Genomic DNA, 72,089 nt, shown 5'->3' with positions numbered 1-72,089 from the left:
GAACATACTATTTTCAATTGCAAATAACAGAAGCATACAATTTAATATGTTTATTTAAAAGAATGGAGTTTATTATTTCATGTAAGCTGAAAGTCCAGGAGATGAACCAGTTCAAAGAGTCTTTAAATTAGTTATTCACTGGGCGCCTGGGTGGCTCAGTTGGTTAAGTGACTGCCTTCGGCTCAGGTCATGATCCTGGAGTCCCGGGATCGAGTCCCACATCAGGCTCCCTGCTCAGCAGGGAGTCTGCTTCTCCCTCTGACCCTCCTCCCTCTCATGCTCTCTGTCTCTCATTCTCTCTCTCGCAAATAAATAAAATCTTAAAAAAAAAATTAAAATAAATAAATAAATAAATAAATAAATTAGTTATTCATATGATGGAATTCTACCTGGTTGCTCTGACATGGTTCTACCTCTATTCTGTGCCTTAATTCTCTGTACAAGCCTGTGACATTAAACCAATGGCAGCAGCTTCAAATCTTATATCTTTGTACCACCTAATCTGAAATAAATTGCAAGGTTCTCTTTCCCCAGAACATCAGAAAGAAAGATCTCCTATGTCACTGTCTTTGGTTGATTACATATTGTTTATTAGATCATCTGTATTTAAGGATAGAGTATAAACTATTTTGTTTAAACCAGTTATGCTCTTCCCTTATATTGAGGTCAGTTCTACCCATTCACATTGCTGAGTATTAAGATGATGGTTAGGAACTCCAGTGGAAGTCGGGAGTACAATAACCAAGAGAAAGGTGCATGGTAGCTGAGGAGTAAAAACAACATAAAGTGAAATTTTGTATATATGAGTGCTGTGAACAATAAAACAATAATTCTCACTTTGTGTGCACATTTTTTAATTATGCAAATCCCTGTTTTTAATCTGTCCAAAATTGAAGTGATTTCAAATATCAGAGACCAGTAAACTGAACTATATGTACTACATTTTCACATTGTAGAAGCAATTTGAGAAGAGAACAACAGAATATGCTCTAGTATTTATGTGCATCAGTACTTCAGTAAGGAATTTGTTTTCTCTTATGCCATTATTTCTATATCATTATATAACTTATTGTCTTATAACAATGTCATCTGAGCACTCTTTAATTTATGAGCCTGGTGCTAAAAATGACCTTAATACCCAATAACTTTAGGGAGAAAATCAGATGCCATAAAAGCTAATGAAGAGGATAAATGACATCATTATATATCATTTAGGTTATTTCAGGAAGCACACACTGCAGAATATAAGAGATGATGCTGCACAAATGAAAATCAACATCAAATGGAAAAATATGTTAAAGCTTTTAGATCTATTTATTTTAAGCATGAACATATGCACACACATGTACATGTTCATTCTTTGCATTCGGATGGAAAATTTAATCTGGAGTACAAAACATGGATACAATATGACTACATGGTATATCTACTACAAAAGAATAAAAAAAATTCTCTTTAAAAGAATCAGTTTCTAAAAGAATGAAATATGGTCATGAAGTAAGAATGAGAACTAGGAAGAATTATAAGGTAGTTTCCCTCAAAGGGAAGTCATTTAACACTACTAAGTATTTTATATTGCTAAATTATAAATCATAGGTCACAAACCCACTTTTGCAAGAAGTCGCATCTCTTTATTTTCTCTTATTCAATTTAATTTCTGGCTAAAATTCCCTAGTTCAGGCTGATGAGAAACTTAAACGTAGAGTTTCCTGGTATTCTTTCCTTTCAGTAGAGAAAGAGCTTCAAACGCAAGGGAAAAAGTTAGTATCTATTAACCAAACACACTTTGAAAATGTAGTACAATTTTAAGACATTTTTGAGTACTGAGCTGAGGTTTGTGGTGATTAGTTTAAAGTGATAAGAGTCAGCCCAGGTGGGTAGCTTCTCCAAAAACATGATGAAGGCAGGAGAAGTGTTACCAGATGAGTGCAATGGAAGGAGTATGCCTCAAGGAAGCTGAGGATATTCGCAAGGATGTAGTTACATGCCGTCATTATCAGGTATCCATTGTGGATAATAGTGATGTTATGATAAGGAAATTGTTTATATGGTAAGCAGTTAAACTTCTTTAGTGGTATAATGTGGTGGGAGGAGAATGGGCACCAGTCTCCCACAGAATTGAATATTTAAGCTTTAAGAAATTAGCCTAAAATCGTTCAAAGTCCATTTATGTATCTGCTAGCATGTAAATAGAGAGCTTAAATAAGGTTGGTTCAGACCAGGAATTGAACCTTGTTCTCTACTTTAGGATTTAATGGCTTTCTGTTTTTATCGTGTGTATATGTTGTATACGTGTTATATGTATATACATACACATATGCACTTATATATAATGTATATTATCTATAAGAGGTAAAATATAGAATGCAATTAGAGATATATTTACCACATATCCAAAACATATCCAAGTAACTTTGGCAATGATTATGAAGAAATTGAGGTCAAATAAGAAAAATCATCTTTGGGAATTTGTCTTTATATCACAACTACATGATTCTTTCTCAAATCTCTTACTTACAGGTCAGTAAAGTCCACATTACAGCTTCATTTGTTTTGTGCTGCTGATGCAGGTATACACACACAACACACACACACACACCCCTCAAAGAAGGTGCTGATTTAAAAAAAAAATTCTATTGGAGTAGTTTGTTTCCAGTTCCAAATAAATCTTCTATAAAATGTGCTAGAGGGAACACAAAGATAAACTGCTTTTACTCCTGTCATTTCATTTAACACTAAAGAAATACTGAGTGCTGAAGGCACTCTCAAAATATGTTGATGGATGAAGCAAATATTGAGTGTCCAAATTCTGAAGTCAATATTTACCTTGAGCAACAATATATCTTAATACTACCTCAAGCAAGAAACCGATATAACATATATCTGTGGCATCATATGTCAATGTATATATGTCATAGGTTTGACAGCATTAAAAAATTTGGAAATTATCCTGGCAGGTTTCATCTGGAAATTTCCCTATTATGGTTACTCTATAGAATATTTTAGTTCGTTTTATTGTTTAAAGGTTACCACAAGAGTTCAGATTTTAACTGCTTAGAGTCTGTTTCTATAATCAACTAGTGACTAATACATAAAAATAATAAGTGATATTTATTCTCTCTCTTTAGACATAATGTTATGAACTTTTTATGATTTTATTCTCCTACTAAATTATGAAAATGAAGTTCCTACAATAATACTTCAAGGTTTTAGGAATAACAGTGCTTTTCATAAATAAAGTGAGTCAATATTGATGCATATTCACAGATGCAAATAAAACTTAGGATGGACACCTTAGAAAAATGTCAAGGGGTTCCATTGTTAATATGTATTAGTTTCCTAGGGCTATCATAACGAATTACAGAAATTCATTGGCTTAAAACAAATTTATTCTTTCACAGCTCTGGAGGCTAGAAATCTGAAATCAAGGTTTCCACAAGGTTGGTTCCTTCTGGAGGTTCTGAGGGATAATCTATTCCTCACCTCTCTCCTAGCTTCCGGTTGCCTGAAATCCTTGGTGTTCCTTGGCTTATAGATACATTACTATAATCTCTGCTTCTGTTGTCTTATGGCATGCTTCCTGCAAATGTCAGTCTCTGTGTCTCCTCTCTTTTTATAAAGATATCAGTCAAACTGGATATTAAGGCCTCCCCATAATCTAGTATGACTCATTTTAACTTGATTATACTACAAATAATTTATTTTCAGGAAAGGTCACATTCACAAATTCCAGATGCGCATGAATTTTAGGGAGACATTATTCAACTCAGTTCAATATGCAATTAGGCTCATGAGATGGATGGTCTATAGATACTCACTGTAGAGCTAGACTCACTTACCTGCCCATATTAAAGATATAGAATTAGTGTAGGCACTTCTATTTCTGGAAATATGATAGACTAAATAACTGAAGAAATCCATTCAAAACTGGAAAATTTAAAATGCTGACTATAATATTTATTAATGTACCTTAAATTTATAACTGAGTTAGCAATAAAAGGAGGGAAATTCTCAGAGAAGAAAATTATGAGAAAACATGACCCTGGAGTGGTCATCAATGACTGAAGCCAACTCCTGCCATTCTTTGTCTACAGCTTTCTATTTTAAAAGGTTACATAAGTATGGGATGGAAAGTAAAGTCTAGGGCCTCTGTGAAAAGGAAAGTTGGATGGATGCCTTCACATAATTCCATGACCCAAAAGGAGATGTTATGGATGATTGTCTCAGTCTTGGTTCTGGATAAATGGAAGGACAAAAAAATTTCCCCCTAAGATTTTCTAATCACAAACCAGAAATTAATTTAAAATAGTTCCAAATTGGTAGTGCCCCAGATGCCTGGCAGAAGGAAATATAACTCCTTCCTGGAAGAAATCACCTTCAGTCCAGAGTTCAATGTCTTACCATAGATAGAGTCCCATGGAAATTGCGCCCACAGTAAAAGTCATAAAGTAAATAATGAAACAAGTCAGCATGAGAGTAAGAAATAATGACAAACAGAAACAGATCTATAAAGACTGCTGATTTTAGCTTTATATAATATAGAATATGAAATAAAAAGTATTGAATAGGTTTAAAATTTAAAAGAAGGTATTTAAAATATGACAAAGAAACAAGAGACTATAAAAAAAAAAAAAAGATCCAGCAGAATTTAAAAAGAACCTAATAGATCTTCTAGAAATGGAAAAAGAGTAACAATTAAAATAAAAAAGTATTTTGTGGACTAAATAGTGCATTGGAAGCACTAAAATGAGAATGTGTGAACTAGAAAAATGCATCTAAAGATTTTTCCCATAATGCAGAAAAAGACAAAAGAGTCTAAGATATTAGAAAAATAGAATGGAGAGCTTGAGACAGAGGAAATAGAGTATGAGAGAGAAATGAAATTCAAAGAGCTATTGGATGAGATATCCAGAACTGATCAAATATACAAAAAATCAGATTTAGGGGTGGGGGCAAAGACATCTTACTATAATGAATAAAAATAAATTTGAACTAAGACACATTAGAATGAAACTTCATATGAATGAAAATAAAGAGAATATCTTAAGAGAAGCCAGGATAAAAAAGACAAACTGTCCTCCCCCAAATTAAACACACGAAAAATTAAATTCACATTGGGCATTTTCAGCTGCCACAATAGAAATCAGAATTATATCCTTGAGTAACTGAAAAAAAAATTGGCAATCTAAAATCATATACCTAGAGAAACTATTATTCAATGAGAATCTATTAAAAACATTTTTAGGAAAAGTAAAAACTGAGATGGTACAATTATTAGAACCTCACTAAAAGATTTTTTTTAGATTATGCAGCAGGAATTACTAAAATGAACCCAAAAGAAAAGTCTAAAATACAAAACCAATGGTGAGTAAAGAAAATTCCAAATCCAAAAAGAGAAATCTAAAAAACTTTAACTGTACAAAATAATATTAATGATATTTGTTTTGTGAGATAACAAATCAATATATAATTAAAATACTGCCCAACCTTATCAGTTATATGGTTTCTAACTGGAATTAATATCTTCAAAGATCCTCACATTATTTAGGTGGAAGGTATAAATGTATCTCCTAGTCAACAGAAAGGAGTAAGGTGTGGGGGTGGGGAGGGAGGGGGCTACGGTATAGGGAATGAAAAAAGTAGGACAAAGAGAAAACTCAAAACAAAATGGTAGAAATCAATCCAAATTTTATTAATAATTGCAACTTAACTTATGTGAGTTTGCTCCTTGGCGAGTCACAGATAGAAACTACATCAGGTGAAGTTGTCACACAAAGAAAACTTCACTTGCAGCAAATAAGATTACGGGGAGTAACTTCCAAAGCCATGACTCCCTGAGCAAGGGTAAATGGGTTTCTTTTATTTAGGGTTAGGATGAATATTTAGAAAGGAGAGCCTTGTTATCAAATGTAGAGGCAGGCATAAGGTCACACATGTACCTGAAGGAAACATGCCTATACATACATTGCATGTTATGTAAATGAGGCTCCTCCTTGGGTGGAGATTTTAGTATTATAATGAGGTTAAAGTAACTGTCAGCCACTCCGTGTGTGAGTTGGTGGTTAAGCTCAAACTGGTCTGGGTATTCTGGGCCTCCAGAGCTCTTCCTCAGTGCAGTCATTATTGCTGGAGGGGTAGTTTTGGTTTCCATCACAGGATGCTATGCCTGTGAGGTCTTTTGCCTGAGTTAAGAGATAAACTGCAAAGAAGAGCTTAAGGAAAAGTGTGGGACAAAGGTTGGTGGGTAGAAGCAGGTGAGCAGTAAGTGTTAGGTCTTGGGGTCTAGCTGGTGAAATGACCACATACAAAAAGCCCCAAAAAACAAAAAACAAAAACAAACCTATCCCAACTATGTAGTGTTTACAAAGACATACCAAACCTAAGAACGAATTTTAAAAGTAAAATCCTGGAAAAATATGCAGATACATACAAATCAAAGGAAAGTCAGAGTAGCCACAGTAATAACACACCAAAAGATTCTTAGGCAGGAAGCATTGCTAGGGAAACAGCACTCTACATTATTTTAAAACAAGGCAAATAATTTAGAAATCAATCACAAAAAGAAAACTAGAATTAGAATAGCTGGACTAAGCCCAGAGAGCTCAACTAGTATTGTATAAACTTAGACGTTCCAAAGTTTCCTTGAGGATGGAGAGTTTGGTGACTTAGTTATCAGAAATAGCAGGCCTCCCTTCCGGTACCTGGTCTACAAAGTGTTGTTAAGCATTGAGGTTGTCTTGAGACATAGCTTGTACTTGAGTCATGGATTCCAGACATTTTGGGATAGAGCAGAATGGACATAAAATGAGAACATTATTGATGGTGTGGGAAAGGGGAGATTTTACTGAAAAGCTTTGGATTCCATTGCAATCAAAGTAAACAAAGAAAATATACTACTTATATTCAAGAGAAAAGTAAACTACCTAACCAAGAGCGCTATGTGCTAAAATATTGGTTTAGGAATTGAAAAAGTAAGCTACATCATCATACAAGATGGTGGAGTGAATAACTTTCTCTGCTGCACCCTGAACCTTACCATATTTGATCACAGGTAAGAATTATATCAAAAAATTTAAGGGGGGCTCCTTTTAGAATTTTGACCAAAAATCTCATTTAGAGATTAGAAAAGATATATTATAAATTAGTTTAAAAATTGGTCCATTTCTAGTAGATAGAATCTTTGTGACATGTTTTGTGATTATGGTAACTTATTTTATTTATTGTTAAATGCTGTGACTTATAAAACAGTTCAACAATTTTTTACAACTTAACTCAAGCTCTGATCAAACTCATGGGAAAGTTCTTTACATTTACATAAAGATTATGCCATCCATTCTCATTACCTTACATTATTAGCATTCAGGATTTTCTAAGCTTAAATTGCTCAGAGAAATAATGTTGGTTTGCCTCAGAGTGGTGTCCTACTGTGTAAGTAAAATGGAATGTGAATAACAGCATTCAAATCTATGAGAATAAATATACAAGGATGAAGTTAAAATTTTATGAACCCATGATTGGATCTTTTTTATTTTATTTATGTATGTATGTATGTATGTATGTATGTATGTATTTATTTATTTTTAGATAATTTGAAGTATGTTTGTCATTTTAGAGGAAATATCAGAGCTGCTTTAAAAAATGTATGTTCTGGAGTCAGAATTACACAGAAACAGAAATGTAAATGTTTTCCTCTGTTTGACTAGTAACCATGTAAATGTAATTAAAAGACATAGTGGGCTATTTCCTGTTCTTGTAAACTAAGCTCATTCTTGGATCCATTATAATGGTACTAATTTACATCACATTATTTAACATATTGGCTTTTTTTTTTTTTTCCTCTCTAAGTAAGAAAAGGGTGCTGAATAGAAAATTTTAAGCTTTTATTGTGGAACTTTCACTAAAATGCCTTAGGTAGATTGTCATTGTGAAAGTTAAAAGTAATCTTCAGAAACTTCTTTGAATTTCTGTTGCACGTTTTTGTCTACAGAGATTTTTCCATTGGTTTCTTCAGGGGGTATACATCTGTTATGCCCGCACATGTCTGGAGCTCTGCTATTTCTCAAATTGAGTACATGTGTATCATGTCTACATATACTCATTTTGATAGTTATAAATCAAAGGAAACATTTCAAGAAATCATCTGGTCCATATTCACATCTCTAGGCATAATTGCCTTGGAAAGAAGCCAGAAAAAGAATGGTCTGACTTACTATTAACAACATCAGAGAAAATGATTCCACACCTATGTATGGTTGTGTCCTCTCTACCATTCCAAGACTTAAAAACGTATGTTTCTATCCATTTTAACTCAAATAGTTTTTTGCCATTTAAAAAACCCATTGATATTTGTTTCCTATGCTCATGATCACTCCTTGCAACTGCATAGAAACTATTACAAAAATTTTTGCCTGCACTTTCTTCCCCAAGTCCTGCTTCTTTTCACTGATCTTTGAAAACCGGTAAAACACTGTTCAAGATCTCATACATTTTTGTTATAATATAGAGACACTAATGTGTTTAAAACATGTATAAAAAAAAGTGAGGACTGAGTGAAGCAGGACTCTGGGTGGGAGAATTTTGAACATTAGCAAGCAAGTCTAGGAGGAAAGGAAGATCACAGTAGTCATTTTCTTTAGATTTCTTACCCAACACTGACACAATGTCGCTTATTATTGTGACTCTACTAGAGCGTAAGAGTGTGTGTGTGAAACTATTGTACTTTCTCAAGCACTGAGAATGAGGTCATATTTCTTCTAAGATATTGTTATTGAGATAGATACATAGGTAGGTATGGTTGTTGAGCTATCAGAAGTCCTTCATATTGCCCACAGTTCATCATTTATACAAAGAAAAATCCTGTAATAGAAACAATGGAATAAACAATGGGCTACGACAATGATTCATAAGTTCGAATAATCAGTGAGAAAATGTAAATTACAATTGTTTTGAGTTTTTAAATTTAATTTTTCAAAAACAAGTGACTTTCTCTCAAAACTTTGTCATATATTTTCCCTAAACTACTAGCCCTGTACATGCCATACATAAACCCTTCCTCTATGGTTTATATTCCTCAATTTTCTCTGTATTGACATTTACTTATTAATCTTAGAACTGACCGACTGAATAGAATACACTTAAACATAAATTTATTTACTATGGGGAAAGCACTGTTAAGAACCATTTGAATTCAAAATGAATAAGCAAATACAGTGTTTAAGAATGTATTCTCTGGTAAAAGAAATGTTTTTAAAGCTGCCCATAAATGTTTTACCTCTTTCATTAGCAAATGACAGTGGCAGGAATCCAAATTGGATTAACCCAAGAAGGAGAATTTATTGGCTCAAATAACTGAAATATCCAGTTGCCGCATAACACAATTCCAGGGGACATCATTCATACAGAACACAAATATATGGTGTTCTGCAATACAGAATTCCTTTTTTTTAAGTTTTATTTATTTTTCAGTAATCTCAAGAACTAACATGGGGCTGGAACTTGTGACACCGAAATCAAGAGTCTCATGCTGTTCCGACTGAGCCAGCCAGGCACCCCAGCAATACAGAATTCCTAAAAATAGAGTCTCAAAAATTTTTATTAGAATTTGGACTTTCTTCATCTCTCATTCTTCTCATTTCCATTTTAATCTATGTTGACTTGATTCTCAAGCTGGTCCTGTTCAAGACATTAATTCTGTCACTAGAGTGACTCCAATAGAATATAAACACATCATTCTTTATAGTGTCAGAGAAGTTCAGGTATTGATACTTGATCGCTCTGCTCTGTTCACTTGGATCATGAGACAATTCACTATGGGCATGAGAATTGGGTCAATCTTATATGAAATCAATGGTCTTGGTGTTTACCAAATTTAAAAGAGGCTGCCGTTAATACAGGCATATTGAATGGATGCTGAACAGGCAATATATATCAACTAAAGTAAATAAATATGATAAAGAAAAAAGTATGTAAGTGTCATGAAGGGGGTTTGAAGATACTTCAGAAGGGTGGATCGGCAGGTGGGGAAAATCAGAGTGAGTCTAATTAAGTAGATAGTATTTAATATGACATGAAAGATGCCTAGGATATTGAAATTGAGAAACAAAAAAAAATGGTATTTCCAGATGAGTAAAATAAAAACATGAGAAAAGACATTGAGGCAGGAAATAATGGAATAAATACAGAAAACTGCCTATTATATAACTATTAAAACTGTGATGAAACATAAGAATAAGAAAAATTGAATAGAAGTAGGAAATGAAGGGCTTTGAATGCCAGGATAAAAACTGGGGACTATAGTGACTAGTTAGTGATGGCTTTTGAGCAAGAGAGTCATATGTTCACATTTGAGATTTGGGAAAAGATTCATATTTCAACTATGCATAAAAGGCATTGCACCAGGAAAAGGCTATTTAGGAGGCTATGGCTGTAACCCAAGTAAAATATGAGGCCCTCAACTATGAAAGTGGTGCTGGAAAGAAGAGTGAAATTTACATGTGTCTTTCGTGTAACTTTCCCTTGACCTCTGTGCCTTCTCTCTATAACCTGGCATATGTGTATGAAAGATTGGACCTCCTAATGAATAACCTAATGAACTTTCTGAAGCCTCATCTTCTGTGACTTTTTTTGTTATTAGTCACTGTGAACCAGTAATTCTTTTAAAAATCATTTTTCTCTTGGCCCTCATGTTACTACACTACAATAGAAAGATTAATCCATATCTGCATCCCTCACTTCTATAAACACTGAGTCTTTGAATATCTCTCTCTCTCTGCCCTTTCTGCTTTGTCCCTCTCTCCTCTCTCTATTCTCCTCTCTAATCTCTCACTCAGTTGATCTTCTGCTGTCAAGCTGCTTCTTTTACCATGTGGCTGGCTGCCTCCTTAGTTGAGATCCCTGGCCCCAGCCTTGCTCTTGAACTGCAGACCCACATTTGTAATAATCCACCAGATATCTCAGCAAGAATACTGTACCTTCTAAAGCTTAACTTGTACAAAACCAAATTTATCATTTTTTTATCATCACCCCTCCCCAATTTTCCCTTTATTTTTCAATAATTTTATCATCCCATTAGGCCTAGGTCAACTGCTACCTCATCCATGAAGACCGTTATGACATACCTGACTATGTAGGTGATTTCCTTTTCTAAGTTGCTATTGTACCTGCTGTATGCTTGTCATGTTATATGCATTAATACGTTCAGTAATTTTTTGTTAATGTGACAAATATTTATTAAGCCTATATGTTTAGACTTTATGCTAGTAATTGAAAAATACAACATTGCACAAACCACCAAGCATTATTCTCTGCTTCCATGGAACATTTGTGTCCAATTGTAATGTCCCTGTGTGTAGACTGTGTATCTGTATATAGCACAGGAATTGCCATAAAGGGTTTTTGCAATAAATATTTGTTGGGTAAATTAATAAATGGATGAATCATCACAACTTTATCTTTTTCAATGTTGAAATATTTGGGGTGTTGGTGCAAAAATATTCACAGTGTAAGATTCTAGAGACAGGGTTATGTCATATACTTTTTTATATAACCCACAACTTCCTAACTCACCATATTTTATGTTTTTCCCTTTTGATCTTGTGACCACTTGAAATGTCTAAGATTGACAATGTATAAGTAACAGAATACATTGAAAAAACATAGATCATTCTTTTGTTTACACATTTTCAAAAGATAAGTGATAGTATCTCAGAAAATAAGCTCATTTCATGAAAAACTTTAGGTGAATTTCTTATTACGTGAGTTCTTTTCAGTCATTTTGGAAACATGAAAAATGTTCATGGTCAAATATACATGAGAAAATGCCATGGAATTAACTTTATTTTCTAATCAGAAATGTCAAAACTTTTATCATGTACCAGGGTTCTCTGATAATTTAGTTCAATAGAAATTGTTAAGCCAAAAATTTGCATAGTTACTTGGTATAGGGAAGAGTTGCATAGGTTAAGAGAATTATGAAAATACCTTTTTTTTTTAACTGATTAATCACACACCTTTTTTTTCTGCATAATTTTTTTCTGGAGTAGTTGCTATAAAATATTAAATATATGGCATACTGCTGCTGTTAGATGTTTGAATACAAACACAAATAACAAAGTATTATTTTAGTATTTGTTTTCTTTCATGCAGAACTACAGATAATATAGAGCTCTTCAATTAGCCTTAGTGACTGCCAATAACAAGATTATCTCTATCTTAATCAGGGCTTCTCAACCTTTATGCTATTGATATTTTATGCCAGATAATTTTTTGTTGTGGGGGCGGTCTTGTATATTATATACGTAGCATATATATCACCTGCCTACTAGATGCAAATGATACCACCAGAGGTGACAATTGATGTAAGAAAGACATTAGGGTTCGAAGCCAACAGCCAGGAAAGAATTCTTGAGACATCTTTGGTGCAAAAAGGTGATTTTATTAAAGCACGGGGACAGGACCCATGGGCAGAAAGAGCTGCACCGGGGTCATGAGGAGTGGCCTATTATATACTTTCAAGTTGGGAAGGGGTTAGGGATAACATAAGTCTCTAAGGAAGTTTGGAAGCAAGGTTTCCAGGACCTTGAGGGAGCTAGTTATTGGTGGCAAAATGTCATTACTTAGCGTCTCATAAAACCTGAGTCATGAGACCCTTCAGATGTATATCAGTGGGCCATATGCTTGGGGGATGACTGCCAACATGGATGTTGGTGGGTAGAGATAAAGGAAGTTTCCAAAAGAATTTTTATATGTTAAAGTACGCTTACAAGATCCTTCGTAGTGGGGAGGGGTTCAGGCTAGTATTGCCTTTTGCCCTTCGCAAAGTGTCAACATCGGGGCAGTTGAGTCCCTAGAGGAATGTCACTCTGCCTGTTTCAAGGACTTGTCAGTGGGCTGTAGGCAGTAAGGAAATTTGATAATTCTTATTCTGCCTTTGTTTCCCACATCAACAATTACTAAATGTCCTTGGGATAAAGAGGTAAGGGGTGTGGAAATCATCCTGTTTGGGAAACAATGGCCTTAGTGATGTTGAATTATCCCAAACCTGCTGGAAATGAAGAGTCACTTTTTAACATTTCCCTGAAACTGAAAAATATGTTTCAAATTGACTATTTTATCTGATTTGTGTGACGATCACACAATTAAAAAAATATGCAAACTTCTTCTTTCATTCTCAGTGAAGATAAATCCTTCCTTGCTTTCCATCTCTGGAGATGTAAGTTGAAGAAGACAGTCAGTCTCTGGCTCTCTTCAGGGAGACCTGAATGCAATTTCACACTTCCAATCGAATGCTTCTAATGAGCCCTACTTTATGAAAAATAAAATCACCATATGTAATGTGAAAAATAAAAATACATTAGGAGAAAAATCTTTTTTAATTTTTCCAAAATCATAATAAATTCCACTCAGCCAAAGAATTTGTAACTATAATGTGGTTATTCTTAACAAGTAAGTTATACTAATGTTGTTTTTACTTTCTCTGAGATGAAAACTAAAAGAATTTCTGAGCAAATTAAATTGATATAAGCATATTGTTACATAAAAATATCAAGTATGATCCAGGCACTTTTGAGCTTTCATTTAAATGAAGAAGCAAAAATATTTCATATTAGTTACTACTGTCTTGAGGAAGAAAAAACCCCACGGAATAAATGGAAATGTAGAGACTTATATTTATCTTGCAAATGCAGCTTCAAGGTAACAATTGGGAATTTTTTCAATCACATTTGTATGTCCACTCGTTTGTTTTCTCACTGTGGATTTAAAGAGCTTTCAAATAGCAATTCCCTGAGCAGAGTAATTTTGCATGTGTTGTTATGTCTCTTGTTATGGAGAAAACAGAGCTAACAGATGATGTTCCTATCATTTAAAGCCATTTTCTTTCACCTAAATAAAAAGAAATAAGTTTGGTGGCAGGGGGAGAAATCTCATCTGTGAGGCAGGAAAAAAAAAAGACAAAAAGTTCAATGTGTTGAGCAATTGTGATTATGACATATTGATCATTATATTTTCTACATTGAGGAAAAAATGTAAAATAAATGGAATTCCAGGCAAGCCTGAATAATGACCAGTGGGGCACTATTCCACTGTGCATCTCCAAAGATTTCATTAAATGCTATTATATTGTTTGCATCTGGTTTGGACTCTAACCCTTGGACAAGCAAGGGTTAGAAGTAGGGATGATAGCATGTATGTATTGTCCTCTAGAAGCTATAAATATTTAAGAAATTGGGTGCCTGGGTAGCTCAGTCAGTTAAGCGTCTGCTTTCATCTCCGGTCAGGGTGTAATCTCGGGGTCCTGGGATTCTGGGATCAAGCCCCATGTTGTGCTCCCTGCTCAGTGGGGAGTCTGCTTCTCCCTCTCCCTCTACCCCTCCCCTGCTTGTGCAGGAGCTCTCTGTCTCTCTCAAATAAATAAATACATAAAATCTTTTAAAAAATTAATTTAGCACCCTGCATTAATAGTTACATAACTTCATATTCAGCTGAAGTTGAGGACAAAAAAATAGTTCATCTTAACAGAACTTAAAAAAAACTTCCATTATTATATACTTAGAATTTTAAAATGTCTTCCCATGTAATTTACCTTTTGTTAATTTATTATCTGTCTCCCCTACCTGAAATATAAATTTCATGAGATTCCAGAATTTTGTCTATGTTCATTGCTTTAGGCCTTATAGGTAGCAGCATGCCTGGTATAAATTTGGCACATAAGTATTGGTTGAATGACTGAGTGTGTGACTGAATAAAGTCTACTCAAATATGATTCCAGAAAAAAAATAAAAAGGTAGTTTGCCTCCATTTTTTTTTTTTTTTTTTACAATAGAATGCTATACATTACTTGGGTGCTCATCGAGGTAAGTGACTTTGATCCCCTTTATCTATTTCACCCATCCTTCCAACCCGCCTCCCCTTTGGCAACTGTCAGTTTGTTCTCTGTATTTAAGAGTCTGTTTGTTTTTTTTGTTTTGTTTTGTTTTTTGTCTCTTTTTTCTTTGTCCATTTGTTTGGTTTCTCAAATTTCATATATGTGTGAAATCATGTGGTATTTGTTTTAATCTGATTGACTTATTTCACTTAACATTATACCCTCTAGGTCCATCCATGTCATTGGAAATGGCAGGATCTCATTCTGTTTTATGGCTGAGTAATATTCCATGCACACATACATACATATATTCTATACCTTTATCCATTTACCTATTGATGGACACCTGGCTTACTTCCATATCTTGGCTATTGTAAATAATGTGGCACTAAACACAGGGGTGCATATATTTCTTTTCAAATTAGTGTTTTCATTTTCTTTTTTTTTTTTTAAGATTTTATTTATTTATTTGACAGAGAGCACAAGCAGGGGGAGCGGCAGGCAGAAGGAGAGGGAGAAGTAGGCCCCCATTGGGCAGAGAGCCCGACGTGGGACTCAATTCCAGGACCCTGGGATCATGACCTGAGCCGAAGGCAGACGCTTAACCGACTGAGCAACCCAGGCGCCCTTAGTGTTTTCATTTTCTTTGGATAAAAACCCAGTAGTGGAATTACTGCATCACATGGTAATTTTATTCTTAATTTTTTGCCAAACTTTTCCATGGTGGCTGCACCAATTTGCATTCCTACTAACAGTACATGAGGGTTCCTTTTTTCCCATATCCTCACCAACACTTGTTATTTCTTTTCTTTTTGCTTCTAGCCATTCCAACAGGTAGAAGGTGATATCTCATTGTGGTTTTGATTCACATTTTTCTGATGGTTAATGATATTGAGCATTTTTCATGTGCCTGTTGGCCATCTGTATGCCTTCTTTAGAAAAATGTCCATTCAGGTCCTCTGCCCATTTTTTATTTGGATTATTTGTTTGGAGGTGTTGAATTGTATAACTTCTTTATATATTTTGGATATTAACCCCCTTACCAGGTATACCATTTGCAAATATCTTCTCCCTTTCATTAGGTTGCCTTTTTGTTTTGGTGATGGTTTCCTTCACTGTGCAAAAGCTTTCTATTTTGGTATAGTCCCAATAGTTTAATTTTGCTTTTATTTCCCTTGCCTGAGCAGACATCTAGAAAAATGTTAAAGGCCAATGTCAAAGAAATTACCACCTATGTTTTCTTCTAGGAGCTTTATGATTTCAGGTCACATTTAAGTGTTTAATTTGCCCTCATTTTTAAAAATTTAAATGCCAAGGTCTAACACAAAAACAATTTTGCTTATAAATCCAAACAACTAATAAATACACGTGTTTATATTCAGATTGATCTGAGTGTAAATTTTGGTGGTTGCCACAGACTTTCAATAACTTCAAGCAAGTAATTTAACTTCTCTGAGTTTTATATTCACTTCCAGAAATGTTGGGAAATCACTGAAAGGGAACAAAATTACTAGTAAATGCCAAATGGAGACAGAATACTACTTTATGGGATGTCTTTTTAATAATTACATAACTGAAGTAGCTGAGAAATTATGTATTTGCACACCCTGAACAGGAAAAATAATCTATCATTCTCTTAAATCTACCTCTTCGACGTCATGTGTGGCCTTGCGAATAGAAGGCCTGCTGTGTAGCTGATGCAGTTTCACTTTGGATTTTGTGCCTCGCATAATTATAGCAACAGTAACATTATGCCTACTGTCAGAGCATATTAATCCATTCTTATATGCGAGTAGGAAGAGTACTTTTGGACAGCTTTTCTTAAGGTGATATAAAATAAAGATCTAGAATCATGCAATACTCTTTCTACTTTCTCTTTTCCATTAGTGAAGTTATAAATTAAATTTGAGGCAGCTAGGTGGAAAAGAAATTATACAGACAGAGCAATACAACTATGGTTATTTTTTTGATGCCAAGATATCAATACTGAAAATGACAAGATTAGCAGTCACCCAGATAGATTTATCTAATCATTTGCAAGTGATTATTTCTGATTAAGTTCAGTGTCTAGAAGCAGTTGCTTTGTAGGAATAAAGTCAGTGAAGTCAGTCAAACTGGGTTCTAATCTAGAATTTACTACATAATAGTTAGACAATCTGAAACAAATTATTTAACCTCAACTTTCCCAAACTCATTATCTTAACTCGCCATTGTCGCTTCAGCATAGTATATTCAGATTAATTTAATTTCTTTGAGATATTATATGTTAAGATTCAGTGTCCAAGTGATATTTGATATTTAATAAATTATAGTTACTATTATTGTCTACCTAAACCTACACTTTCACAACTAGCATATAATAGAACTCTATAGCTAAAGCCAAGAATAACAAGCTAAGGATATTTTAGCATCTTGGAGGCAATTGCCAATGACTCACTCTGTATCCAAGCTCCATTTTAGTTTATTCTTTCATCAAATTTCTGGCCCTCAGATTATATTCTATTTTTTGTTGCCATTTTGCCTATTTCACTTACCTGTGATTATTCTCTTACTGCCTTGATTCCTAGCACTCACTAAAATGTATGGCTTAGAAATTCCTTTTTAAAATTCTGGTTAAAAATACCTTACTCTCAACTCTCAGTATCAAATCTCTGCTTACCTAAAGCTCTCCAGTGTCAAAGGTTTGCAAAAACCATCACAATGATTTACACCGGGTAAGAACTCTAATTCTGGGGGCGCCTGGGTGGCTCAGTCATTAAGCGGCTGCCTTTGGCTCAGGTCATGATCCCAGGGTCCTGGGATCAAGTCCCACATTGGGGTCCCTGCTCAGCGGGGAACCTGCTTCTCCCTCTCCCACTCCCTCTTCCTGTGATCCCTCTCTCGCTGTGTCTCTCTCTGTCAAATAAATAAAATCTTAAAAAAAAAAAAAGAAATCTAGTTCTGTTTTAGTTAGAATAGACACCCCCAAATATATAATGGCTGTAAACAATAGAAATTTATTTTTTATTCATTATAACTTTTCTTTCTCTAATAATAATTTTTAAAAGTTTCCCCTCCATGTAGTAATTCAGGAATGCAGCTTCTCTCCATCTTGTGGCTCCAGCATTCCCTATATTTTTATTGTCATTTGCATCAAACCCTCCAAAAGGAAAGAGAATGGTGGGTTAAAAAGAACACACATCACTTGAACTTTATTTCCCTCGGCTGGAATTCAATCACGTAGACCTCCTTACTGCAGGGAATGCTGAGAAACATAATCTAGTTGTGTGCCCATAAAGTAAAGGAATACATGGATTTTAGTAAACAGAAACTATCTTTACCACAATCATTAAATTTAACTTTTAATGATCTATCATCTGTCTATCTCATCTATCAGTTTCCTTCTGCTCTAGACTTAGTACTTTCTTTGCCCCAAATATTTTTTTTTTTTAGCTTTTATTTATTTATTTGACAGAGAGAGACACAGCGAGAGAGGGAACACAAGCAGGGGGAGTGGGAGAGGGAGAAGCAGGCTTCCCGCCGAGCAGGGAGCCCGATGCGGGGCTCGATCCCAGGACCCTGGGACCATGACCCGAGCCGAAGGCAGAGGCTTAACGACTGAGCCACCCGGGCGCCCCTGCCCCAAATATTTTTATGGCATTGAACTTGCAGCTTCCTCTTGCCTGAAGTATTCTACCTTTAGATTATTCATTCCTTTATCTTTCTGATCCTTTAGGTATCATTTCCAATGTCACCCCTGGAAGCCATTTTTTTTTTAATGTTCCATTCTAAATCCCAACCTACAGACATTTCCTTTCATATCACCTTGTTTAACTGCCCTGAGAACACTTACCTTTCTGCAATAACTTCTGAGGGTAACTATGTGAAGTTGGGCCAAATTTCATAGGCTAAGGGCACAGTCCTTCACAAAACTGCCATCCTTTCAGACACTAGCCTCAAGCTTGAGGGTCCCTAGGCCACCTGCAATTTCTGTCAAACTATCTACCAGTCTGGGAGTTCTCATTACCCCCTCAGTTTTGATAATTCACTAGGACAAATCATAGAACTCAGAAAAATGCTGTACTTACAATTACAGTTTTATTATAGCGAAAAGCATACAAATAACAATCAGTCAAAAAAAGAAATACATGGGATGAGGTCTATGAGGGTCCCAGATTACAGCTACTTGTTCCCTCACCCACGAAGTCAGGATGAGTCACATCCCCCACCCCCACACATTAATGTGTATTACCAATCCTGGAAGCACACCCAAGCTTTACTGTTCAGTTTTTATTGGGGTTTTATTAAATTTATAGGCAATTCATTGATTGAATCATCAGCCCTGTGGTTGAACTCAATCTCTAGCCTCTCAGAGTTTGACTGCTATTATTTGGCTCAAAACCCAATACTCTAATCACATGGCCAGTCTTTCTGGCATGGCCAGCCCTTATTCTGAGTCTTATCACTAGTGTAAATTATCCAGGAGCCCACTATAAATCATCTTATTAGGGTAAATTATCAGGATCCACCATGAGTAAAAAAGACACTCCTATCACTCAGGAAATTCCAAGGATTCAGAGACTACCTCCTAGGAACTGAGGCAAAGGCCAGGCAAATTCTTTATTATACAACACTTTCTCTGAAATGATTTTGTAGATTTATTTTTCAGTCTCTACTCTTCCTAAATATAAGTTTGATGAGGCAAAAAATCTTGTTTACCTTGTTAATAAGTACAGAAAAGTAATTTGTAAATAGGTAAGTATTTATGAAATGAAAAACTATAAACTATCAATTCTGGCCTGGGTAGTTTAATAGAAAATTTTGGCAACCAGTTAGTTCTTGAGGCAACTTTAAGCTATGGTATATGGGCCCCCAAATAATAGCTTAATTGAAGTTTTAATTATGTAGAGAAATATGTTTTTACTCTTTGTTGTTTGGTATTGAATCTTAGCACTACTACTTATGCACTGCTTTGTGTTTCATTTTCCAATTTCAATACAGTGATAATAACCCTACTTCTGTGTGAGGGTCAAATGAGATGTCTGAAAAGCTGTTTGAAGGATACCTAATATATTAAAATTTTTAATAATCATCATTTATTATTAAAGATACTGTGATTTGGTATAGAAAGGTGTTGTCATTGAAATGGGAGAGTCACTGAAGTAAATCAAGCATCATTATTAACCTTACAGAGATTAGCACAGACCAGCCAATGTATTCATTAAATAAATTTTCTTTTCAAGAAGAAGCCCTTGATTGATGTTATTTAACTTTATTTGAAATTCACTATATTAGATGAGTTGTGGGATAATCAGGTAGACTATCTCTTAAAACTATACAAAATATCTAGAAAAAGAAAAAAAGATTCATGTCAAAAAGATTATACCCGAATGTCCTTGAAGACAGAGAATGTATATTAAGATTTGTCTCTGTCCCAGTGTCTTAACTGTCACCTAATAGTAAGATCTAAGTAAATGAAATCAATTTAGTTGATTAGATTAAATTAAGCAAATTTGTATATGTAAAACTATGTGTACTACATTTATCAGGTTATATACATTTATGAAATTATGCCATGAAAATGGTTCCCAGATCAAAAAATAGCCAAGGAATTCAGTGCTGGACTTTTCATTTTAAATATTCAACCGTTGGGGTGCTGTGGGTGGCTCAGTCGGTTAAGCATCTGACTCTTGATTTCAGTTCACGTCATGATCTCAGGGTCATGAGATTGAGCCCTGCATTGAGCTCATGCTCAGAGGGGAGGTTGCTTGAGATTATTTCTCCCTCTCCTTCTGCCCCTCCCCTTGCTCACATGTGTGCACACCCATGCTCACTCTCTCTTTCTCAAATAAATAAATCTTTAAAAAATAAATTCAACTGTTGATTATGACTATACTAAAATTTAATGTATAAAATCAAAAGATGTGCTAATAAAAAAGTAATTTTTGTTTTAGCAGTTTCAGACATTTTTAAGTATGCAGTTATTACTGTTATAATTAATAAAGATTAAAAAGCTAAAAACAGCAACTCTTCTGGTTTTTATATCAGATGAAATTACTGAGGAATTTAATTGTATATCTCACAAAATTAAAATGTTTGACCACATTTAAGAAAATAATACATTTTCCTTCCTACACCAAGAATTTTATGTTGAATTTCATTTCAAAACAAAGGCATTGCATTTTGCGTGCTGTAAAGAGCTTCTGAAGACTTCTTAATTCATGCAATAGATTATTGGAGGCCTAGTATGGCCAGGCCCTCTCTTCTCCTAGATTCTAAGATATAGTATCAAATAATACAGAAAGAAATTCCAGTCCTCATGCAGCTTTCATTCAAGTCATGATACCGACTACTTTGGGGGAAGAAAAAGGTCTACAATTTAACAAACAGAAAGCCATATATCAATTTCACCTTATCATTCTATACTTAGCATTCCTTCAGTATTTGGGCACATATTTATTTTGTGCCTCCTAAGTGTGAGATATGTGCTTGATCTTAAGGATAGAGTAAAAAAAGGGATAGGTGATTTGTGTCCTAATGAAGCAAAGAAAATACAGGACAGAATGTCAGGGATAACAGAATTTTTAAATGACTCTACAAATAATGGCTTGATTAAAGTTTCTATGATGGTGATAAATACATTTTTATAATTTCTTAAATTTGCAAGGGCCTACCTAAAGAAAGACCTTTCCCTCACTTAAAGAACTGAGTTTCTAAAAGACTGCATTATTTACTCTAGTTAAAGATAGAAGCAAGGATAAAACACATCTCCTGAGACCACAGCCAAAATTCTCTCTACCTTAACACCTTCCTTTCAGTTCCTCATGAAAATAAGCTCCACAGTATGTTTGGAAAGATTCACACCCTGAAATCTTGGTGTCTGAAAATGTTAACCAGATTATTTAGCCTACTTTTCATACTGATTTTTCTTTCTTCTTTTGCAAATGTGTGTTCTTTGGGACAAGAATGGAAGAAAAAGCCTTGTTCACTGAGGCTCAAATTTTAAGATTCCATAAGGACAACAGAACCAAAGCATTCTGGGCACCATTGTCAGTATCCAGCTTCAGTTGAGTGGGTTAGAACTCTAAATAAACCAGAAAGAAAATGTTCCTTCTCTCAGCATCCTAATCACACCTTTCATATTTTCAGTAATCAGGGTGACAATCAGGGCTTTCTTGTTTTTTACTTCAAGTAATATTGCCAGATAAAATAGAGGATGTCCAGTTAAGTTTGAACTTCAGATAAACAATAATGTTTCACAAAAGTATGTCCTATGATACTTTTATTTGCTAAAATTGTCAACCCTACTTTGAAAAGAAAGAAATTGCAGTTGCTCTGGTTGATCAGTGAAAGATGTGGTCGAAAGAAAAATTTAAAACAGAAAAAGAATTCTATAGCATTTTTCTGACACATTTGCACTGAAAATTTTTTAAAGGTGCAATAAAAGTATTAAAGTATGGAAATAGTTAGTTGTTATATGTCTGACTGATGATTCCAGTTCCAAGACATTCATTAAAGAGTGGCTCAGCTTCAGTGAGATAGGCTACCCATGAAAATTTCTTCAAAATTCTCTCAATGAGCTGTTGCTCTGCCTAGTATTGATTTTGTATTTGTATTTTAGGATCAATCAAGTGGAGCTGTTCTCAGTTTTCTACACATTTGGCGTTTATATTTCTATACTGACTGGGCCTGACAAACCAAAAAATAGATCCCCATCCTTACTGTCACTTTCTCCTCAGCTGAACTGTAATGGAATAGAATAATGAATGGTTTTACAATGAATATTTTGTACAAAACCTTTGCTAAATCTCCTTGTTCTGTGGCCAATGTTGTCTATCAGTAGCATAGTGATGATTTTTTTTAAAGATTTTATATATTTATTTGAGAGAGAGAGAAAGAGAGAGAGAGAGCACGAGCAGGGGGAGGGTCAAAGGGAGAGGGAGAAGCAGATTCCCAGCTGAGCAGGGAGCCTGACTTGTCCCAGGACCCTGGGACCATGACCTGAGCAGAAGACAGATGCTTAACCACTTAACCCAGGTGCCCTAGCGTAGTGATAATTTTATTACCACAGAGGAATATGCCCTATAGTATATTGAACCTGCTAATTCAAAAATTAAAAGGAGGGGACACCTGGGTGGCTCAGTAGGTTTAGCACCTGCCTTCTGCTCAGATCATGATCCCAGGGTCCTGGGATCGAGTCCCACATTGGGCTCCTTGCTCAGCAGGGAGCTTGTTTCTCCCTCTGCCTGCCATCCCCCCCTCCCCGCTTGTGCTCTCTCTCTCTCTCTGACAAATAAATTAATAAAATCTTTAAAAAATTAAAAGGAGAAAATACTTAAAAATATGAACTAAAAATCATATACTCAGATGCATATGTTATTCAAAAGCATATACCTGAAGAGATCAAAAGGTCAGTGATTTTGTTAGTTAAATCCTTATTGATTTTCAAAAGGTCAGTATCTTGTTAATCAAATCCTTATTGATTTTCATAGTAAATGAACCTATATTTTCAAGTATAAATTAATACTGATAGGAGTTGTTTCTTTAAATGAGCATTTTCTTTTACATAATTCCAGCTAATACCTAGTTTTCTCAAATTAAAATGCTCTAATTTTATTAATGAACTATAATAGTGAATGTTTTCCTGTACCCTCTTTAAAAAATCAAAATTAAACAAGCTATAATTCCACTATAAAGTGTAATTTTAAAGTTGTATCTTCATTTAAAAAAACCCACATTGTTATAAAACTGAAAAGGGTGCTGCTATGCTAAAAAAAAAGTAATGTGTAAAATGTTATGAAACTAAAAGAAAATGGATTTTTAGGAATCTCTTTTTAAATATCTTGACCATAGCTGCTAGATATTGATACCTATCTTCATGAAGACATGAGCTGATTATAGAGGAGAATCCCATACACCTAACTTGACATCAAACAAAAAGATCAGAAATGGAAGGCACATAGAAGAATCACCAGCAAGATTGATTAAGTAATCAAAGATCAAGAGTCCTGCCATTTTAAACAGTGGTTTTCAGTCTAGGAAAAAGGAATATTGCAGAGAGCAGGGACTAAACCTAAATTCATTCATTGGCTGAATTAGATTAAGAATGTAGCATTTACATAATTGGGAATTTTCCAATTTCACTCTATATCAGTGGTGAAAATCTTGACACCTCTCTCTGAAGAGTATTCTAACTCATAAATTATTGGTCAAACAGGTGTAAGTTGCCTCTTAAGTATCTTCAGCAGTGCTTCTATCTTGGCTTAGATAGCTCTAAAGGGAATAAATCTTTCAAGTTTATTCCAGTCTAACTCTTGAGCTGTTCTGGCTCAGAGAAAAGGAATACCTTGTAAAGTGAGTAAACAAACAAAATACATCTAGAAGACGGGACAATCCCAAACCTCTAGGTCAAAAACATATTTTATATGTCTACCTAGTTGATAGGCATATAATTTATACAAAATTCAATATAGAATTTTCAGAAGTATTTTACTTTTCAGAAGTATTCAACTGAAGGAAGAGCCAATGGGCAGTCGGGGAGGAAGCAGAGATGAAACAAGGTATTATTTACTGAAATTGCGCTCCATTTGATTTGAGTGGGGAGAGATCAGGTATTGTTTCTTACAGAGAATACATTGCATGACAGGGAAACTGTAAGTTTTAGCATACTGTTAAAGAAATAGCCCTGAAGTGAATGGATATTTTAATTTCATTTCAACAAAAATTTCTGAATTGGTTAGATATAAAAGACTGTATTCAGAACCACAACAACCGCAAACAGGATAATTCATGGAAACTATTCATAGAAAAATTTTAGTAGTACATATATAAAACAATGTGCAGTTTCTATAATGCGCTAGAAAACCTACTCTAGGGCATTCACAGAAAAACATTCATCTGGGCAACCATTCCTTTCTCCACAGTGCCTAGAATGTTTCCTGGAAAATTCAATAAATAATTATCTAATTAATGCATAAATGAGTTGTGAAATACCAGAACAGAGAGTAATTAATTCTGCATGGGGAAGTCTGGAAAGGTTTCAAAGAGAAGCTAAGATTTGAATTGGGTCTTGAAAGATAAATGAAATATTAACAGTTAGAAACAGCAGAGCATCCAAGCCAGAAGCAACAACATGCAAAATAAGTGCAGTTTCCTGTTGTATTCAGGAATAGTATTTAGTCTGGTTTTGTTGAGCTATAAGTTGTATATAGAACTTAAGAGGTCCATGGTAGAAAATGGTGTGAAAATGTAAATTGAAGCCAGATAATAACTAATGATCTGAATTCAAGTCAGTTTTAATTTACCATAACAATGTACATTCATGCAATTTATTTTAACGTTTCTGGGCTTAAATGCCTGATAACTTTTTTTTAATTTTAAAGGGTGTTCATTCATCTAACATGTATTAATCAAGTCTTACCATGAAGGTGTCACTAGTCTAATCACTGGAGCACAGCCTCAAGCAGAAGACAAAAATCCATTCTTATATGGAAAGTATAGCCTAGTAAGTGTTACAGATGGTTAGAGAGGCAAAAAAAAAAAAGTGTGACAAAAATCTGCAATATTTATTTATTTAGAAATATTTATTGAACACCTCTGTATGCCAATCACCATTTAAAACATATACACACACATAAAATCCTTGCACTATAGATTTATGTTAGATAAAAAAATGTTAAGATTAAAAAATAAAAAAGAAGGATCTGAGGCTTAAGGGTTACTAAAGCCAGTTTTATTTTATTTTTCCCCCAGCCCTGAACCCAGTTTTAGAGAGTTAGGTAGTTTTAATAGAATCATAGAAAACTTCTAAGAAAATAAGACATTTGAGCAGAGACCTTAAAAAATGAGGAAGGTAAATCAAAAGAACATTGTGGAAGAAACCCAAAATTGAGTATCTTTGTTGTGGTACAAAAACATCTGTGAATAATGTAGCTGGAATAAGTCAAATGAGGGAGAAAATCAGAAGCTAATATTAGAGAATGGTCTGGGGCCATGATTATGAGTTCTTCATTAGCCAATGGAATAATGTGGGAACATATTGGACAGTTTTGAGCACAGAAGTTACTGGATCTGATTTATTATTTTACATAACCCAATTGCTGGGTTGAAACTAGAGCAAAGTGCAGAAACAGAAAAAGGAGTTATGTGTGGTTATAATAATCCTGGTAGGAGATGATGGTGGCTTGATCTCATTCTATATGATTTACAGAGGTAGAGTCAGCAAGATTTGTTGATAAATTGAATGTGAATAATGAGAAAATTGGAACATCAAGAGATGCATTGGATATAGTACATCAAATATGATTTAAGCAAATGGAAAGACAGAGTTGCCATACATTCAGAAATGAGCATCTTTGTGAGGGAAAGAGCAGAAGTTCAGTATTGTATGCATTAACATTGGGGATACCCAGTGGCATATTCAAGCAAACAACGTTAAACAAGCTGTTGAAATATTTAAATATGGAGTTCAGGAGAGTGGACTAAGCTGTAAATATGAAGTTGAAGCCATCAGTCTTTGGATGGCATTTAAATATACATTCTGAGTAAGGTCATAAAAAAGAAAAGTACAAAGATTGAACCAAATGGTATTGCAGTGTTTAGAATTCGGGAAAAGAAGGAGAAAATTGCAAAGAAGAAATAACTAGGAAAGTAGAATTAAGTGAGATTGATAGTCTGTATTCAAGTGTTAGAAGAACTCCAAGTAGTTGTATGATTAGCAATGTCAGAGGCTGCTGAGTGGTCAAACAAGATGTGAAATGAGAGTTGACCCTTGGGTTTCCACAATGTAGAGATCACTGGCCACCTTGGTCAGAGTGGTTTCAGTGGAATGATGGTGACAACAAAATATACTGAAGTGGGTAATATAAGAATGGGAGGAGATGAAATGGAGCCATTGAAACTCTCTGGAGAAGTTTAGAGAATTGGGATGTTAGATAGAGGGAGTGTGGGGTTAAGGGAGAAGACTTTTCAGAAAAGAGCTAACATAATACATTTGTGTTCTGATGGAAGAGATAGCAAAGAGGGAAAATTGATGACACAAAAGAGAAAGTGAAGAAAATCAGAAGTGATACCCTCAAGATGATAGGAGATGAGATGGACAAGTGGAGGAGTTGGCCTCAGTGCAAGAATGATTCATCCATTGTAATTAAAGAGAAGGAAAAATTTAGGTACAGACTCAGGTAGAATGATATATTTAATGATAGGATTTTTGGAAATTCTCTTCTAATTGCATCTATTATCTCAGTCATTGAGAAGCAAAGTTATCAGCTGAGAGTATGGAGAGGAAAGAGTTGTGAAATAGTCATGAAAAAAGTAAGAGTAAATTGACTAGGGAAATATAGTAAAGTTGCCTGGGAGTGCTAAGGGCCCACTGGAGATGTCCTGGTCATGAAATTAAAGTGAGATCAGCCAGCATGGTTTTCTGTTTTTCTGTAGATATAGTGAACTGCAAACACGGAGTTGAGTAGGTGGCAAAATGAATTAAAGAAGTATTGCAGTTGTTGTAACAGTTGCTGAGGTTGCTACAGTATTCAAGTAACCAAATATATATGAAAGAACTTTGAAAGCTATGAAGTACCATGGAGGTGTACTTCATCACTGGGGTCCAGCACTGTAGGTTCCCATGTAGTAGCTTTGTTTTATGAATGAAAGTCAGACTGCCAATTATTGGTGGCAGTCTTTAAAGTAGATCAAAGATGCCTAGTAGCCTCACAAGTCTTGAAGCCTGTACCTGACAGATCATAAAGTAAATTAAATTTCACATTACAACATGAAAAGAATTAAAAGGACCTGGCCAAGAATTTACATCTATAACTGAGCCAAGGACTGTACCATCTTAATTTTTCAGGATGCTTGCAAACTCCCATGAAGCCAGTATTATTGTGAGATTCTAATAGACAAATTTTGCTTTAGGATTTAAAAAGTCCATGCTTTCTCTTATATGTCATGTTAATAAGTTTCCTTCCATGAAAAAAAAAAAAGGGTGCTTTTGCCAGTTATTTCCCTGAAGATTCTTCTGTGAAACAAGTGTTCCACTCCAAGAAATTCTTTTCATATTGCAAGATTAGATCAGTTTCATTCATTACCATCACCCTTGGCAATCCCTGTAGGACTTTTTCGGAATAATTGGGTAATTCAACAAATTCAACAATGGCTTCAGCTTTCCCATAACTGAAGAATGGTTCTTTAGAATCTTCATTTTCCATTCAAAGCTTTGGGAAAGGAATTGCAGTTTTAAAGGCAAGAAAGAATATACATTTGACTGAATGGATTTTCAGTATTTGGCTTGAAAATAATGTCTTTCCAAGCAAAGTAACATTTTCTCATTCTTTTTCAATCATTTTACTTTTAAACTTTCTAAACAGCCTCTTAGGTTCATATATAACTCTATATTTATTTATTTATTTATTTATTTATTTATTTATTTATTTATTTATTTATTTATTTTTAAAGATTTTATTTATTTATTTGAGAGAGAGAGAATGAGAGAGAGCACATGAGAGGGGGGAGGGTCAGAGGGAGAAGCAGACTCCCTGCCGAGCAGGGAGCCCGATGCGGGACTCGATCCAGGGACTCCAGGATCATGACCTGAGCCAAAGGCAGTCGCTTAACCAACTGAGCCACCCAGGCGCCCATAACTTTATATTTAAACACACATTCTTTCTTAGATAATTATGTTCACTTATTTTATGATGATGTTAAAATTGATATTTTGTTGCTAAAATATTTTTATGATATTTGATTATTAAATTGTTAATACTGGATTGATAAAAATATCAATATGATGAAAATGGTCATGATCAAGAGAATTCTTAAAATGCTTTAACTAAAATGCACCATTAATTACCAACATAACTATTATATAGTTTACTCAAACATAAATTCCTAAGATCAATCAGCAAGAGTTAAAAAAAAAGAGAAAGAAAACTAATTACTAATATTTATGTGCTTACAATAGGAGAGAACAATTAGTCAAATATGTCGTGATTGCAAACTTAGCATTGTAAGTTACAATAAATGCCTGAGAAAATAATTTGGTTTAGCCCAAATTTCAATATTTATAGATGCAATTCTGGATGATTTAAGTATGTATAATTAGAATTTTCGATGGAAATATTGTATTGTAATTTTACAATCCCCCAGGGAAAAATATGATAAAATTGCATTCAAATGGATAAAAAAAATTCTTCTCAACATATTAAATATATTTGATATAAAAAAATCTTAGGGGTACCTGGGTGGTGCAGTTGGTTGAGTGCTGACTCTTGGTTTCGGCTCAGGTCCTAATCTCAGGGTCATGAGATCGAGGCGCATCAGCCTCTGGGCTCATGGTGGAGTCTGCTTGAGATTCTCTCTCCCTCTCCCTCTACCCCTTCCACTCATATGCTCTCTCTCTCTCCCTCAAATAAATAAACAAATCTTTAAAAAATAAATTGTTAAGCAGTAAGAGCATAGCATCATAATAATGTATTGAAAATGCTACAAGGGATTAGCCTAGAAAGAGCTCATACAGTTCTTCCCCTTTTTTATGGAAATGAGAGAATTCTGGTCCAGAAAAATTTCCTACCTAAGTTACAAAACTCTACCAAGTCCTCCAAATCTACTTCCTCCATGTTTAATAAGTAATCACACGTTTTAAAAAATTAAAACAATAGAAAATATAGGCATATCTAAGATTGAGGCAAGATGACAGGTACATATCCTGTGAGGATGGAAGAGAATTATAGAGTTATATATTGGGCAATACTCACATTGGCAAAAATATCTTTCCTAAGTATCATGGAGGCTGGGAGGAGGAATAAGGACATTCTCAGATAAAAGCAAAAAAAAAAAAAAAGACTTGTTGCTTAGCAAACCTACCCTTAAAAAAATGGCTAAAGGGAATTCTCAAACTAGAAAGGAAACAAAAGCAAAGGAGGACCTGGAACATCAAAAAGGAAAGAAAAATATTGGAATTGTTAAAAAGTTAGACTACTTACTTCTCATGAGTCTCTTATATTTGATGATTGAAGCAAAGTTATAATATCATCTCATGCGGTGCTAAAGGTATGGAGAAAAAATTCCTAAGACAATTACATCCCCAAGAGAGTAATGGGACCTAAATGGAAGGAAGCTTTCTACATTTCACTCCAAGGCCATATAAAACATCAGTATCAGTCAACTCTGATAAGTTATGTATGTCACCACTTTAGCAAGCGCTAAGAAAAGTATGCAAAATGATATACTTGAACACACTACAAATAAAAGAAAATCTGAGAAGGTGAGAAAAGATCTGAGGATGCTGTTATGAGTATCATAAAAAATATACACCCCTTGAAAACATGGTCATTACAGATCTTCTTCCTGATAGACATTTTGAAGAAACCATTTCTGTGTCCTGGGTAAAATATATCCCTTTGAAACAAGCTAGGCATATTACACTGCTCACTCCAAATGGACTGTGCTGGTTTTGTAGCCATAAAATATTTCTCAGATTATTATGAATAAGATATGTTTTGACCCCCTGTAAGTAATTCCAGGACCCACAAGAGTTCATGAGAGATGGCAGAAAAAAGTGCTTAAAAATGCTAGTTAGTCTATAGACTGGCCCCCAAACCTAATTTTCTCTATACTGTAGGTGAGGAAGTAGTTATATGAGTTAATGAATATGTTCTTATGAGGAGTAAATGACACGCAACTGAATTTTGGACCACATCTTTTTCAGAAGTTGAGTATTCCCTAGATAAAACAAGCTTACATCAATATTTTTTTTCACGTTCGGTAGCTCCTTCTTTTCTAAATGAGTGTTGTCTGATGTCTCCCATATTGAGGAAACTAAATATATCACCACTGATAAAGCATGAGATTAGCAAACTTTTTACATAAATGGTCAGTTAATAAATAATTTAGGTTTTGTGGGCTACCTGGACTCTGGGAAATGCTTAATTCTGCTGTGTAATATGAAAGCAGTCATGGGCAATATGTAAACCAATGGGCGTGGTGAGATTTCAAGAAAATTTTATTTACAAAAACAGGTGCTGAGACAAATTTGTCTCATAAGTCATAGTTTACCAACTCTGAGGAGGGGACTTAAAATTGAAACTTTTACAGCAAGGTCTAGAGACTTTCTCAGAAGTGTTCTGCCTATTCCATTGCTTTGATTAATAGCCATTGCTTGAAAAAAGGAAATTTTATTAAGCATGAATAAAGTGATGCCAGTATCTCAGTCAGTCCTTCCTATGACATGAATGCCTTTGTTTCAGTTATGATTAGTTTTAAATCTTCACGTGGCTTTCTCTTATAGTGAGAACTATGAAATATTTATTATTTATTTAATAAATGTGATCTTGTGACAAAAGAATGTATGTATTATTCAAACTCATAATAAATCATTTTAGTCTCACTTGTTTAATGTTTTTAAAAAGAAAGCAATGTAGAGTATAAAATCTAAGCCTTATCTTTATTGAAAATGAAAGTAAAACATAGAGAGATTAGCTAACTTACACATTAAATTGCTAAATTTGTGTCACAGATAAGAAATAGCACTGAGGCCTGGCCAAAAGACCAGTCTTATTTTGTTATTTTGAAGTTCAAAAATATATAATCATGTCCAACAGATTTTCAACTGAGTTACAAAAGCAATTCCAAGGAGAAAAGGCAGCATTTTCAATAAAAATGTTGCTGGAGCAATTGGATATCCAAAGGCAAACAAAACAAAACAAAATAAAATAAAAACCCACCTCAATCTAAACTTTATACTTTATATAAAATTAATTCAAACTGGATCACTGACTAAAGCGTAAACCCACAAAACTTTTAAGGAGAAAAACAACAGAAGAAAATCTTTCAGAACTAGGACTTGGGCAGAGTATTCTTATACTTGACCAAAAGCAAAATCTGTAAAAAGGAAAATTGATAAATTGGACTTTATCAAAATTAACAACTTTTGCTTTGTGAAATACCTTGTGAAAAGGATGAGAAAAGAAGCAACACACAGTGAGAAAATATTTGCAAACCACATATCCCATAAAGGACTAATATCTAGAAAATACAAAGAACTCTCAGAGGTCAACAGTAAAAAGGCATAAAAGTCAACAGGAAAATGAGCAAAAGACAGATATTTCACCAAATACAATACATAGATAGCAAGCAAGCACGTAAAAAGTGTTCACATTGTTAGGCATTAAGGAAATACAAATTAAAACAACACTATATCACCTCATACATTAGAATGGCTAAAATTGGGAGAAAAATAATAATGATGACACAAAATGCTAGTGAGACCATAGATTGTGAAAGGGTAAATGTTTTTCACTCTGGACAACAGCTTGAAAGTTTCTTATAAAACTAAACATGTAATTACTATTAAGATCCAGCAGTTATTGTCTTAGAAATTTATTCCAGAGAAATGAAAACATATTCACAAAACACTTTTGTTCATCTGTACATGAGTCTTCAGAGCAGCTTTCTTTGTTATGGAAACAAACTGGAAACAAACCAGATATTCTTCAGTTGGTGAATGTTTAAGCAAACCGTGGTACCTTCTTACCATTTTACTTAGCTCTAAAAAAGAAGAACTATTGGTACATGCTACAACTTAGATGAATTCCAGGAAATTCTGCTGACTGAAGAAAGCCAATACCAAAAGGTTACATACTATATGATTCCGTTTATATAACATTCTCGAAATTAAAAAATTACAGAAATGAAGAATAGATCATTAGTTGTCAATAGGATTATGGTTGGAGTTTGGGCGTGAAAGGGTGGATAGGTAACTGGGCAACATGAGGTATCCATGATGTAATGTATCTTGAATGTGGTGATGGATACACAAATAGATACATGCCAAAATACACACACACACACACACACACAGATGACTATATGAAAAACTGGGGAGGGCGCCTGGGTGGCTCAGTTGGTTGAGCGACTGCCTTCGGCTCAGGTCATGATCCTGGAGTCCCGGGATCGAGTCCCGCATCGGGCTCCCTGCTCGGCGGGGAGTCTGCTTCTCCCTCTGACCCTCCCCCCTCTCATGTGCTCTCTCTCATTCTCTCTCTCTCAAATAAATAAATAAAATGTTTAAAAAAAAAAAAAGAAAAACTGGGGAAATCGAAATAAGACTGGCTGTAGCAGTATCAGTTTCTTGGCTGGGATATTATATTGCGGTTTTGAGAGATGGTATAATGCAAAACTAGATCAAGGGTACATAGGATCTATCTATATTATTTCTGACAAGTCCATGTGAATATACAATTATCTAAAAGAAAAAAAAGGATAAAATGTGTCTATTTTTCTGTATGTATATATATATATATTCTATTTTATTTATTTCAAAATTAATTTTCCCACTTTAAGATCTCTGAAATGAGGATTTTTTTAAAAAACAATGTATGTTTTTATTTGGTACTGTTTTTCTTGTTTAATTGCACATAAAGATGTATTCACTATGTCATCTTAGATTCAATGAAATACATTAATACTCTTTTAGAATATAATCTTAAAATCATAAATATTCAACAGTAAGTAGAAAAATGTCATCAATCACTCCTAAATCACCAGGGACACATATTTGTCCATACATATATTTTCAGATTCTCAATTAAAATTTTGAATTATTAATATATTTCTGAAAGATATTCACATCGGATCTACTGAATTTAAAGTAGACCTAGACAATTGGTAACATGAGTTTACTCAATGCATTTCAATTAAGTTCTACATTTTCACACAACCTCAGGGAAGACCAGAGAAGCACTTGATTAATAAGAACCCCCTTCTCCCATGTCAGTTAGCCTTTCTAGCTCTGAAGCCGACAATAAATGATTTGAGCATAAGGACTCCTGAGGATTTTATCTATGAAGCCTGTGCCTCAGTTTTCAAAAGGTCAGGAAAGGACATCATTGTGTTCAGCCTTGTATTCCCAATCTCCATCACAATGCCTTTTGAAAGAATGAATAAATAAATGTCTCAATACAGTTGGAATACTGAATATAAATCTCCAAATTATAATGCTCATTTCAGAACATTCACTCCCAAAGCTTTTCTGTGCACTTTGTTTCAAGAGATATTCTACAAAAAGGACCAAGTATTGTCTAAAGATTTTCTAAGGGATAGTAGATTTTATTTTACCTTAATCTTACCACTGTTTTTGGTAACAGAGTTGTTCAGAAGCAATTAATATTCTTTATAAGTTCCAAAGTGGAGAATCTAATCATTAGGAGATAATCTTTTTGGAAAAGGGCTTAGCATTGGTCTGAAAAAATGGACAATTTTTCTGTGAATTAAGGTTTGACTAGGTTAGAGACAAACCCCAAGGTAAATCAAAGTTCAAGGCCAATGTAATTCTTTTCTCTAAGAATTCAATCATGTCATCCACCCATTGTTTCCATCGGTTAGGATTTTGGTACCACACGTTATTTGGAAAGAAACTATATCAGTAAGTTTTTATATGTTACTTTAATTCAAACTGAGGCCATATTTTCTAGCAAATGATCTTTGCATTGAAAAGGGCATGTAGGGGCGCCTGGGTGGCTCAATTGGTTAAGTGTCTGCCTTTGGCTGGGGTCATGCTCTCAGGGTCGGTCCTGGAATTGAACCCCGCATCGGGCTCCCTGCTCAGTCAGGAAGTCTGCTTCTCCCTCTGTCCACTCATGCTCTCTCTCCCTCTCTATCTCTCTCAAATAAATAAATAAAACCTTTAAAAAAAATGAAAGAAAGAAAAGGGCATGTATTATTTCCTTGTTCCATCATAGCATATAACATTTAATCTAATTTTAATGTTAATCTCTGACATATATGAATTCAATAAAGTGATTTTTTTGTATCCTCATTTTTATATTTTAGAGATGAGGTGCATACCAAGGATTTTTTGAGAAAATGTGCAAGAAATAACATACGTTAGATATAATGTATCCTAAATAATGTTAAATAGGAATACTTAAGATGTCGTTACAAATCCTTGTTTTTCTTTCTTCAGAATACAGACCACATATAATACTTCTGATTGTGTGAGTTCCAAAATTCTTATTCTAACCACCACCATCTATTACCTATTATTCTAATCTCTTTCATTCTCTCATTTCAATAGAGCTCCCTCTTTATTCTTCTTAAAATATTTGGTCTCTTACTTTTCCTTATTTTACTTCTGAACTTTCTTCTGAGCTTTTTTTTTTTTTTTTTTGGTCCTATTTACTGTGGAGTCCACCACCGATCATGTCAACCATGACTTTTTAGTGCTCTAAATGTTTCTATCTATTATAACCAATTTGGAACCAAATCCCTTTTCCCCACCATAGTCTAAGACTAATTTTACAGCTGCAAAAGCAGAGCTTTGTCTTAAATGATAAGGTCTTACACAAGGAATATAGACTCACTAAGTGTGAAGGAAATAAAGGAAGCATAAATGTCATGCCTCCCATTGTCTGAAACCTATAGGAAAAGAAGTCGGGAGATTCTTAGCAGAGTAAGAAAGAATACTGTTTTCATAAACAGCAGAATAAATCCACAGTGATGGTGGAAAGGAAGACTTCTTGTAGATTCTTAGAGGTCTCTAGAGGACTTGGGTCTCTTTATCCAGTAAAGGGAGATAAGATAGCTTTTTATTATTGTATTCAGTATAGACAAAAAAGTACTTTTCAAATGAGTTGTGGGTGTGAATATTTGTACATAAAGCAAAAAAAAAAAAAAAATCAAAGTTGTACCACCAAAGAAGCCAATAGCATGGGTTAAGAGGTAAAAAACTTTTAGGATTCCAAATATTGACAAAGGAGCAGACTGAAAATGCTACTCAACTTTCAGGAATAGTGTATTTCTCAATATTCTTTTTTTTTTTTAAAGATTTTATTTATTCATTTGAGACACAGAGATACAGAGAGAGAGAGAGCATGAGCAGTGGGAGAGGCAGAGAGAGAGGGAGAAGCAGACTCCCCGCTGAGCCAGGAGCCCGATGCGGAACTCGATCCCAGGACCCTGGGATCATGACCTGAGCTGAAGGCAGACGCTTAACCATCTGAGCCACCCAGGCGACCCAGTATTTCTCAATATTCTTTCCAGATATGGCCAAGGAAAGTCCTTGCTATGGTCTGAATACTTTTGTACCCTTAAAATTTATACGTTGAAATTCTAAATCCCTATTGAGATGATATTAGGAGGTTAGGCCTTTGGGAGGTGCTTAAATTGTGAGGGCAGAGCTCTCCTAAACAGGATTAGTGTTCTTATAATAAAAGGCTTCAGAGAGGTTCCTAGCCTTTCTACCATGTGAGGATTTAGCAGAAAAGCTCCAGCTATGAAGAGGAAGAGAGCCCTCACCAGAAAGCAACTATTCTGGCACCTTGATCTTCGACTTCCCAGCCCCCAGAACTATGAGCAATAAATGTCTGTCATTTATAGGCTACCTAGTTTGAGGTATTTTGCTATAGCAGATTGAAGGAAACAAGACAATCCTTACAGATGAGGAATCCGAAAACCATGGAGGAACTACTCCCAAGGAATAGAATTGAGGCCTAATTTGGGACTATTCCCTTAATATCAGGGTAAGGAGCTTTCACAATACTTGATCAGAGAATTTCAGAATTATTATCAACAAGCAACTGCTTTGCGCCTCCCATTCTTCCCCTTAATATTCTAGACACTAGAGTGTACATTGCAGTTGTTACATACCTGTTTCCCACTATGTAAGGGGGAGAAAGATAATTTTAATTTTTTTTTAACTTTAGTTGAGTGATGTCTGATGGACAAGAAGCCACATCTAATTTGATATAAAGAGTATCATGAGATCCTAGGTTTGGAGCCTACTGCCATGATTGGATAATACTCTGGGGTGTTTTCCTTAGGAAAAAGTGAATTCTGCATGCAGAAAGTAAGTAAATATTTTGTAGAACAGAGAGGATTACCATGGTTTCTATTATTATTTCTAACTATTTGTTCTTTCTTCCTGTAAGAGGATTATATATCCTTGCCAATTGCTATGCGTCCAGCAGTAACTTTTTTGTGGCAAAAGCATACTTTCTCATTCCATAGATATTGGGTTCAGCCATCTGACTTCCTTTGTGCATGGCATACAAAATAACTTTTTGTATGCCAAATCCAAGTCTATCATTACAAACATCTCATTTGAGATAAATTCAAACTACCCATTAAAATTAAATTACTTCAGTCTGCTTTTTATTTAAAGTCTTCAAGCTTCAATTTAAGGGACATTCTGGAGAAAAATTAGTATTACGTTTAGTAATTTCTTGGGGGATTTTGAAGTCTCTTTTGATGATTGAGCTAATAGATCGTAACAAACTTACTATCCTTTTTCCTTTTAAAAATTTTTTTTTCATGTGCTCAATCCTAGTTTATAGTATCTGAAGAAAGCAAAATACGTTAATTGGCTCTACTGCAAAGTATGGCCATCTAACCTAAATTTGACATAAAATAGTGCTTAGCAATCTTTATTTTAATTTCTTATTGATTTGGTATTGTAGTGTTTACCAAATTTGTATTGCAGAATATTATTACCATGTGATAGCCCAGGAATGAAGAAATCCATGGTCTAATAAATTAGGGAACTGTTATATAATATATTTATCTTTGTTGGAATATAAAACACATGATGATATATTTCAAACACAGAGAAAAGTCCAGAGACTAGAATGATGAACAACCATATACAACTACAGAGCTCTATTATATCCAAGTGTTTTGCCACACTTCATTTCATTTTATAGCTAAAACAATGTAGATATAACCAAAGCCTCTCTGTATAACTCTCTCAATAGGAGGGAATATTAGTATCTCTATTTTACTGATTGAAATAAACTGAGGGGTAATCTTCCCCAAACTAGTAGGGAAATTAACTGATGCCTAAACTGGTTCTGGCTCATAATCCAGCTCCTTCTTGAAAATAAATCATAGTTATAATTAGGTTCATTATCATCGAAAGAAAGAAAGAAAAAGAAAGAAGAAAGGAAAGAAAGAAGAAAGAAAGGAAATTAGATATGTATATGCCATAATATCTCCTATCTGCTAAGATTTTGAAATTAAATATCAAATCTAAAATTTCTGTAGATGATAGCCTATAAATATGGAACAATCTGTGTATAAACCTACACAAACCTGCCTCCTGAGAGAGAATCGTATATTTTAATCCAGTTGTTAGTCTATTTTTTCCCTTCACTTTACACTTCCTTTAATAAGACACCATCTCTTTATCCAGGGGCTTGGCACATATTAGATGGTCATTAAATGCTCGATGAATGTAACTGAATTTACAATAAATAAAATAGTGTATAAAAAGCAGCATACAATTAAAACATTCTTAAAAGTATGGAGTCCTTAAAATATAATAGACCCAAAATTATTATTATTTTTTAAATCCTAAAATGAACATTTCATTTTGTAGAAGAGGCAAACAGACACACTGAAACTTGGCCCTTTTTTTGTTTGTTTTTTACTCTATTCTCTATTTTTAGTGAGAATTAAGAAAAGGCTCACATCACATACCTTTTTACATATAACAATAATGTCAAACCCTACCAAAAGATGACCTTATGCAGTGATTATTCTCAAAATACTCATTTACTGTATTCATTGTCAACATCAACAACTGCAGGGGCGCCTGGGTGGCTCAGTCAGTTAAGTGTCTGCCTTCAGCTCAGGTCATGATCTCAGGGTCCTGGGACTGAGCCCTTTGTCAGGCTCTCTGCTCAACGGGGAGTCTGCTTCTCTCTCTCCCTCTATGTGCACTCTCTCTCTCCCCCTCTCCTTCCCCCTCTCTCTCTCTCAAATAAATAAATAGAATCTAAAAACAAAACAAAATAACCCACAAAAAAAACACAAAAAAACCCATCAACAACTGCATTTTAATCTATCTGTGCTTGACTATTTCACATTGACAGCTAGTTTAGAGGCATAAAACTGTTTTGAAGTAAAACAGCCAAACTCTCAATTTTTTCATTGGTCAGGGAATTAAAGAAACAATTGAAATAAAAAGAAAAAAATAACAGTCCCATGCCATAGGGTGATAGAATTATATATGTATAAAAAAGCTGTTTCTAATTGTGTTAACAACAATATAGTTTGTTACAGATTATAGAATTTGAAAAGTTACTTAAAGTAAGAAGGATTATGATTTCCCCCTAGGCAGATAAAAGGATGGAAAAATTTGCAACTAAACAGTAGCTAAGTCTCTTGATCCTTACATTAGAATGATACTTAAGATTTTAAAAAATAAACTTATCTGATATTCTCCTCCATCTTAAATTTTTGTATCACATTGTTTAAAGAACTTCTGTAACTTGATATTTTCCTAATTATTAAGTTAGTCATAATAATACATTATAAAGCAAAAAGTACAAAGTTTTCAATTCAGTTGTAACTCTGTAACATTGTGTTGTAGGGGAAGAAAAAATTTTCCTTCACCCTCTTTGGGTCCCTGGCTGGGTCTAAACTTAAAATGACAAAGACAAATTAACAGGGGAAGATTATACAAATTTATTTAATGTAAGTTTTACATGACACGGTAGCATTAACAGGAGAAAAACATATAATTTTATTTATTTATTTAGCATAGTCTGTGGACCTTGGTGGGTCCCTAAAACACTTTTAGGATGTCATCAAGGTCAAGATTATTAAGACTTTTTTTTTTGCCTTTGCCTTTCTCACATACTGGTATTTCACTGATGGTGGGTAAAATTGCTGTCACCCAAGCATGAAACAAGACAATGGCACCAAACTGTAGTAGTCATTCTAATTTTTGCTATGCACCATGCACTCAGACTTTTGTTAAAAATATGATTTACTTAATAATAAATAATATCATTGATGAAGCAGTAAAAAATAGTAATTTATATTAAACATTAACCTTTGAGAATACATTTTTTTAAATATAATGCTTCATACTGCACTACAGTTTTTGTCTCCAAGACAAGCACTTTTGTGATTTTTCAAGTGGTGAGCTGAACTTGATTTCATGAAACATTTGTACTTAAAAAAACAACTGACAGGGGTACCTGGGTGGCTCTGTCAGTTAAGTGTCTGACTTGATTTTGGCCCAGGTCATGATCTCAGGGTCATGGGATCAAGGACCACATCAGTCTCTGCATGCGTCATGGAGTCTGCTTGAGATTCTCTCTCTCCCTCTGCCCCTCTCCGCTCCCTCCCACCACTCACTTTCTTGGGAAAAAAAAAAAAACCTGGAAAACTATGGTTATTCAGGCTTGTGTATTTGGCAGATATTTTCTCAAAAATGAACAAAGTGAGACTGTCACTTCTAGAAAATGAGATTACAGTATTTGTTTGTGATAAAATGTGAGCTTTTTAGCAAAAATTGTAATTTTACAAAAATTACATCCACCACCATGGACTTGACAACTTCCTAACATATAGAGACTTTCCTGAGGGTATCGATGGGGATATTAGCAATTGTTATATTTTAATATTGTATAATGTGTCAAAATTTGGAAGATCTGCTTAACTTAATGAACTAATATTTTCTAATAGACCGATGTAAGGGTTTACAAAATAATGCAAAGGTGAAAGACCCATTTAAAGTATAAGACAGACCAATGGATTTCAATGCAAAGCATTCACTGATATAATTTCAAATTCCGCATTGCCATTAACATTTAAGAAATTAAAGTTTTGGTTTAGTATCAAAGGAGACTGTCCACAATTATCTGAAAAGAATATTAAAACACTTTTCCCTTTTTTAACTACATATGGGAATAAGGCTAGATTTTCTTCATATACTTTAATCAAAACAACATAGGGCAATAGGTTGAATGCAGAAGCAGATATGTGAATTCAGGGGTCTTCAATTAAGTCAGGCATTAGATTTGCAAAGATATAAAATAATGCTAATATTCTCACTATTTTTTATTTAGTAAAATATAGTCATATAAAACATTTTTTGTTACATTACAGAGTTTTGTATAGCTTTTATTAATTTAATTAATAACTATTTTGAAATCAATGTTTAATATTGATAAACATAAATTATAAAAATAAGAGTTCTTTGTTGTCTTCAATAATAAACCTCTTTACATGCTTATACATTTAAGATTACAAAGCAGTCGTAAGGTCAGAAAGTTAGAGAATTACTGACATGGACTTTTAAACACTTTGCCCTGTCCTCTAGAATTGTGAGTACTCAGTTGCTATCCATTTGTAATGCCACTGCCAGAGAGCCCCCCTAAAGACTCTGATCACATCACTTTTGAAGGTCACCAAAGGTTAGTGATTCTCTGCCTCATTGCTTCGCCACATCATCTTCCTGCCTTTGTATTTTTACCTTTGCTAGTAATGTCCTTTCCCTTCAATTCTGCTTTCAAATATTTTTCATGCTGCAAGATCCTAATGCTAACCTTTTCCAAAACTTCTTGGATTATCTGCTCCCTTCCACAGGAAGTCATCTTTCTCTGCCCTTGCATTCATTAGAAAGCTCTTTAAATTGTTCTTCTCATACTTGCGATATTATACGTTTCAGCATGACTGTTGTTGTCTTTCTACTCTTGTTATTTTTAAGATTCTTTTTTTTTTTAAAGATTTTTTTTTTATTTATTTGAGAGAGAGAGAGAGAGCACACGAGAGGGGGAGAGCCAGAGGGAGAAGCAGACTCCCCGCTGAGCAGGGAGCCCGATGAGGGACTCGATCCCAGGACTCCAGGATCATGACCTGAGCCGAAGGCAGTCGTTTAACCAACTGAGCCACCCAGGCGCCCTATTTTTAAGATTCTTGAAAGCAGAGCCATGCCTTTCACAGGGACTTATAGGTGTTTTTAATCCATTCATCCTTTTTTTTTTTTTTTTTAGCAAACATTAGTGATGACTTACCATATGCTGGGAAGTAAACATTGGTTGGATACAGAACTTTGCATCATGGCTGTTAGTATTAGCTATAGAAAAGATTTTGTCTTGTTTTATGTAAAATTCTCCCCATATAACAGCATTAAATCTCTATTCTGTCTATAGCTGTTTAGCTAATTAATTCCCAATGTTTTGTGGGTTACATTTACATAGAATGACTCATTTCATGTATAGTTCATGTATAGTATAAAGTATATCAAGTTTGTTTTTATAAGAATTTATAGAATAATAAAGGTTTATAGAGTAATAAATCAGTTAAGATATAGTCTAAATGCATTTTCACACAATGTGTGAGTATATCCTTGTGCCACAGCCATAGTTCTAAAGATGTTACTCTAGGCAGTTTTACTGAAATGTGTTTAAAACTCGCTGAGTTAATATGATCAGTATAATTATTTTAGAAGGTTCTGTCCTTTCTCTTTTATAACATCTTCTATAGTTATAATTTCACTTTTGTTGTATGGTTGATTAATATTTGATCATTCCCCTGGACTCTGAGCTTATAAGGGCAAGAACACCAATATTGCTCATCATTGCATCTTCAAAACCTAGCACTGTGCCTGAAATATAGTTGACTTACATATTTGTTAAATAAATAAGTGCAAAGAAATAAACGTTCCACAATACCAATAATCTTTGCTTTCATTATGATTTCCATAATCCTAACTGTGAACCACTTCTGAGTATGTCAGTGTTCTGTTTCAATGTAACCAAACCTTTGTTTTTACAATAGCATAGAATAGGAAGTACCATATTTAGGATAGTTGTGTCTGTAAAAACAACAGCTCTGAACAATATGCAAAATACTAGATGTATAAGCCGGAGCTGTTTGTTAAGCACCGTAACATGATTAATAATAATATGTATTTGGCAATAATATTTGTGTTCAGAATATGAGGTAATAGTCAAAATGTCTGTGGGTTGGCCTTTTAGAGAACGTTAAATATTTACTTTGGTTACATTGTTATTTGGCTTGTCCTTACTCAGCAAGGAAGAAAGCTGTAGCAATAGCTCGTACTCTGGACCACCAGCCTGTAGTTTATCTCTATCTTCTCTACTTTTCATAAATTCTTATTTGTCCTGCCACCAATATTCTGTCTCTAAAGCCTAAATCTCATCATATAACCCTACTACACGGAACACTTTCATGATTATGAAACCCAGTGGTTCTCAAGTGGGGAGCAATTTCTCCCTCCCAAGGAACATTTGGGAGTGACTGGAGATATTTTTGGTTACCACACTGGGGAAGCAGGGAGTGTTACGCTAATCTAATGGGTAGAGGCCAAGGAGGCTGCAGAACATTCTACAATGCACGAGAGAACCCCTGACGGTAAAGAATTATCAGGACCAAAAAGTCAATAGCGCCGAAGCTGGGAAGTTCTGACCAAAGGATAAAGTCCAAATGTGTATACACCCAAATGAAATCTTCTTACTGCTCTTTCTACCTCTTTCACATAGGATTCTTCTAACTTGTATCTTAAGGGACACATCTGGCAAACACATGTGTTTTAGTTGATTGTCTGCCTCTTTTGGATGCTTCAGATGCTTTCCTGTTTGCCACATCCTCCACCACTTGTTATCGTCTTCATCCAGCTGTCTTCACTTATTCATATTTCCCACCTTCCCTAAAACATCCAGTCTTGGCAACCCTACTTCACAGCCACACAAGAGCCATGCTAACCTGCCTGTGTTCCTCGATATGCCCTTTAATGTGTCCATATCTTTGCATACGCTACAAGGTCTAACTGGGATTTCCTACAACTGTGCTTCTCAAGTCCCATTTGCCTGATGAATTAATCCGTGTGTTTTTAAGTTCATTCTTTTCATTTGTGTTTCAGCTATACATTTTATTATGCCTATTATAACAGAGTTTTCACTGAGTAACCTTTCACTGTTTATGCCTTTGCTTTCCCTTTGAGGGTCTTCAAAATTAGGACCGTGCTATAATTAATATGCTATCTTCACAGCACCTAAGAAGTGCCTGGGCATGCATTTAATAAATTTTGTTTGAACTCCTGTAATTAAATCAATTTCTAGTGTACTCTTTAACTTTGTAAGTCACAACTGCTATACATCTAATTATTTTGGAATCCAAATAAAGAATATTTTACACTAATATTTGTCTTCAAAGTTATAGGCAGCGGAATTAACATTGTTTTCTTTTGAAAGTGTAGGTATTAGACTATAAAAAAAAGAAAATACTATGACAAAAGACTAAAGAATACTTAATGTATTTAGCAGGGAAGAATAATTTTCAAATTTGGAATAATTTGGAATTGGGGATAATTATGGATGTCTCTTTGTATTTATTGATATATTCTAAGTTCTCTAAAGCACCCACATGCTGCTTTTAAAATTAGAAAATAAGATAAAAAGGAAAAGTATATTTATATTCACATTTTAAAGAACAATGATTTCTTTAGATTAAGATTGAATTTCTATATTATGATATCAAAATAGGGAATTGCTGATTTGGTACCCATTCTTGCTGTAAAGAACAACAACAACAAAAAAAACCCTCATGGATAGTACAGCCATTATGGAAACAGCATGGAGTTTCCTCAAAAAAATTAGAAGAACTACCTTATGATCTAGCAATCTTACTTCTGGGTATATTTCCAAAGGAAGTGAAATCAGAATCTCAAAGAGATATTTGTACTCCCGTGTTTATTTCAGCATTATTTGCAATACCCAAGATATGTAAACAAACTAAATGTCCATGGATAGACAGGTAAAGAAAATATGATGTGATATTTCAAATAAATACAAATGATGCCGGTATGTAGGTTGTAAATTAGGGCACTTCAATATTAGACAATTGTCCATATAGTATAATAAATATTAAAACTAACTGGCACACACACATACACACACATACACACGCATAAGTTATACTGAAATAGACTTAAATAAATTGTAAATAATATAAAATCAGAGCTAATTTAATTTTAGGCATACCTTAAAAACAACAAATCAATTTCAATAATAGAAATGTAAATAGTTAAAACTCTCCTAAGGAAATAATGGCTAGTGTTTACTGAGAACAATGGCTAGTATTTTTTTTTAAGTAGGCTCCAGGCCCAGGTTGGACCCCAACATGGGGCTTGAACTCATGACCCTCAGATCAAGATCTGAGCTGAAATCAAGAGTCAGACACTCAACCGACTGAGCCACACAGGCACCCCAATAATGCCTAGTATTTACTTGGAAAATTTCTTGGCTCATTATAGGTACTGAATCAATCTTAATAGTAATGAATGAATAAATGCATCGATAAATGAATGAACAAACACTGAGCACTCCTGTAAGTACTTTACAAGTGGTATCTTATTAATTCCTCTCAATAACTCTATGAAGTGGCATTTCACAAATGCATTTTCTGAGGCTGAGACATTAAGCATTATAATGTGGTGCCATCAGCATTGTAAATTGGATATTCTTGTTTGTCTATTTTCTTCTCTTTCACTCACAGGCATATGCATTTAAGCACATGAATTGAATATAGGAACAAAGACACATGGCCGGGGGCTCACACACACACCAAGCCTGGTGCAATAATAGCATTTATTGGAGAAAGCTCAGGAAAAAAAGCAAAAGCACGTGTTCAGGTCCCTAGTCAGCACTGCAGTCCAGCAAAATCAGAAGTCAGATTCCGGGAGAGAGACCTCAAATTTGGGCTGTGTGACTTCTAAGCTAGATGTTGAAAAAGGAACCGTCTCTTCTGGTGTCCGGGATGAAAGGGGAGTGCTTGCATCCATGTCCTGTAGTAATCCAAAACTGATTGCTTTAAGCACCAGGCAATGCTGCTCTCCATGGAGCTTGGGAAGAGCTCAACTCTTTTCTGGGAGGCCAGCCTGTAAGAGATTTGCCTTGGACAAATTAACCCTTAACTCGGAGAGTTAAATCTTAGTAACAATTCCTATTATTTATTGAGCACTTACTTCACCAACACTAAGTGGCTGGAACAATTGTCTGAGCCAGCCTCTAAACTCTATAACAATTCCAGTGCATTCCATATATAAAAATAAAACTGGCCTAGAAACTCTAAAGCAGAAGTCCTGTTTTCCTATCAATAAATAAAATCCACAGAATTGAGCAAGATTGGCAATAAAGTTACAGCTTCTCTTTGACTGCTTCTTTAGTCTGAGTAGGAGCAGGTTACTTACAAAAAACAGCAATCTGGCTAACACAACTTTGTGTTTGGGAAGACAATAAATAATCTTCCACTGAAAAGCTTAATGTAATCATTACATTAGATTCAAATTCAGGTCTAAAAAGCCAAAGGTTTTACCCCCATACAAAACCTTCATTAAAAAACAAACCCAAAGAGTAATTTAAATGGGATTTGCAAACCTCCAGGTTATACATTTCTCCTGAAATCCAATTAAGTCAAATAAACACCAAATCCTGAGGAAATGTTAAGAATTTAGTCCATTCGCTTTAGTTGAATAATACTAAATTTATTAAAGAAGGAGTTTTTAATTTTTTTTAGCCAAGTATTTCTTAAAGGAATTTGTAAACCTGTATTTCCTCATAGATATTTAGCATAGAATATTTCATAAACCTAAATACTAGCAAAGGAAGTTATTTGCTGCATATAGTAAATACTGACTTTTTGAAATAAATTAGTTGCAATACTTTAAAAAGTGAATTCATTGGATCCTAAATACCATAGGTATTTTATTCTGATGATCATACATTTTTAAAATGCATGAAATAGCTATTTTTTAACATTTTTAACTTTTACATTATTTTCTCTTGAACTCGTATTTCCAGTATACTTCTCCAATAGAATATTATCCTAAAACATGTTTCGATGCCTGAAAATATTTTATTGCTTACCGGTCATACTTCTCTGATACAAAATTATAAATCAACATTTGACATTTTTCAGTGATGCAGAAATGCTCAGGTTTTCTTCTGGATTAAGTTACTATTATAAATCTTACCCATACACTATTGATTGAAACACTATAAATACAACACACGTGTTCGAGAATTTTAAAATTCCCTTTAAATGTGTTGGAAGAAGCGTATTTTTTTTTTTTTTACCAGTTGTTAATGTATCTTTGGATGACTGTAAATTATTACTAGATTGAGACTGGGCCCAACATTGGTTCTATTTCTACTTTTTTAAATTGATGTCCACACTGATGTCCACCTTCTCATGGGTCATCTGTTCCTCAGTATGCTTCATCTGTGTGGAAAGTACTTTAACTCTCAGATACTTGCTTATCCATAGAGAGCTAATGACATCAGGAGAAAAACAGCTGCTGTCACCAGCAAATCTCTGTGATTCTGCCCTCTCTGGAATACTAACCTCTTCGGTGCCATTTCTTCTGCATCTCTGTGATATCTTTAACAGATCATTCGATAAATTAGTTTTCTCTAGCTACTGTTCTTAGGAGCATTTGTCCACTCAAAGAATTATTCAGTTCCATTGATTGTTTGTTTGTTTTTAACCTGTCTGGTGACAAAGTAAAGAAATTTTGGTGTACTCATGCAACTGAATACTAAGCAGTGATTTAAAAGAATGAGGCAGACTTAAAAATCCTGATATAGAAACATCACCAAGGCATATTATTAAGAAACTAGCCTTACTTTATTGTACACCTTTTTAAAAATACGTACATACGTTAAAAAATACAGGTTTTTTTTATTTTTAAAAATATTTTATTTATTTATTTGAGAGAAAGAGAGAGAGCAAGCATGAACTGGGTGAGGGGCAGAGAGAGAAGCAGGCTCTCCACTGAGCAGGGAGCCCAATGCAGGGCTCGATTCTGGGACTCCAGGATCATGACCTGAGCTGAAGGCAGATGCTTAACCGACTGAGCCACCCAGGCACTCAAAAATACAGCTTTTTAAATAAAAAAATCCTGCCAGTGGAATTCCGTCAGTGATATTACAAATTTAAGAATTAAGTCTCTTGGTTTCAGAATTGAAAATGAAAGAAACAAATGTTTACCTTCTAAAATTCTGTCCGTATGGACAGTGCATTAACAGGCAAGCTTTGATGGGAGAATGCCATACTGAAAAACCTGGATGTTACAAGGTTTATATTCTAGTCTGCTTCTGTAAGCTGAGTAATATTGGAAAGTCTCTGACTTCTCAATGTCTCAAGTTCCAATCTGTAAGATGATAACACTAAATAACATAGTTCATTTCTAGAATTCTAGTACCCATTGACAGAAGTGTTATTCTATACCTAACAACTTGACAAATGAAATAAATAGGTAAGTCTTATGCAATCAATACATCCTCCAGTGAGGAATATATTTACATGTATATTTAGTTGTACATTATATATTTTAATGTATTTTATATTTGTTATGTATAATTAATTTAGTAACTAATTGGAAATAAAGGGTTTTTTAAAGATTTTATTTATTTATTTTAGAGAGAGAATGAGAGAGTGTGCGAGTGGAGTGAGGAGCAGAGGGGGAAGGCAAAGGAGGGGGAAAGAATCTCAAGTAGACTCCACACTGAGCATGGAGCCCGACATGGTGCTCGATCTTACAACCCTGAGATCATGACCTGAACTGAAACGAAGAGTCGGATGATTAACCAACTAAGCCCCCCAGGCACCCCATAATTGGAAATAAAGTTTAAAGATTAAGCTGATAGCCTTAGGTTAACTTGTTATTGTGTGTGTATGTGTGGATGTGTGTCTTTCATTTAGGTACAAAGTATATTTCTAAATTACTAAGTTTATTTGATGATTACAAAAGAGCAGTCTGGTTCTCATAGCTTTTACTTTTTTGGGTATATTCTATTATTAAAGCTTTTTGATAACTCTCTCATAACCTTGGCTATACAAATCATTTTAAATGGCATGTTTAGAACACTTTTTTCTAAGTTTTAAGATTTAAACTTGCAAAAGCAATCTTCCAACTGTAGAGTTTTGATTATCCAAAATTGATAGACATATCCCCCTTATGAGGTGTCAAATTTAAATTAACACATGAGCCAATTTATTATTAAAAAGATAAAAGCTAAATAGTAATCTCTAAGTCTTGTAGCTATGTAATTAAAATAATTTCAAATGTAATAATTACTTTTGTGTTTTAGAATATCTGAGAAAACTGATAGTCTTATTTAGACTGGATTCAGTATGTATTAAAAATGCACATGCCCTATTATATTGAACAGTATATTAGTTTAAGTAACAGCCACAATATTTTGGAATTCAGACATAAAGCCATTGTGGCAGACACCGTGGGTGCCCTGCCTGGATCCCTTGACTCCCTATAACTGATTCTGTGGGCTCCTCCCCCAGCTTCTGTCCATTGCTTCCAAAAGCTCACACTTGCAGCTCTGGAGGATTTCTTTTGTCTGCTGGGGCAGCTTTGTCTATCAACACATGCAAACAACTGGAAATGTTTGGAAGTTTCACCAAGCACTCCTTGCCTTCCAATTATGGTACCCTTAGCAGATATTGCCTAATGTAGAAGTGTGCAAGTTCAAGTCCGGTGCTTTAAGACAGGAGAAACTCTGAGGCATCATTTACATTCCAGAGATGCCCTGTAGGATCAGGCCCAGGATGAGGCTCTCCCTGAAAGTACACCATTTTTTTTAAAACTTACTTTCCTTCACTGTCCTGCTTCTCCCACTCTTTTGCTGGGTTATAACTGCAAGCATTCTTTTAAATAAATCACTTGTGCACAAAACCTTTCTCAACATGAAAGTGGGGCCTGCAGAGATCCATGCAGATAATGTTACTCTTTTTTTAAATTTTATTTTATTATGTTATGTTAATCACATACATTACATCATTAGTTTTTGACGCAGTGATCCATGATTCATTGTTTGCATATAACACCCAGTGCTCCATGCAGAACGTGCCCTCTTTAATACCCATCACCAGGCTAACCCATTCCCCCAGCCCCCTCCCCTCTAGAACCCTCAGTTTGTTTCTCAGAGTCCATCGTGTCTCATGGTTCATCTCCCCCTCCGATTCCCCCCGCCTTCATTTTTCCCTTCCTACTATCTTTTTTTTTTTTTTTTTAACATATACTGTATTATTTGTTTCAGAGGTACAGGTCTGTAATTCAACAGTCTTACATAATTCACAGCACTCACCATAGCACATACCCTCCCCAGTGTCTATCACCCAGCCACCCCATCCCTCCCACCCCCCACCACTCCAGCAACCCTCAGTTTGTTTCCTGAGATTAAGAATTCCTCATATCAGTGAGGTCATATGATACTTGTCTTTCTCTGATTGACTTATTTCGCTTAGCATAATACCCTCTAGTTCCATCCACATCGTTGCAAATGGTAAGATTTCAGGGTTTTTTGATGGCTGCGTAATATTCCTCTGTGTGTGTGTGTGTGTGTGTGTGTGTGTGTGTGTGTGTGTACACCACATCTTTATCCATTCATCTGTTGATGGACATCTTGGCTCTTTCCATAGTTTGGCTATTGTGGACATTGCTGCTATAAACATTGGTGTGCATGTACCCCTTCGAATCACTACATTTATATTTTTGGGGTAAACACCCAGTGGTGCAATTGCTGGGTTGTAGGATAGCTCTATTTTCAACTTTTTGAGGAACCTCCATACTGTTTTCCAAAGTGGCCGCACCAGCCTTCATTCCCACCAACAGTGTAGGAGGATTCCCCTTTCTCCGCATCCCCACCAACATCTGTTGTTTCCTGCCTTGTTAATTTTAGCCATTCTGACTGGTGTGAGGTGATATCTCATTGAGGTTTTGATTTGGATTTCCCTGATGCCGAGCGATGTTGAGCACTTTTTCATGTGTCTGTTGGCCATTACTCTTATTGGAATTTTTCCAATAAATGAAATCAACATTTGGCTGTTACTATATACCAAATGGATAATAGCTTCCTGTATGTATTAAGGTTTATTCTAATCAAGTACTTTAAAAGATATTTGTAACTACTGTTTAAAACCTAGTAGTGAAATATTCTTATATTGATACAAGTTGGGTTTTTTTTCAGAATTTAAATGCCACAGCAGATGGTAGTATATTTGAAGCATTTCCAAATTATTTCACCTAAATGTAATTACATTATAATCCTATTACAGAAAAGAAGAAGGGGGCATAGGGGTCATGTTTAAATTAAAGAAGCACATTCATACCAAATTGTCAGGTGTAATGATACAACTAGAGCAGATGGAAAAGGTGATATCATACTTTGAAATCAAAATAAGTTGTTTTTAATATAAATGAATATATTTGAAATATGAAAAATTACAATTAAAAATAATAAATTTTGACCTTGTTATTGCTCTTTAATTAGGAAAATCCTTTTATTAAAACAAAAAAGGCTTTATTTTTTTTTTTAAAGATCTTCTTATTTATTTGAGAGAGACAGAAAGAACCCAGGGGGAGGGGCAGAGGGAGAAAATCTTTCAAGCAGACTCCCGGCTGAGCGAGGAGCCAGATGCAGCTCCATCCCAGGGCCCATGAGATAATGACCTGAGCTGAAACCAAGAGTCGGACGCTTGACCGACTGAGCCATCCAGGTGCCCCCAAAAAGGCTTTATTTAAATGCGACATACACTCATACTCTTCAATTCCATTCTAGATGAATTAATGCTGTAATTTACCTACTTCTCTTTAAAAATATTCCTCAAATTAATTAGGTTTTATTTCCATATGCGTTGCCATTAGAAAGACACCCCATAGAACAGCTTTATCTTTTCATTTCATAAAATTACTATTTCTTACAAGGATTGATTCTACATCTGTTTTCATCACCTGGTCCTGATAAATATGGTTTTACAGAGGACAAAAAGTGTCAGATGCTCTGCATCAGTGCTTCTCGAACTTGAGCATCCATAAGAATCACGTGGAACGGTTGTTAAAACTCAGGTTCCTAGCTGACGTCCCAGAGATTCTGATTCAGTAGATCTGGGTTGGGACCAGAGAATTTGTTTTTTAAACAATGTAACAGTGCTCATGCTGCCCTTACCAGGCACCACATTTTTAACAACACCCTCTAAGTAAAGTTATTATTTTGTTTCCCAGTAAAAGATTAAATAGATAGTGGGCATCTGATCGTATATATTCTTTTCATCTCTCTCTCTCTATATATATAACATATAATGCAAGATTTTGGAGGTTTTTATTTGCTTTGAATTCTGAAATTACATTTTCCTGTTATTTTGCAATATAAAATTTGGGATTAATCCAAAAGGCAAAAAGACTAGGCTCATAAAAGTACGTATCTTGAAGAAAATAGCCAGCTGTTTACATGCTATTCAGAGCATCATGTCTGGGAAATTAGATGAATCTCCTCAAAGGACACAGCTTTTGAGGAGTACTGTCAACTGCTTTCTTCCTCTTAATTATCACTCCTGCTCTTACTTGCCCACACCTGTCTTTCAGTGGATGCTTGGGTAGGTCCTTGATTGCCTGATAGCTTTCCATCATTTCATGTCACATTGGGAAAAGAAGTAAAAAATGAGAAGCACCATAGTGTTTCCATCCTTGAAAGAAAAGTTATTCCACGTGGCTTCGAGTTAACTAAGCCTGGGATTGAATTCTGGTGCAGTTTGGGGACTTGGTCACATGGTCTTCAACCTCCAGGCATCCTGATTTATAACCTTCAAATCTCAGAGGACCCTTACAACATATTTTATCAAACAGTTAAGTGTGTCAAATTTGAATATTTTATCGCCAACATTTTAGAAGTTTCAGCAAGCCTTTTGTTGTGGTTGTTAAGTATTTTGGATAAACTTCCATATTCCTCAGTGGGCCAGTTACTGGACTGAAATCCTGGACACTCCCTCTGTAATTATCTGTTCTATGAGATCTTGTACAAGGCACTTCTCTCGGCTTCACTCTCTTCTCATCTGAAAGATAAAATGGACCAGATAATCTATATCCGCCTTCTCTTCCAGCTCAAAAGTCTTACCATTCCAGAAAACAGTTCCTTATACCACATTTCTTCACAAATTGTCTTTTGGAGGTGGTGAATATACATACTGTTTATCCCTGAGAAATAAGGAAGATAGAGGACAAATTAAGTTTGCACATATTTTCACAAAGAAAACTAAATTACAGTTATTCAAAGGATTTTAACTACTTCCCCAGGCCAATTTCTTAATCCCAGATGTAATGTTTAGGTTCTCTATAAACCTGTATTCCTTAATTACCTGTGCCCTGTGAGACATCAGACTGCCATACACTGCGATTTAATTAACACTGGAGAGTGGTGTTACTTGATAGGCTTAAAATATTATCAAACTCCAGATTTCTTTAATAGACATAGCTTTCCGAATTCCTAAGTGTATTTTTAGAGACGTATCATAAATACATATAATGTAAATTAAACACTGCTTCACAGCATATACATTTAAGAAGATAGAGTTTGAAACAAGATCTAAAAGAACTAGTCTCAACTTATACCACTTCTAATTTTAATAACAGTTTGACAAAAACTTGGCTTTTATTATGCTTCTGTAGAAAATCTTTCACTTTCAAAGGAGCCGGACCCTTGCCTTCCAGGGCCCCAGGCCAGCCATTTACAGCTTTGGCATCTGCTGTTCTGCCTCCAAGCTTGTCACTTCATCAGAGCTAAAGCATCTCTTTTAAATCTGGACAACAGCTTTCTGGGCAGAGCAGGCACAGAACTCTTCAGCCTCCTCCTCAGGATTTCCCTCTGGATCATCAAAGAAGGACCTCCACATGGCGGCCTTTTGCTGTGGAGAGGATTATCAAATCAGTCAAGGCCTCAGGTGTCTTGGAGGTTCTGTATCTCTACACAGCCCATTCTCATTCACTAGAGCCACAAGTCCTTTCTGGCTAACATCTCCCACCCTTGATATCAGAACTCACCCTTCTCAAAGCTGTTAGCTTTTAGCAGCTTCACCGTCTCACGCGGTCAGAGAGCAGTGGAGATATTTGAAAGGACCACCTTTATCTTTTGAATACCATAAAATACTTTTACATCAGTGTATTTAAACCATTATTCCTACTAACCAACAACAGTGCTTTTATAATCCAAACTTCTAATTTTAAGAACTAAGGAAAAAAAAAAAGTATGAAATTTTCAGGTGAAAAAAAGCCAGGAAGAAAAGAAAATAGAATAGATTATGGGTTCAAGAATTTATAACGCAGGATCACTTTGTTGAAATTAACACAAGTTTTAGCACAACCATAAAGTTGATAGACTTCAAAACTAGTTACATAGGCAGCCTGAATGAGATACAGTAGTTTAAATGAAAAATATAGAGATGCTTATTTATGCATAAGCTTAATATAAGCTAACAGTATGAAGAGAATATATGCATTAATACCTTGTATTCTGCAGGCTTCAGAGGGCTTCGTCTAATTTTGGAACTCCTATCTAAAGAAAGTATTTTGAAAAGATGTCCAGAGTAATTAAAAAAAAAACCCTTAATATAGCATCATAAGGATGGTTGAAGGAGCTGTGTTAACAAGACCATATGGCCAGTTGTGGGTTGGAGATATAAATATATGATTGTTGCATAAAGGATGGGGGTATACTGGGGAGTCTGGGTGGTTCAGTTGGTTAATCAGCCGACTCTTGATTTCAGCTCAGATCATAGTCTCAGGATCCTGGGTTCGAGCCCCCTGTATGGCTCTGTGCTCAGTGGGGAGTCTGCTTGAGGATTCTCTCTCTCTCTCTCCCTCTGCCCCTTTCTCCGCTAGCTCTCTCTCTCTTTTTTTTCTCTCTCTCTCAAATAAGTAAATAAAAATATTTAATTAAAAAAATGATGGGGGTATATTATTGTTTTGAGAAATTTGCAAATAGAGGGGCACCTGGGTGGCTCAGTCAGTTAAGCGTCTGACTCTTGATTTCAGCTCAGGTCATGATCTCAGGGTCGTGACAGGGGTGGAGCCTCCTTAAGATTCTCTCTCTCTCTTTCTCCCTCTGCCCCTCCTCTACCCACTCTCTCACTCACTCTCTCTCCAAAACAAAAAGAAAGAAAGAAATTTACAAATAGATTATTCTGTGCTATTTCTGCAAATAAAATTAGGATCAAAAGGGTAAATATAACTGAAACAATTTGGGCTCAAATAAAAATTAACTTCCAAGAAATTATCAAAGGTAGCAGAGCAGTAAACTTCCTCCCCAAGTACTGGTCACTAAAAGAGGTTAGCAGTAATCATGTAACTAATTTTTACAGTGATATCTACCTTAGATTTAAATTAGAAATAGAAATAGAAATTCTATTCAGGCCAACAAAAAAAATCTGTGATTCCTCAGTTTGAATGTGAGTTTCTAAGGATAGGGTCTTGCTTTCTTTCTACTCCTCAAATTGGAAGCCTGTCTTAGAAATTGTGTCATGAGGGGCGCCTGGGTGGCTCAGTTGGTTAAGCAACTGCCTTCGTCTAAGGTCATAATCCTGGATTCCCAAGATCAAGTCCCACATCAGGCTCCCTGTTCAGCGCAGAGTCTGCTTCTTCCTCTGACCCTTCCCCCTCTTGTGCTCTCTCTCTCTCATTCTCTCTCTCTCAAATAAATAAATAAAATCTTAAAAAAAAAAGAACTGGATTAATGAATCACAGTGTTTCTTTTATCCTAATACAAGTGCATAATTACCTAATGAGAATAATAAGCATTATAACAGAGGAGGGTGATATAACCCAGGACTGAAAGTAGAGGAAATAAATGATTTTTTAAAAATGGGTTGTTTTTCCCTTATCCCAGACCGTGTTTTATAGGGGCTTTATTTAAGCCTTATGGATCATCATTTCTTTAGCAATTAGTAACTAGAATCATCGTTATTTTTTTATTGCAATCTGAGAAGTATCATAAAAAACTCTTCTGCCAACATAACTTTCTACTTTGCTTTTTCCAGGAGTCCAGATTTCCAGTGATGGAATGTTGTCTTACAAATTTCATAGATGAAGAAATGTATGGAACAAATAGTACACATAAGACCCCTTCAGGTTCATACATGGAAGTTTTTATTTTCTTATTCATAGAGCATTTTAAAAGTGAAAAAATTCTGAGGGAAAATTAAAAAAAGTTTAAAAATCTTATTGCTTGAAAGTAAGCTTCAGATTACATTTTAAAATCAGTTTCAAATGCTATGCTTTTGCTAGATTTCCACCTCAAAACTTTCTATTTGGTTGATCTTTATGTGGGGTTTCATGTTTCCTGCCTTTAAGAAAATGATCTTTGACGGATATTGACATATTAACTCTATGCAATACTGTTACAAGTGTGCTTAAAGAAAAAGAAGAAAACAACTCTAGCAGGTTAATACACTAGCATTTTAGTGTTAGAGGCTCAAATTTCAAACTGTTGAATGGGTTTGATGCTAAGAGGTCATTTATCCACTTCACAAAGATAGTATAAAATTGGTAACTTCGTGGTAGGAGAACAAGACTATTGAATATGAAGGAGACATACATATTCTTCAGAATAAATCCTTTTTGTGTGTCTTTTCAAATGGTGCTTCACTGTCATTTATATAAGATGAATTTTCTGACATTCCTCAAACCATTTTGACAAAAGACATAATCTCAAGTTTTCCTGAGGATGCTCCTATGTACTTGAAAGCTTGTTTTAAAATTTACATAATTGGGATGAAATAAAAGTCTCATTTTTCCCTCCATGTTTCTAATAGTTACATTTAAACATAGTGTGTATTACTCTTTTCCAAACGTATTGCAGCCTTAATGCAAGTTAAGTTCTCTCCTGGGAGAGTTTCCAACACTTTTTATTTTTATGAAATATGGCATTCTGATATATTCTGATTACTTCAGATTGAATATTTTGCTGTAAGTTCTGTTAATATTAAAGAGTGAAATATAAGATGGTGCAAAAAGGGACTATGGAAGATATTTTACAGAGAATAAATTAAAGTGAATATTAGGTTTTCTAAATGTTAAATTTTAGCTTGAGATGATAATCATACAACTTTTTTCCTGTGAGTCTTGAATTCCCAAAGTAAATTATAAGTCCTAAATACATTGCATGGCAGAAGACAACAAACTTCTAGAGTTGAATGTGTCAAGTATGTGCAAGGAAGTCTGCGGAGATCGACAGCAATGAAAAGAATCTAGAGTCAAGTTTCAGGGCATGATGCATCTCTTTTTAGGTAAAAAAGCAAGACACAAGAGAGGATGGAGGGTATTTTCCTGAGAAATGAGAAATAGGATGAGGAAAAGCAATAAAGGGTTGATTATGTGACAGAAGTGGCAGAAGTCACTATCAAAGGATATGAGGACCCCAAAGATGAGGACACTAAAATATTTGGTGATTCTCCCAGGTGGAGAATTAGACATCCAAACCTATTAAACTCAAGCATGGCCATATGACTTGCTTTGGCAAGAAAATGTGAGTCAGAGTGACCTGTTCCACATCTAGTCTAAAGGTTTAAATGTGGTTTACCACATTTGCTTTTCGCTGACTGCAATTCTGGAATCGTATGTTACAACAGAGACTTCATCAGCTTGGATCTTTAGATCACCATAACAAGCATATAACTTCCTTGCTTGCCCACAACACACATGTGGCATGTGTAATAAATTAACTTTGTTGTTTTAAGTAATGAAAGTTTCTGTTTGTTTTTATTGTCCATAACTTATGCCATTCTGACTAATACATTAGGTCATGTGGCCCATGAGGCCATCACTAGGAGTGACAGAAGAGAAAGATGTTCCCTGAGGATTCTGGATAGTGACACATCTCAGATATTCCATCAATATCATCAGTAATATATATATATATATATATATATGTATATATATATATAGAGAGAGAGAGAGACTGAATTTCTGTAATTCCAGGATGGATATCTATCATGCGAGAGGGTTGCAGACACACATCACTACATGCAGATGTAACCGATTTAATGGGGGAAAAACTTACAAGTAGGAAAGAAGTAGAATACACGCAGGCCTGAGTTCCATACAGTTCCATATAAAACATTAGGGTCTTGAGGCAGCCCAAAAATTCATACCGTGCTTCCCTCCCTACATTATAATAGCACTGACAAAAGGAAATATTAGAAAGTGGAGGCTAATCCTCATTATAACTCATAAGTGTATTAGGACAGTCAAACAGTATCACCATTTCCCTAATCACCAATCTTGGCCTTAGCACAGTTGAAGAGACATTCCCAGTGATATACTCTTACTGGTCTGAGTGAGGATGACAGGTGTTTGAGAGATAGCAAATTCCCTTCACATAGTCACTTCCAGATTTTCTATACTCAATCAAGAAATTTCAACTCTGGGGCACCTGGGTTGCTCAGTTGGTTAAGAATTTAAGTGGCTGCCTTCTGCTCAGGTCATGATCCTGGGACCCTGGGATGGAGACCCATGTTGGGCTCCCTGCTCAGCGGGGAGTCTGCTTCTGCCTCTCCCTCTGCTCCTCCCCCTCCGCTTGTGTGCTCCTTCTCAAATAAATAAATAAAATCTTAAAAAAAAAAATTCCAACCCTTATGTTAATTTACTCATTTTTCTTCTGTGAAGAGGAATGAGAAGTCATCCCACCATCCTTATTTTTCTCATTTTGTCCTGTACACCTACTAATTTTATTCATTTAAAAAAAGAAGAGTAAAAAGTAAGAAAAGTAAGAAAAGAAGGCAAGAGTATTTAGGGAAATCTCCCTGAATAGAAGCTAGTAGTAAGGGAAAAGTCATTTCTCCCTAAGATCATTTTGCTGTCTTAATCATTTGAGCTTAACCATGAAGTCAGTTGTGTGCCAAAGTATGGTCCGACATCCTAGCAGAGGGTATCAGTGGTTTCTCGGAACACTAACCCAGCCTTTGGAGGCAACTCCCAAATGTTAGCCACTGTGGGTGGCATAGGCTTAGGCCCCAGAAGTTTCTGAGATGAATAAAACGGCGAATGAAAAAAAATCATCCCAAGATCACTTTTTACTCAAGACTAAAAATAAATTCCCTGTTCCATTTCCCTTCCAAATTATGGGTGGTTATTTTGTCCAATATAGTCTATGAGATTATGAAACCAAAGTGACAACATTAAGATAAACCTCATGACGACATCCCAGTGATAAAATGCTGATGCTTTCCCTTATCAAATTCACAAGGAGAAATTAAATATCAAAAATCACATTGATTGTTATTTTAAAGTGAAAAGGAATTAAGTCAAATATTACATTATTTTACCCTATGAATTTAGAGAGCTTGACAGCCAAATTCTACCCACCCCTATTTTGTATTTTGCTTAGTCTCAGCTAGAGTGTCTCAAAACCAAATAGAGTTGTGGTTTTTCCCAGAAGCTGCAGTCTGTGTTCTCTCCCTACAATTGTTTGTGGTTCTTTGACATGAGTTTAGTGCCAAGTCTTTCATAGGCCAAACATTTGAAGAGTCTAAAAACATTAGTCAGCCTCAAAAGATTATCACTGCACTGCTCAACATCCACCAAATTTAGAAAATAATCCAATGTGTACCTCCTACAAGAAATCACTCCAGAAAACAAAATATTATTCCTAGAATACAATTAGGGTTGCCACAGACTCATTGCTATGTTGGTGATTGAGGGTAGGCAGAGATAGAGGGTTGGCTTTAGCCTCAGCGGATCTCAGTCCATTTTTGGTTGAATGAAATCCACCACTTTGAAGCGGTCTATTGAGAGAAATGTTCCAGAAGTAGTTCATTATTATACTCTGCCTATATCATACTTCTGAAGAGGGACAACTGTCTTATCTTCCCTCAGAAAGAGGCATTTAAGTCCCCCACCACTTTCTCAACTAGTTGAGATCTTTGGGGGCATGGGAACACCAGTTGTTGGTTCTAATTTGAGGTGCTCTTCCCCAGTTTACATTCAGATTTTAATTTGTTTCCCCTTTTAGCTGTTTTGGCATTTCAGTGCTGAATTGAAGGTGAATTCTTTTTATGTGCATGTATCCATTACATAACTCGGAACTAAGAGAACTGCTTGCTAGGGAAGAGGCTACTTCATCCTCATTTTTTTTTTTTTTTCATCTGGAGAATCACCTTCAGATTCTTAAATGAAACTGCTGTTGAAAGTTGTGAATCTGTTCCACTAGAGGAGTAGTGAAGGCCAATGCCTCAGCCAGGCAGTCCCCATGTTATCTTTTCCTCAGTGTTTTAATGTTTCCATCCCTTAGTGTGTTTTCTCCATAGTAGAGGGAGAAAATTCTAGTGTGTTTCTCCCTGTTACTATTCCTATCCTTGCTTCAGGAAGGGACAGCCAAGTTCGTACAGTTAAACCCACATGATTTTGCCTCTTTCCTTACCTAATACATCCAAGGTGAGCATGATTTCCTGGACCAGGGATCTTCTTTTTGGTTTTTGTTCCAGATGTTTTTATCAGCATTTTCCAGTAGAATCCTGTCTTTTTGATCCCAGCAGTAAGAGATTTGAAATTATGAGTTCTGGGACTGCCAAAAACATCAACCATTCCAACCTCAGGAAATACTCTCCCATCATTCATTATATTTGGCCACAACTTGGACCCCTGCAATCATTGTCTTCCCTGATTTTCTTTGTGTCACCATTCCTGTGTCTTTCCTTGGAGTCCTAATTCCACACATTTTTAAAGTATATTTTCTCAAGACCCAAACATTACCTGGATACTTCGCTACACTAGGACTCTCTGAGTCTCAAAAACTATTTCTTTGATTTTATTTTACTGACATTCATGGTCTTCTTTTCTCAAATATGTTTAGATTCTTATTTCATATAAGTGCCTCAGTCTTGCAAAGATTTTTCCCAATTTCTCTGACTATGGATGTTAAAACACTTAGAAGTCAATTCTGTATGTTTTTCAGGTTCTTCTTCTGTTTTGTTTACTGATGTGCCAAGTGTCTAGAACAATTCCTGGTACATGGTTGTTGCTCAATGAATATTCACTAAATAAATGACTGTGATTATTTTTCAGCCTTATTTCTCAAGATTAATCTGTCCATAGTTTTAGTCTAGAAGGAGTCAAACTAAATGCAGCCAATCTACTGCCATTCTTCTAGGCCTGGGATTAGAATCTTCCACAGATATCACTGAAACACAAGATATAATGCAGCAAGTAATTGTCTGCCTCCTTAGTGCCTTAAAGTTATGACTGTAAAAATAATTTCCTTTTCCCTGGAATCTTTACTTTAGCCAAGCCTGCACTCTTGAAGCCTGTTAAAGCTCCAAGCATTGTTTAAGGCCAGGGGGACTTCAAGAGATATGGACATTCATCTATATAAATAAAAAAATAAAAAAATATATTTAAAAAAAGCACATATCTCATCAATGAGTATGAGAGTGACCCAACCAGTCTTTCTTCAGAAAGTGGCATTTAAGACTGCTTTTTCAATTAATTTACACTATGAAAACAACAACTGACAGTTCTAATTTAAGGTGTTGTTTTTCTCTTATATACAAATTTTAATTTTTATTTCTCTTTGAGCTCCTTGTTTTGGCTATCCAGAGCCAGTATAACTGAAACCCAAATAAAGCATCACCAAAATTTAGAGCTATTCTCCTTGGCAAGCCAGAATCCTTGAACTCTGTATGTCAGTTTTGCCCATACACTTATCCCCCTTTGTTTATTCCGAATGGTTGTCTCCTTACAACCACATAACACACTTATTAATTATATATTATCCCTACCAAACTGAAGTTAAACATTGTTTCACTACTCTGAGAAGAGGAGGATAGAGTGGGCAAATAAGAAGCCAGGAGTGCTTAGGGAAAATTCTTAATGGAAAACAGGTCTGGGCAAGTGAATCCATACAGGATAATCCCCTTTGATGTGCGAGTATCTTGTTTGAGCTCCAAAATCCATCATTTGCTTTCTTGTCTCCATTTTTTAAGATAAGGAACCTGAGCTTAAAAACAAAATATTTGCAAAATCATACAGCCTGTCATTGGCCATAGTTTTTAATGTTCCTTATTCTCTCCATTACTGAAAAACTATATCTGTAAGTATATGTACGACATCAACATCCCCAAAAATAATTCCTCAAACTTTTGAAATTCTGTTTATATCACCTCACCAGTCTAGAATATTTCACGTTGGTGCTTTGCCTTTAGATTATACAAGCAAAGCTAGTATCTCAAGAAAGAAGAAAGAATGTGCTCCTTACCCCCTTCCTTAAGTGCTATTTTCAGATAAACTTAGATTATTTTAAAGATATTATTTTTATTTTGTGCTATGATATTAAACTACAGACTGTTCTGAACTATCATATTTAAATGAGGGAAAAAAAGACTAGAAATATGTAGAAGAAAAAATTTGTGGCACTAAAATACCAGGAAAGTAAAAATTAAATAAATAAATAAATAAATAAATAAATAAATAAATAAATAAATAAATAAAATAGATCCTAGGTTGGGAGAAGGTCCTTGAGTAGCAGGATTTACTCCTTTATACTCACTCTTTCGCCATGTTAATTCTTTCTCCTTTCTCTTTAGTTATTTTCCTTCTTTGCCCTGCCATATGAAGCCCCATATTACGGACGATAAGCACAGGAAACACAGAAAAGTCCTAGAAGGGTTTTAAAAGTATTCTTTTTATTGTACCCCTGAAACAAATAATACATTATATATTAATAAAAAAAGTATTCTTTTTAGACAAAAAGATGAATATAGATATAAAAATTAGGTATGATTTTAAAATACTATACAAGCTTTAGCAAAAATACCAGAGCTCATATATAAAAGTGAGTGTTGGGGCGCCTGGGTGGCTCAGTCATTAAGTGTCTGCCTTCGGCTCAGGTCATGGTCCCAGGGTCCTGGGATCGAGTCCCACATCGGGCTCCCTGCTCAGCGGGAAGCCTGCTTCTCCCTCTCCCACTCCCCCTGCATGTGTTTCCTCTCGCTGTCTCTTTCCCTGTCAAATAAATAAATAAAATCTTAAAAAAAAAAAAGTGAGTGTTATTCACTCAAAACCTTTGATGACTATGCAAAGACTACTACTAGAAATGCAAACAGTTAGAATTGTCTTCAGAGCATGAAACTTAATGTTTGGAGTATACTTCTTTGTGAATCTCAGGATGCAATTTGTTTTCAGGTCCTTGAACTGAACTCTCATTTGGGCTCCCACACACCCTGTGGGAAGGAAACCCAATATTTCCTTCCTCTTTCTGTCAAAGAACCTATGGGCTAGCATCTAAAAAGAATTTAGTTCTGACTTCTGGACCCAAGTCCAAGACTGTTCGTTTGGGATGATTCTCCTTTGATCTGTTTCCTCCACACTGAAGTGAAACCAGCATTTGATACTACAGGCCCCTTATACAAGCCATGCAGTTCTTTGACAGGAAATCACCTATTCTTCAGTCTCAACTTGGCCAAAAGTGCTTTTTCATGCTAGTGCACCCATGTTTTCAGTTCTTATTATTGACTCCTTTCAAGTCCATACACCTCAAAAAATCCAGAATCACTATGCTCACTTCTCTTGGAGGTTCCACATGACATCTGCCAGCTTTTAAGAAAAATACAGTGTTGGGCGCCTGGGTGGCTCAGTTGGTTAAGCGACTGCCTTCGGCTCAGGTCATGATCCTGGAGTCCCGGGATCGAGTCCTGCATCGGGCTCCCTGCTCTGCAGGGAGTCTGCTTCTCCCTCCGACCCTCCCCCCTCTCATGTGCTCTCTCTCATTCTCTCTCTCTCAAATAAATAAATAAAATCTTTAAAAAAAAAAAGAAAAAAGAAAAATACAATGTTACCCTTACATCGACAAAGGACCTATTCACTCACCTCCTGAGGGCCTACAATAAGGAGGTAAGAAGTAAATAAAATTAAAACAACTTGTTAGCTAAGCTTCTATAATATGTGAATATATCTCTTCTTCGCAGCCTAGTAAAATTTTAATGGAAGTAGAAATGACACACATACACCCACCTTGGTGAGAAATATGTCCGAGGAAAGCAGAATGATGGATGGCAAATGTAAAGGTCGAAAGTTGGGAAGGACTTCAGCAACCTGGGGATCAGCTATACAAGGAACTTTAATAAAGACTCAAAGTAGAAGCCGAAGAACCATAAAGCCGTCGTTGGAAATGATGGAAGGAAAGAATACCACTAATGACAGAGATTCCTTCCCATGCCCATCTGAGGGAGCCGACGTCAGGGATTCAAAGGTCATATATGCTTCTAAGGGAAATCTGGAAGTTTTCCACTTCCCTTAGGGTAAAAGAGTGGTCAGTTTTCAGTGATTTCCATTTGAATTCTTTTTTTCTTTTTGGTAAGGTAAAGAAAAACAAAACTAGGAATTTACTCCCTGATGAGGCTTTTTGTTACATTTAAATTGGTTTTAATTTTCGGTAATACCAAAACTCATTTATAACTGAGTATATTAAATGAGAGGTCTATGCAAGCTGTGTAATACTGATCTGGGTCTAAAATGAGCTGTATCTCTATTCTGGAAATGGCTGGTGGTGATGGTTGTACAGCAATTGAATGTACTTCCTACCACTGAACTGTACAATTAACAATTGTTACGACAGTAAGCTTTATGATATATGTATTTTACCACAATAAAAATAAAAATGATCTGTAACTCTATATCAAAAACTAGGTGGCTGACAAGCTGGTTCTGACAGTATTTTTATGTTTGTAGTCCCGGTACATTTGCTTTTATAAAGGCTTTTACTTTATGGTCGCCGCTCATAAAGACAGATGATTATATCAAAAAATAAAATGCTTAACACTCCAAGAGCTAGAAAAATTCATTCAATGGGCAAACTTTGGAAAAAATTTTAAAAATAATAAAAAGATGTTGAGAAACATTCTTGAAAAGTTGGAGTGTGTCTTCCATTCAAATTTTAAATATCTGCCAAAAACTCTACTTAATTTTAAAATTCAAGTGGTAACCAGTAAGATGATAAGACTAATTAAAAGGAGAATTTGAGAACCAAGGATTTATATAGTTAGTCAACAGAATGCTAAAATAAAATTGCTACTTGATACAAAACTAGCTTACGTCCCCTGACTGAAAACTGGTTATCTTTTCTACCAGACCAAACTCAAAAAGTTCACATGTTACAGTTAACAATTTCCAGGGCTCGAGTAAAATATTAAATAATAAGTCAAACACAAGTACTTTCTCTTATATAATTAAAATAGTTGGGGGGTAAACCTGTTAAAAAAAAAACTTGAAAATATGCGCAAGATTTGAAAGGAGGGAAGACCATCTACCTATTATATTTCAAATTTGGGTAATTTTTCTTAACAAAGAAAAGCAAAACACAAAGAAGTACTGTAGAGAAGAAATGATATTAGGTTAATAGTTTATTTTGAGATTTTTCTCCTTAAAACTGAACTGAGATAGTAAGAGAGAACAAAGATATTTATTATAGGTAAGGGCATATCATTTTTGCCAAATGAAAGCACGGATTTTAAGACATTAACTGAAATGCAAGTAGCATTCAATTTAGAATAGCACATATTCTGTTCAAGCCCTGGAAATAAAAGAAGGTTAAAATTGGAAGAATATAGATAACTTTACTTTTTAAAAATTGGTTGTTTCTCAGTAAAGCCTTTCTTCTTTAATTGTGAAAGCTTCCCTTAGAGGTTTGCCCTGAACGGAAAATCATTCAGTATCAACGTGTCATGTCAGGATATAAGATTCAGCGTGCATAGAGCATAAATCCATGACTCTTAATTTGGTAGTTCCATGTCATGAAATAGTTTTTCCCTTCTACATTCTTGTTTTCATTCCACTGAAGGCCCATTTTAAATAATTACAATACCAGTCTCAGCGTAGGAGTAGGACCAGCCCGCCAGTCCTGAACGAATGTGGGCATGTGAGGTAGCTGTGTGTTAAAGCATACCATCACTTATTTGACAGAGTACTGTGCTTTCCTCAACAGGTTTTAGAAAAGTATTTTCAATACTGTATCCCTAAAACAAAGTATCCCTTTATCCACAGGATCATCCAAATATTTATTTGTCCACAGAAAATATCAGTGCATTTAAAATTTTTAAAAGATTGGTGCATTTATTTAATAAATATAAGGTTTCTCAGCAGCATTTGATTTGTGATAGAAATATTGATTGACTTTTAGCTATAGATACAGAGAATGCATTAGTACAAATTTCAGCTCACATCTCATCAATTATATGAAGTCATATAAAATATTTGAACTAAAATTTTAACTAACAGTCTATATTTACTAGTTTACTCATATTGTCTCCTAATCCAGCCGTTCACATAATTAAATAATGAATACAGGGCGCCTGGGTGGCTCAGTCGTTAAGCGTCTGCCTTCGGCTCAGGTCAGGATCCCAGGGTCCTGGGATCGAGCCCCGCATCGGGCTCCCTGCTCCCTGCTCCGCGGGAAGCCTGCTTCTCCCCCTGCTGGTGTTCCTGCTCTCGCCATCTCTGTCCCTGTCAAATAAATAAATAAAATCTTTTAAAAAAATAATAAATACAAAATAAGTACTATCATACATTATTGTATCCTACCTTCTCTGCTTACTGACTGTACTGTTTCACCTTAAGCAAATTATTTATCCTCCTCGTATTTCCCTTCTCTCATCTGTGCTGTGAGATGTTAGTAACAGTGCCTTCATGATGGCGTTGCTGGGAGCTTAAAGGGTTAGTATATGAAGCACTTAGAAAACAGCCCCATATACTGTAAAAATATTGGGTGCTTACATTACAATTGTAATTGTAATTAGTATTAATAGTAATAGTAGTAGCAGAGTGAGATTGAACTTGTTCTAATAGTCCGTTGTTTTTTTTTTTTTAAGATTTTATTTATTTATTTGACAGAGAGAGACACAGCGAGAGAGGGAACACAAGCAGGGGGAGTGGGAGAGGGAGAAGCAGGCTTTCTGCGGAGCAGGGAGCCTGATGCGGGGCTCGATCCCAGGACCCTGGGATCATGACCTGAGCCGAAGGCAGACACTTAACGACTGAGCCACTCAGGCGCCCCAGTAGTCCAGTTTTCTTGGTGGGATTACAGAAATCCAAAGCCAATGATAATACAGAGTCAGAAAAGTGACTCTGATTAATTTATTTTAATTATGATTATACATTTCTGGAAGAGATTGTGTGTGTGTGTATTTATAAACCAAAACACATATTATGTATTCTAAATTTTATCACTAACACAACCTTTGCTCTACTTTTTTTTGCCTTTCGATTATTAGCTGAGAACACCGTTCTTTAATTTCAGGTCTCAACTATGTACTCCAAAATGTGCATCCTACATACTTAAACCAATAAGTTGGGTGCTCTGGAAATTCTATGAGGCCTATATCTACTTTAGAAGATTTCTTCATTCATTCAAATAAGAATGGACATATGCAAATTAAAGTAGGCATTCCCTAACTTAAATTGCTGGTATATTTAACACATCTTGTTAGAAATATTTTGTTACAGAGTATGTTCATATAAAACCACCTAACTGGGATTTGTTTTATTTTACTTCTAACCATAAATATTACCATTATATTTTAATAAGAATAATTGCTACAATTGATTTAGTGCTTATCTTGCAAAAAAACTCCTGAATCCTACATATTTTGTAATATCATACCCATTTAACAAATGAGAAAAAGGTGATTTAGAGAGGCATATGACTTGCCAAAACCTACATGGAGTAAAGAATTCAAGTTATGTCAGGATGTATCCAAAGCCTAAAAATTGTCCACACTATATGACACAATCTCAACTATAAAAATTATTTTAATACACTGGAAAGAATGTGCTAAAATTTCAACAGTTTGTACTTGGAATTGCAATGATCTTTTTTTCTGATTTTCATATTTTCACAAAGTATAACAAATAATTGTCATTTATATGATCAGAATAAAAGTTAAATGTTATATCCCCCTCAAAAAAAAAAGAACTTATTTGGGATTGGAGGAGATATATATTCTATGAAAGAAAAAAAATTGGCAAAGCATGGTTAAGCTTACTGTATAGTGATATATGATCTATTTTTAAAAGTTTTTCTTAAGATGTACAAAGTTCCTGTATGGGAATGTAATATTTAAAATATTTTTATTGCAAATTCATTTTCAGGCTTACTCAATGTAAAAAAAAAGTACAATATGAAGTTATAACAGTCTATGTTTTTTATTAGTTATGTTATTTCTTTTAATATTATAGTTCAGAGAGTCTCAGAGACTATAAATTTTTTTTATCATATGTAACATCAAAGCTACCCAGCATCTGGTAAAACCTTGCCTATAAAATAATGTATACAACCACATGGTAAATACATCTGCCACTGAGGTTTTTTTTTTCTTTAGTGCTGAATCACAGCTGGAAACAACTTTAAAAACATTACCACTAATATTAAACTTCCTTATTAAACTTTTTGGATGCATCAGTCTGTATGCTAAAAATATAGTAGATTGTTATGATGATTAAAAAAAAATCAAGAAAAAGACTTAATAACAAATATCTAGATATCTTTGGGTCAGCGAAGTATGATTTTTATGTCTTATTTATCCAATAATATACTCATTCCTTCACTGTGGTTCTCCAATAGAAAATAAATAATTATGCATGGACTTAATACAGTTCTAGAATTTTAGTTGACCACATCTAAACTTTGAATCCATCTGATATATAAATGAATGTTTCTGGAAAATATCACAAAGAAGGGCCTAATACGTGGTTGAAAGATTGAAAAAGTTCAGTCTATCCCAATGTTGTATCTACATTGTATTTCTCCCTAGTGTTCTATTCCTGCTGTAACAAATTGTCACATATTTGGTGACTTAAGATTACAGAAACTTATTATCTCACAGTTCTGTAGATAGGAAGTCCAACACAGGTCTCACTGGGCTAAAATCAAGGTGTTGACAGAACTGCATTCCATTCTATAGTCACTAGGGGAGACTCTATTTCCTTGCATTTTCCAGCTTCCAGAGGCTGACCACATTTCTTGGCTATGAGTCCCTTCCTCCATCTTCAAAGCCAGCAACACTGCATATCTAGCAACATTCTTTCATAGATACATCACCATCTGATCCTCCCATGTTGCCTCCCTCTTCCTCTGATAAGGACCCTTGTGATTACACTTGTGAGACCACCAGGGTAGCACAGCATAGTCTTTTTATTTTAAGGTCAACAGATTCACAGCCTAAATTCCACCTGCCATCTTCATTTCCCTTTGCTACATAACCTAATATAGTCACAGGTTCCAGGAATTAGGACATGGTTATCTTTGGAAGTGGCTATTATCCTGCTGACCAACCCTCCCCCCAATTGTTTTACTGTATCCCTTTTAAAATTATTGGTTAAGTTGTTTTAGTGATATATTTAAATCCTCAAAGAAACTCCTGCAAAGAAGATACTATTCACTGGCTTGCCAAATGAAGATCCCAAAACCCCATTTTCCTTGCAAGTTCCATTGTGGAGACTGACATTGTTTACAATTTGCTGTCCCAGCCAGAATCCTGATGAAGAGTAGTTATTTGACATAGCTTCAATGAATGAATCTGCCGTGGGCTTCTGAAAAATAGTTTCTCTTTGTTTTTAAAAGGGTCAGACCTAGCTCCGCTCATATATTATTTCTTATTTTCATTTTGGTTGCAGATACACTTCCTGAAGATGACATACCCATGTGGCATGCATGAGGAAAAGGCCCAGAGGATCACAGATATGGCAGTCTCAAAGTGGCTGACCCACCAAATTAATGCCTGATGCGTCTTTCCTTAAGACTTTGTCTCATGTGAGAAAAATCAACTGTTACTTGTTTATGGGACTGTTAGTCATTTATTCTGTTACTTGCAGCCAAACTGAGTATTCTGCAATTAGTAGCCAAAGGTACTCATATCTAATTTATCTTGAATCTAGAAGCAACATTTCAAGACTTTTTCTGGAAAAACAATCCAAATGTTCTTAATTAGTGCTGATTGTTCTTACTTTTTATAAGAGAACCATTTTTTGGACCAAGTCCTAGTCCTAGTGTCTGTAGAAGATCATGAAAGTAAACAGAGAAAGAGCAACAAAAGCACATAATTAATTTTCTTTTAGATATTCATGCCAGTGAACATCTTGAAATTTACCTTCTTTGCCTACTCTGTAAAAATGGATATGGCACTCTAAATATATTTTTCCTTTGCCAGTTAGCAGTAAGCTATGTCAATAGCTGGTGCTGGACAAGCTTTGCAGAAAGGACTTTTCCTTCCCGGTTCAGGCGTGCTCACTTGCCAGGCTTATGCAGCATACTTGTTTTCTCCAGCATGGAGGAGCTGTGGCGTGGATGGCTTCTCAGCTTCTCCAGTGCCCAGCTCTTGGAGCATGCACAGCTTCTCTAGCATCAGCCTGTTGCCACTGCATACACAATTTCTCCAGCACCCAATTCCTATCAGGCATGGTATCCAGCAGCTTTCCCTGGAAACTCGTCAGGTGGCTCTAAGGCAAGTTTCCGGGAGACACATTTTTTTTTTTTTTTTGAGAGAGAGGGAAAGAGAGCATGCGCACGAGAGAGAGAGAGAGAGAGAGAGAGAGAGAGAGAGGGGGAGGGGCAGAGGAAGAAGGAGAGAGAGACTCTTTTTGTTTTTTTAAGTTTTTTTAAAGATTTTATTTATTTATTTGCGGGAGAGACAATGAGAGACAGAGAGCATGAGAGGGAGGAGGGTGAGAGGGAGAAGCAGACTCCCCGCCGAGCAGGGAGCCCGATGCAGGACTCGATCCCGGGACTCCAGGATCATGACCTGAGCCGAAGGCAGTCGCCCAACCAACTGAGCCACCCAGGTGCCCCGAGAGAGAGACTCTTAAGCAGACTTCATGCTCAGCACAGAGTCTGAGGTGAGGCTCATTCTCAGAACCCTGAGATCATAACCTGAGCTGAAATCAAGAGTCAGACCCTTAACCGACTGAGCCACCCAGGCACCACTTTGAGACACCTTTCTTTAAACAGCTTTCTTCCATACCCTAGAGCATTGGTTTCCACCAAATTCCAGAGGAAGGATTTCCATCAAGTTCCACCAGTGCCACATCACAGAGACCTCTCTGCTATTCAGTGAGAAATGGTCATTTACTCTCCAACAAGGTATAGCTTTCAGTCCTGGCAGAGTGGAGGGTCGGGGCTCTCCCATGGCCTAGAGGTAATGGCTGACTCTTGTATCTGCTATGGGAATATTCTTTACAATTCTCCTTTCATTTTACCAGCCTATCTGTCATTAATCTAATCCCCACCATGGTTAAATACTATTTATATTGAATTTTTTCTGTTCAAATTACTGTATGGTTCTCTCTCCTGATCAGACCCTGACTCCATTCATGTTTTTGAAGTACTGTTTATGAAGTTACAGCGATTTTTAGGAAGTAATTGTACAATTTGCCTTAAAGCAGCTTCTCTCAAAAATGTTTCTCAGAATGTGTCACAAGATGTGCCCCAAGAAAAATGGGTTCTGTGGTCCAAGAGCTTAAAGAATCCTCTTTCCATTAGAGATTCATATATGAGCATCTCAAATTCTCCCGGAGGTTCTGCAGTAAATATAATCTATTTAATCTTATTTAAGCTAGCATTTCCTAAACCTCTCTGGCCTTGAAAATAGTTGGTTAAACAGAAACAACCATACTAATTGTGAAACATCAGACTGGGAAACAAATCTTAGAAAATGTTTCCCTAAAGATATCAGCATAGTACCCTACTCTGTCAACAACAAAAAAGGTTTTGAAGAGCATGGAAAATGTATCCTCATGACATCACGTGGCGTTTTTAAGACCCTTCTTTTGCAAATGCCATGAAAAAGTCGACTGGAAGAAAGGTTTCCCACTTTTTCATAAATGCATTGCTCTTCATGTTGGATATAATCTGGTGTAATTTAAAAATACATCTTTAAACTGTGAATAGCTGGGAGGAAAAGAGCTTTGAGTTCATGTTATCTCATACTAATGTTCACCATGTGTGATATTGGTCAGTCTAGTTATTATGACTTGTTCTTGATCAAAAATAAATTCCTAACTGAAGTCTGGTTAACCTCTTTCTCATCCAAAGAGGATTTAAATAGAAAAGTTACTCTGCAACACACAGCGTCTGTGGCTAGCCACTGCTGAGTGAGCTTAGCTGAAAAAATCGATGCTAACTACTATAATAAGGGACAGTAACCCTGGGTAACAGAAACGTGATTATTATTTGTTTAGACTAAAACTGCAAAGATTGCTATTCTTTCCCAAAGCTATAACACGACCATAACCAGATATCTAGTCTCACTCTTCCATTATATATCCACATGATGATAAATTAGATGAAAAAACTAAAATTGATTCTTCAGAAAGCAGAAATATTTTTGCAATTCTACTGATTAAAAAGATGCAGCAAAATTGTTTCAAGTTTCTCCCTCCTGAGTGCTCAAGATGCTTCTATCAAAAAATCAGGTATCACATTGATTTTTGTGTCCTTTGTCATATGATAATAATTACTATAAGACTTCTACCAGAATTTTTACACAGTATCTTGAAATGGTGACAACTTCTTACAAAGTTCATGGGAATGGCAATATGCCTTACATTTCTCTTGTGGCTCTGCGTACATAAGTAACTTCATACATATAGTAGTTCTCTGATAAACGATGAAGTCAGAAA

Source organism: Mirounga angustirostris, unplaced genomic scaffold (assembly GCF_029215605.1).
Source record: "Mirounga angustirostris isolate CCGP_5_RB_7025 unplaced genomic scaffold, mMirAng1.0.hap1 SCAF_5, whole genome shotgun sequence".
Taxonomy (NCBI): Eukaryota; Metazoa; Chordata; class Mammalia; order Carnivora; family Phocidae; genus Mirounga; species Mirounga angustirostris.
This window is presented reverse-complemented; position numbering follows the sequence as displayed.